This window comes from Plectropomus leopardus, chromosome 1 (assembly GCF_026936395.1).
Source record: "Plectropomus leopardus strain MGB_pleo_1.0 chromosome 1, ASM2693639v1, whole genome shotgun sequence".
Lineage (NCBI taxonomy): Eukaryota > Metazoa > Chordata > Actinopteri > Perciformes > Serranidae > Plectropomus > Plectropomus leopardus.
In genome coordinates this window covers 40,699,124-40,763,859 of record NC_142176.1, presented here as the reverse complement: position 1 = coordinate 40,763,859, position 64,736 = coordinate 40,699,124, and the positions used below count along the sequence as shown (strand labels likewise).

The following is a 64,736-nucleotide window of genomic DNA, read 5'->3' as shown; positions in this document are numbered from 1 at the left end:
TGAACTCTTGTAAAATAACTGCCATAACTGCACAGTGACAGTCAGTGTGGAGTGTGTACCATTGGGAAGTAAGCAATTCCATCTGAATATTTGAATACCGCACATAAGCATTTAATAAAACTTATACTACATCTCATATTTCATATTACAAAAACACATGTCTGGCTCAGGTGTGTTGTTGATTAGAAGTTCATGAACAAGCCATCACATTCAGTTAAATAAAGTATATGAGGCAATAATATAACCGCATGCATAGCAAAAAAATTAGTAACCCCCCCCCTCTCTTTTACCTATGTTTAAAACCACAGTGTATCTGTCAGAGAGGGATTTCTTTGTTAAAGTTGTTCAAGAGGCAACAACACAAGCTTCTGCCATGTGCTGTGCACTGCTGTAGAAAAACCATTTGTTTTTCTTTACTTGTAAACTTTATTTGGAAAAAATAAGTTTATAAAACTAGTTATACAAAAAAGTAAAAGGCTTTAAGTCCAATAATTGAATCAAGTTTAAAATAATAATGATAATAATAACACATTGTATTTATAGAGTGCTTTTCACAATGCTCAACAATGCTCAAAATCAAAAAAAAGTCAGGAAACATAGAGAATAAATAAAAATTAAATGAATAAAAGCAAGACAAACAAGCATTAAATGTGCATAAATCAAACACTAGAAGCAGATTAATAATTATAATATGAATTATTATTATTATTATTATTATTATTATTATTATTATTATTATTATTATTATTATTATTATTATCATTATTATTATTATTATTGTTATTGTTATTATTTAAAATAGTTTGTTTTTGATGACGAAACACCAAAAGTAGGTTAAGATTTATGGACATGAATAATTAGAAGCTGAATATTGCAGGAAATATTAATGTCCACTCCACTGACAAGACATCACATTTAATTCATCATTATGAAAATGAGTATCCTTGTTCCTATTGATAAATCAGAAAGAGTCTCCATATGGACAAACAGCAGTTAATCATGTCACGGCTGCTCAGTGTGCAGATTCACACTCAGCTTCGTTATTCACTAATCAGGATTAAACAACAGCATCAGCTGGATGATTAACTGCAGCAGCAACTTAGTACACCGACAACAACTCTGTGTGTGTGAGAACCTGTCCTCAAAAAATATGCTCACACATTTCGCATCATAACTCCAAATCTATTGATCACAAATCTTCAATCTCTTCTAATGGGAAATTTAAAAAGTGATTTTTCTCATTAGAAAATATTTCCTGATATAGAGTAACTAAACTCAATTCAATCAGTTTAGCTCGTCTTATTTTTATAACCAGACATATTTTTAATCAGCACTTTGACCAGGATCTATTTTAAAATACAAACAGTTACAATCATACTTGTGACCACACTGAGTTAAGACTTCTTAAAATATGTCTACCCAATAGCATAATTGCCCAAGTCATATTTGAACGGTTTCAGAAAACAAGAAAAAACACAATTTTTAGTAAACACATTGGTATTTTTTATTGATATTGTAACAGTAAGTTCAACCATATATGTGAACAAGTTTGCCAAAAAAAAAAACAACACAACATCAATTGCATAACAAATAAAAGTTATTTAGGCAGAATATGCCATGACTTAGGCAATTTTCCTCTTACATATAAATACAAAGATAACATAACCAAAGTTGTTTTACTTTCCTAAACATAACCAAGTTGTGTTACTTGTCTATCCTTAACCAGGTTGTTTTAAATGTCTAACATTAACCAAGTTGTTTTACTTGTCTAACCTTAACCAAAGTCCCACTCAGGTGCTGTGTGAACTCATTTTCACACAGTCTATTGATGAGGGAGGTTGTCATAGAACTGGTGGGCCACTCTTGGTAGCACTGGTTTCATTGCCTGCAAGTCATTGAATTTCCTGAGAGTAATTGGCAATTGGACAGGAAATAGTGGGACCCAGTGGAATGGTTCTTCGGGGATGCTGAGTCGATGAGGCAGGTCCTCCCAGTCAGACTCAAAGTCCAACTTGTACCGCATTTGACCATCTGCCAAGTACTGAAGAGCCCGAAGGTCATGGACTGTGGGGTCGCCAACTTTTCTGCCTGGTCGAATGTTGGTGACATAGGCCCCAGATAACTTCATGAAGTCATTGTGGTATAGCTGGGTGACCTTGTATGGGGATGGATGCAAACGTGCAGTCTCAAATCACGTAATCATGTGGAGTGTGAATATCTTTGATGGTTCGCCGTTCAATGAGGCTATGCACGGAGTCACACTCCATTTTTGTGTGCCCTGCAACCAGAAACTTTTGTTCTATGGTGACACCATGCTTCATGGCCAGATCTAGGTACACGTTTGTGATGGTACAACACCGATTTTTATAGCCGCAGCCATCACTCCAGACTATGACTTTTTCAATGTTTTGGTTGGCCCCTAGGACTGACTGCTAAGGGAGCCCTCATGCTCCTCCCAGGCGCAACAATATCCATCTTTGTTACCTAGGTTGAAGCAAGTAAAGTTGTGCATCTGTAATTTAGTTTTATAATACATCGTGCTTGCTTTTGTCTTGGGGCACAGAAGAACGCACTGAAGATCCATTGTCCACACTGAGAGTTTGTCACTGGATTCCTGTTTATCCTTAGCTTTTTCAGCTTGAGCTTGAGCCTTTAATTTCATGTGAGTAGTAAGGGTATCCTGATCTATATTTCCTACCTTGGCACCGATACATACATCACACTGGTCTTCTTTTGGTATGAACACAGAGTATTTCTGCTCACTGAACGCTCTTCGGAAATATGCCTCACTCACAACACGTGCTCCACTTTTACCAGCAGCTTTCTGGTATTCCTTGTGAAGGTCACTTAGAAATGTTCCTGGCTCTAGAAACTTCTTATCATGATAGGAGGGAACCTGACGGCAGTAATGGGAAGGAACGGTAGGCAGCCCAGAGAGCCATTCTTTCAGGAAGGTCTGGTCAGCATCTGATATGGGCTTATGTGGACCAGTCTTATTGATCTTGGGTTTGGGCGGATCAGTTTTGGTTTTCACGTCCACAGCTAACCATGAGCCGATGGTTCTTGGGGCGATGCCAAGGGTTGAACAGAAAAGAATCTTACACACAGGTAGTTTTTTCTATCTGCCAGTTGCAGGTGGTATGATAGAGATGTTTTTCTTCTTGATGCAACACCTCCTTTCTTCTGCTTTATCGGCACATTTTCCACTAAAGTCTGGATATACCGCTTGTGTGTCACCCAGGAGGGCATGGACCAGAAATTGTTGAAGATATCCGTTCTCTCTTCTTCACTCAGCAGTTCACAACTTCGTTTCTTCGACCTTAAGCAGTGCTGTGATGTGCAGGGTGGGCCCATGGTCTTTGGCTGTCTCTCCTGTCCCATTGCGTTCTTGTAACTCTCCCCCTTAAGGCGTTTCTCTTTAATCACCTGTCGCTTCCACATATGTGACCTTGGACGCTTATGATGTTTAACAGCGGAAGCTTCAAGTGCAGCTCCTGTTTCTTCTTCCCTCTCACCTTCTCCCTCCTCTCCTGTTTCTTCCTCACTATGTTGAGCCGTGTCGGCATCACTATCATTATCTGGGCAGTCATCTTTCTCAGGTCTATAGTCCTCATCCAAGACAGAGTCATCGTGTTCACTTTCTGACCATGAATCAGGATCAGAATCAGCTCTGGAGGTTTTACCGGCCATTTCTTCTTCAATCTGTTGCCCGGTGTCTATGTCATTTTCTTCTTCCTCAGGTCTACTGTCATCTAAGTCCTTCTCTAAATTGGTATCAAGTTCATTCCCTGAACCTTAAGCAGAAGAAAATAAAGTTCTGCTGAGTGTTTTAACTCAGTAAACCATGTTAAATGAACAGGTTCACTGCAAAAACTCAAAATCTTACCAAGAATACTTCTTTTATTTCTAGTCAAAATGTCTTGTTTCTGGTCAAAACAAATCTCTTTACACTTCAAAAAAAAAGAGCATATTCACTTGAAAATTTGCTTGAAACTGGTGAAAACTGTCTAAAAACAAGTTACTTTTTTAGGTGATGTGTCTTATTTTAAGTGTAAAGAGATTTTTTTTTTTGACTAGAAATGAGACAAATATTCTTGGTAAGATTCTGCAAGCGTTATCTAGCTCTTACACTTCTTCATCATACCTTGTCACAGAAATATGATTAAAAGTTTAAACACACAGTTCCTAATCCCTTTTAATGACTGAAAGTACATTTAATGTCTGGAAAGTTGGGAAAATATGACCTGAGCTTACCAGATGAATCAAAGACAAGAGCTAATGCTTCACTTGTGGTCAGCAGAGCCCTCTTTCTCATGCGGTCCGCCATCTTTGTATGTAGCGTCAAAAATGCTTTAGTCAAAAAGATGACTAAGGCAGATAGTGATTTTGGACTCTAACAAGCGGGCTGAGGCTGAAGACATAGGCAATAAGGCAGGTTGATGCAGCAGTGGTAGGAGAGTAAAGTTAGGCAGACATCCCAATTTGGCCAAAAAATGACTTAGGCAATTATGCTATGAGGCTAACGAGATGCAATACCACCACAGTTTTTCTCAAAGCTGACATAATATTTATGCATACTGTTTACATTTTGTTGCAAATACATAATGTAAGTTCTGACAAACAGAACATAGACATTTGTCAAAAAAAGCTGTAAAATAACACCATTACTGGGCTCCATTAATATATATGTAGGCTAAATTTGTTGAACCTTTTGGGGGAAATTGTGAGGAAAAAATGCAAAAATTCCCTGTTCACCACTTAGATCTGCTGAACGTGCCGCTGATTAAGTTTGGTTCATTCTCTATCAATAATAGTAGTAGGACTAGTAGTCCAGTGAGTGGTGGGCAGACGCAGTGCTATTTCATCATTGAATAAAAACACAACACAAGAAAATAGTGTTACTGGTCTTCAGTTAATCAAGGGGGAAATGGTTGTTCCCAGTTTTGAGATGGTGTTTGTTCCCTGATTCCTCTTTTTAAAAAGATATATATATATATTGATTTATTTGGTTGTTTAATTTTCCTTTATTTCTTCAGTAAAAGATCTTTAAAAATCATTATTATTATTATTACTATTGTTATTATTGTTGTTGTTGTTGTTGTTGTTCTTGTTCTTGTTGTTCTTGTATTAACAGTACTAGCAGTACAGTAGGTGGTGGGCAGACAGTGATGGAATGGTTGTTCTCAGTTTCACTTGTATGTGTTTTCCCCTAGTTCCTTTCTAGTTGTTGTTGTTGTTGTTGTTGTTGTTGTTTTGTTTGTTGTAATTATGGGTTTATTTGGTTGTTTGATTTTCTTTGTATGCTCCAGTTAAAGATTTTAAAAATTCTGATGAAAATAATAATAATAATAATAATAATAATAATAATTATTATTATTATTAGTAGTAGTAGTAGTAGTAGTAGTAGTTGTTGTTGTAGTAGTATCAGTACAGTGAGTGGTGGGCAGACACACTGCTATTAGATTATTGTGTTAAAACAACAAAAAAGTCTCATTGGTCTTCAATTAATCAAGGGAAGAGTTTTCCAGTTTTCAATTATGTGTTTGTATGTGTTGTTTCAATAGTTGTTTTTTTGGTTAATTTTCTTTTATTGCTGCAGTCAAAGATTTTAAGAGATTTTAAAATATTATAATTGTGATTATTATTATCATTATTATTATTATTATTATTATTAGTAGTAGTAGTAGTAGTAGTAGTAGTAGTAGAAGTAGTAGTAGTAGTAGTAGTAGTAGTAGTAGTGGTCGTAGTAGTAGTAGTATAGTATATACTATATATAGTAGTATATATATAGTAGTACTATATATAGTATTTATAGTATCATCAGAACAGAAGAGGGTCAAACTTACACAGCAACATGAAATTGAAAACAAGGTGTTATGTTCCTTTAAAATCAGCAGGCTCATCAGGATCAGCACGTAGCTCACGAGCGTGAGGCGCTAGTGTGTTTCTATTACGTGCAGATCCGCACACACACGTACGCACGCACGCACACGCTCACACAGACTGGGTTATGTAATCAGCGAGGGACTGATCTCCGCCCACAAGCTGCTCTTTGTCACTATCACACACTCTTACTACACACAGCACAACAACACACAATACTGCAGTACACACACCAGCACTACATGCAGTAGTACTGTGAAAGATCACACTAACGGAAACTGCAGAAACGTGAATGTTGCATGAAAAAAACTGTGTGAAAAATACTACAGTACCTTAATTTTCCAACATGCACTATATGTCTTCTCTGCACTTCTTGTTTCTGCATTTCTGTGAAATTAAGAAATATGGATTAATGTTGCATCTGCAGAGTTTTAGAGGTCACTGCCATGTTTTACAAAACAATATTGTGGAAGTATTACAGTAATCTGTTTTTATTGCAGTGTTATGCAGTAACCAGTCACTATAGAGCTCAGAGACACTTTGAGAAGATATGAATGTTATAGAAGTACTACAGTAGTACCATGGGAGCAATTGATAAGCTACTGGGATGTGAGTGGATCCACTACATTGTATGTTACATTGTGTGTACATAGTGTGAATCTGCTGCAGCTGAGTGTTTTTCACTATAGAAACCAAATTTGTGGAAGACACATGCAGTTTCCATAAAAGGACTCTGGTTTATTACAGGAGCATTCTGAGAGGATTGCAGTGTTGTTGTAAGAATGTGGCGTAGAGTATTCACTGACTGTGTGTCAGTTCTGTTCACTGTGTTTGAGTGCAGAAAGTCGGTAAACAACGGTCCTCAGTGGGGTGTGTTCCTGCACGGCTGAATTCCACCAATCAGCTCCCAGCAGCTCCCCACGTGGTTCTCTTGTTTACTACGAGGCTGGAGAGCCACCGCAAGGGCTGCTGGGAAAACCTGGAGCAGAGCAGCTGCTCAGACCTCTTTCTGCAGAGAGGACAATCAACACCAAAAGCTTGATAGTGATTTACAGTTTGTTTACACATATATTATTTATTTTGCATTGCAAACCTGGTACACAGAGTTTTAAACATGTGGCTGTTTATCAGCCAGGGAGGCTCTTTTAGACCTTAACCAGGTGCATCTTGGTAAATGTAGCATCCAGTGTTTCTAGACTACAAATATAGAAATCACTGTATATATATATATATCTTTTTTTTTTCAAGTGCACTATCAAACAACTGGAGTACTTATTAACAACCAGTGAGTAACAGTGCATGTTGTAATTTTGGGTTTTATTAAGTTGAAATTTTAGGATATTTTAGCATTTTCAGTATTTTTATGACTGTGGCAATTTAATACTGCCTTACATTAGTGAAACATAGATATACCTCTCAATAAACAGTAAAATGTATGTTTCATTAATCACTTTATTAATCAAGCCTATATAATTTATTAATCTTTACACTTTTTTTTAAGCTATACACCAGTACACCAGTATACGCCAATATTTTTTTCTACTGTATGATCCCAAGGGGAGTAAAACTGTTACATAGTGCTACAATTGGCTGCATATTATTTATTATAATTTTAAGATTATTTTTTCAGTGTATTGGAGGAAAATTGAAAAAAGTTCATATTAAATAATGGACGCACCTATCATGATGTCATTCAGTGGTTGATGGACTGCTGTTTTGAAGCTTTGAGCCTGGTGTTTTGGCTGTCTCCATCTTGGTTTTGTTGAGCTTAAACTCACCATAATTAGATTTTAATTAGATTTAGATTTAGAGCTGTGGTGACACCTTCGCAAGTGTTCACTCAAGTCAGTGTTTTACTCAAGTCAGCGTTTCACTCAAGCCTTTAAAAATGTGCAACTATAAACTTTCTTAAACATGTCAACGTGTGAGTTATATAAAAATTTAGTTATCATACAGTTGTCATGAATGTTGAAATGAGCTATCGGGACCAAGATTGTCAGAGGCTAGTATATTCTGTGGTCATAGTATCAGATAAATCCTGCAGAGTCATCATGTCTTCGATATGCCTTTTTATATTCTGTGTATACCTTGTTGGACATCACTTTTCTTGTGCAGCCTTCAGATGCCTGTCAACAAGCATTTTAACCCAAATTGGTTTGATTTCTTTCAAAAACATGGGCAAACATGCAATGCCTAACTTGGCAATAAATGTTACTAAAATTAAAACAAATATATCTAAAGTGTTGAAGAAAATTAACCTGAAAATGGTTTGTGATAATTATTCCAAAGTAACAAAAAAAAACTAAAAAATGTCCAGAAAACTTATAAAAGGAAACCTATTTATAGTCATTCTAATTATATTAGTAAATTGTGTTACATAAAAAGTATATATATATAATATATATATATATATATATATACACACACACACACACACACACACATATATATATATATATATATATATATATATACACACACACACATGTTTTTGCACTTTGGATCATTTTCTTGTTGTTTGTCTGTTTTTCTTCATTTTCCCCCCTCTCTTGTGTGCTTTTTTGGGGGGGGGAGGGTTCTTGCAAGTTTTTAATGTTTTCCTGCTATTTTTCATGTTTTGTTAAGTTGTTGTCCCATGTTTTGCTGAGAAATCAATTTGCTCAGGTTTCAAAGGGTTAAGCAAATTAATGTAACAAACTGCACATAAGAAAAACATTCAAATTTCAGAAAAAATAAAAGTTGTTCATCACGTTGTTGTTCATGAGACATAAAACTTCCCTCCAGTCAGCGCCAGGGTGATCCGGTCCATGTTTTGTGAAAACCTCCTCCCTCCCTGAAGGTGTTGAGACTGGCTGCAGCCTGCAGCAGCACACACACACACAAACACAAACACACACACTCAGCTCCGATTGAACAGCAGTGGACACAGTCAGACTGGAAGTGTTGTTGTTTTCGTGTCGCAGCTTTTGACTCTGCAGGTACGTGACAACAGATGCATGCTTTCACTCACACTTTTACTGTCTCTTAGCGAGAACTCTTTACCTGTCATCTGACTTTCCTGGTTTGAACAGTGTGGAGCTGCTGAAGTTCACAAAGAAAACTGCTGCCTTCACTTCACCTACTGTCTCCCTTTCATCTCTGTGTTACTTCAGTTTGTCTTTTAGTCCAGTAGTCACATAATTCATGGTGGATGGATTACTTTGAGTCATTTCTGCGGGGAAAACTTAAGATTTGCTGCTTTTCTCCCTCTGTAACCTGAGTGTTGTTTTGTTGTTCAGACTGGATTATTAGTGTGAAGAGTTTAGGAGCTTCAGATCGAGACACGGGTTAGTTTTGGAAATTTTAGAGCTGAAACTAAATGACTAAGAGATGCATTGATAATGGCATTAATGGGAGGCTGTTTTTGTGTTCATTGAGGGCTCTTTACTGTGAAGGGTGTGAACTTGGCAGTGAAGGAATCCGATTGGTTCAAAGCTGCAAACAGACCGGGGGTGTGTTTTTGTACAGTATATGTGCATACATGCGGATGTGTGTTTTTATTATTTTACTTGTGTTTATAATATATCTATAAAGTCTTAAAATATCAAAAATTAAAATGACCCAAACAATAACAATAACAAACACATACAAAGAACAGAAAGTACAACAAATATTAACAGCAACAAACTAGACAACAAAAAATTTTGCGCAATAATAACAACAATAACAATTACAATAAACAAAAACAACAATTTTGACCTGACAAGTTAATTTTTACGCTGTAAAATGTCCCGCTCATATCTCAGTCACTTATTCTTATTCTTCAATAAGGAATTGTTGAAAAAGAATTTAAATAGATTATTATCAAAAATGTTTGTTTCTGTTATGTAAAAGAATTATTGCTTGAATATAATGCTGTAAAAAATATTGAGATCAGTATTGGCCTCAGAATCCAGCATCAGTCGGAATCAGCTCATGTGACATTTTGCATGCATGTTAATTTACTGACATGTTTGAAATATATTTTTTTAAGTAAAATCAAATGTAAAAAGGTGAAAAACTTTGTATGTAGGAATAAAATACAAAGATAAAGAAAAATAAAATCCTGGTAAAGATCAACACTAACAGGTAAGGCTGGTGACTTTATATTTACAGCTCACACAGAGTAGTAAAAGGGTAGTGGCCATTTTTTTAAAATTATGATGTATTTATATACATATTTATTTGTTAAGAATAATGTATGATGTGTAATGTAAATTGAATTAATCACCACCATTAACAATTGACCTCATCTAGGTCAATTTAACACTGATGCAATCCTGGGTTAACTTTACACAGCAGTCATGGGTAGAAAACCATTAGATCATCAGTGGAACCCAGGAGTGTGTATGTGTTGTTTGACCCATTTGTTGGTGTTTTTATTTATATTTAGCCAAACTAAAATATGCTTATTTTGGCTCAGATTTAGACACAACAAGCTCAAGTTTCCTCTTCAAATTGAGACAAATGTAACATAATCACACAATCACACAATCACACAATAATCAACAAATAGTGACATATATATTGAACAACACAAGACAATCTGTTATGGTGGTAAGTATTCAGATATCTTATTTAGGTGAAAGCACAATCACATAATGTAAAAATACTCCATCATCAGCTAAAGTCCGGAATGCAGAAGTACATGTGCTCAAGTACTGTTAGCTTCACTTGAAGTCTTAAAAGTAAAAGTACTTGTTTAGCAAAAAAAATCTGTCCCTCTCACAGATAGCCTAAATTATTTTGTACTGTAAGTGACATTATGTGATTGTCATGCATCAGTGAATAATTGTTCAGTTGTAAAATCTGAGGAGTGATGAGAGGATTAATGAGAGAGAGAAGAAGAAGAAACTAAGTTGTGGTGCACAATTTTGTTTTCAGATTTGGGAATTTTATGCCATCTTTAATTTTTTAATATATACAACAGATCATTTGACCTCTTGGTGCCTCAGTTATTTAAATGAAAGAGCAGAGGAGAGTAGAGCAGAAATGTCCCCCTCTGTGGAAATGCTAACAGTTCATAAACATCTAATGTAATAAGGAGACACCAAACTGATTTCTCTTGAAGAAGTCAGAGGACAAGATGCTTGTGGTTTAATCTTTTACAATGTGTAACAGTATTTTATGGTACGTGTTTTCACTGTTAAAGGTCTGGTTACTGTGAGTCACTCATTAACAGGAAACCCTGAGTTGGGGGGGGTCATCATGTTGCCACGGTGACACAGTTTAGTAATGAAGGTGTTGTAATAACCATCGTTGTTGGCAGATGCATCGTGATAAAGAGACATTGATTAACAGTTCAGCCCATCTGTTCAAGTCATTTTAATCCTCTGCTTAGTCAGTGACTGTTTTCCTGCACACACACACACACACACACACACACACGCACGCACGCACGCACGCACACACAGAGCGGCCTGACTGTAAATGACACTGCTGCTGCAGCCTGTGACTCACTGTGATTTTACTCAGATCTGTGAAACCAGGAGCAGATCAGTTAATCCAGAGCTGAACTTTTCCCAGCAGCCTCCGTCTGGGCCGTGTTTTATCTGAAGGGGTGGTTAAGTATTTAAAATTATTTTGGCAAAGTGTAGAAAAACAAGTATCATGCTGTCATCAGGACTGAAATTCAGGGAAATTATAGCACTGGAATCCTAAAATCTCCACTGATAAAGGCAGTTTTCCATTGTGCAAAAACATGACACGCACTTTTCATGGATCATCACACTGTGAAAGAATACAAAATCAGTTATTGGTAATATGCAATTTAAATAATGCAATATAGCTTTTGTTTATACTGAAATAGTTTGACAATAAGACCCTTTTGCCTTTTTACATATCATTTTATTTTAAAAAAATCAAGTTGCATTAGAAGATATCACCTCACCCCAATATGTCATGGATTTTGGACGTTAAAAGGAACATTCAAAATGCATTGGTGTCGAAAAATTAGAAGTGAGTCACAGAGGTTGTGACGTTGAGCATCTCCAGAGAGAGCTGTATGAAAATGTCTTCAGGGGATGTCTCTTGAGTCAGCATTGGTTTGGTCTGAGAAGTTTTGAAAAATGAAAAAAAAAAAATGGAGATAGAAGGCAGTGAGCTTTGGGAGCTGCTGTCCCAGAGGCTACAATGATAACTTTACCTTGTCAGATTTTTAGATCTGTTGTCTTTGGCAGCCTCATGGTCAGAAAAACAACACTCCTCTGTTTCTGTGTTTTAGACTCAGACAGACAGACATGCTACCAAAGACACGTCTGGGGAAGCGTTCCCCTCTTGGGGCGTTGGTGAGCTCCACCTGCTCGCCAGCAGGAACTCAAACAGGCCAGGAGACGGGTGAGACCAGCGTCATTGTGTCAACAGCAGCAGCACAACAGGCCATCAGCAGGGTCAAAGGTCATCCTGGGCTTAAGGTGAGAGATGGAACATTATGTATGTTGTAATGCAGTGCCTTGCATGTTCAATAGGGTCTTGAAGTTTATTCAGAATTTTACAGGAAGCCAGTGGGTGGATGGAAGTCTAAAATAGCCAGGTGTTCACATTTTCTGCACAGTCCAGCACTAAATGGTATAGTATGTCGAAAAAGGTCAAAATGTTATAGTATGTCAAAAAGAATATCATTGTGTATATTGAGAAAAGTGAAAAGTGAAAGAAGTCATAGTATAGTATGTCAAAAATTGTGCGAAAGAAGTCAAAGTATAGTATGTTAAAAACATCATAGTCTAGCATGTCAAAAGTCATACAATAGTATGATGAGAAGGTTATAGTGCAGTATATCTAAAAAAATCATAGTGTCGTATGTTTAAAAGTACAAAAAAAGTCATAGTAGAGTATTTAGAAAAAAAATCATAGCATAGTATGTTGAAGAGGAATATATATTTTGTCCAAAAAAAGAGCGTAAAAGTCACAGTATAGTATTTCGAAGAACGTAGAAAATAAAGTCATAGTATAGTATGTCAAATAGAAGTCATAGTATGGTGTGTCAAAAAAAAGTGCAAAAAAGTCATGGTATAGTGTGTTGAGAAAGGCATTATGTAGTATGTATAAAAAACTGCAAAAAAAATAGTAGTAGTCCAAAAAAAAAATTATTTTTGAATAAAGACAGATAATTCCATCATCGTGTTTCAGTTCTTCCAAGAGGGCGATGAAAGAAACATATTGTCAGAGATGGAGACGTGTTCACAGAGAGTTTTCCTTGATTGACAGCTGTCACTGAGCCGCGGGTGTTTTCTCCCTCAGGTGTATTTTCAGTGTGGAGGAGGAGGTGAAGCTCCAGGTGTTGGGGATCAGCTTGATCTCATGCACAGTGATGTCTCTGTCTGGTCTTCATCTCGTCCCTCCTCCTCCTCAGTGCCTCCGTCCTGCAGCAGATCTGTGTCCTCCTGCATCGACGTCCCCAGAAGGTCAGATATTTCCTTGGTCTTTTTGTTTTCAGGTTTTCTGTCATATTTTCCAATAAATAAATTGTAACTGGTGTGGTCCTGCAGTCAGAGGAGTCCAGAGGAGGTGGACATGGACGAGCTGATGGCAGCGATGGTTCTCAGCAGTTTGTCCTGCAGCCCTCTGCTGCACAGCCCCGCCCACCCAGAGCCGACAGGTACAGTAAAAAACAACAACAACAACAAAAAACTACAAACAAACTGCATTAAAATTCACAAATAACATCAACAACAAACAAATACAATCAGTAACAAAAACAACAAACAATTAAAACAAACAAAAATGACAACAAAAAATACATTAACACAAACAAACAGCAACAAACTTTGACAGCAGTAATAACAGTAATAACAATAATAACAATTACAACACAAACAACAACTTTGTCCTTTAATTGATTGAAATAGAAAAAAGTTGGTTTCTGTCGTATAAAGGTAATATCACTTGCATATAATACTCTAATACATTGAAATATTAACATCAGTATTGGCCTCAGAATCCAGTATCAGTTCGGATCAGCTCATGTGCATTTTGCATGCATGTTCATTAACTGACATGTTTGAAATATATTTTTTTAAATAAATTTAAATGTAAAAAGGATCAAAAAAAAAAAAACTGTGTAGGAATAGAAAGATAGGTTAAGATCAGCAGTAGCAGGTAAAAAGCGGAGTCTGATGACTGTGTTTTTACAGCTCATTAAGAGTACTAGTAATGGGGTAGTGGTATTTATTTATTTTTTAGCACCAGCACTAGATCAAATTCTGTGTAAAAGGGACAGCTAGCAGAATGGGATCATGGCGTGTTGTGCGTGCAGCTCAAAAAATGAAATTTGGGAGCTCTTTATCAGAGGACGAGAGTAGCCCCCATTTAACACAGTAAATGATTGTGCTGCCAAAATGTGTTTTACATGACACACTCATGGCAGATATTGTTGTGGTACATGCCACACCTCTTTTGGTTTCGCGTTGCTGGCATGCTGTCTAAAAGATGGGACTTTGTAGTGGTTCTATAGTGTGATCTGTGTGTAAAAAAGGGTTATAATGTGTGTTTCAGCTCCTCCGATGGAATGTGGAGGTGGCGAGCTCTCTGATAGTGGCAGCAGCGGCTACTGGAGTGTTGGCCATGGCAACAGAAGCCCAGCCCCCTCCCCACCAATGGCAGAGCCTGACATCAGCCCGGCCACGCCCCCTGATGAAGGACTGGACATGGAGATGGAGCAGGTGCTGTTCGACGAGCCGGCACCACGGAAACGCAGGGTGAGCAGGTTTTGCAGTTTTATAGTCAGAGAGTAAGTAAAGCGCTGACACAGCAGGCAGTAAGAGTTGATGGTTTGTTTCCTCCTGCAGAACTCAGGGAAGGCGTCCTACAGGTGTCTGTGGCCGAGCTGTGACAAGGTGCTGACATCAGTGGTTGGAATAAAACGTCACATCCGGACAACTCACCTGTGGTAAGAGTCACCTCTCTCTTCTGCTTCTGTCCTCCAGGAATTATGTTGTGTTTTATATGTAAGCTTTATGATAACAGGAACATGTATAAACACTGAAGGAATAATTCATAATGAGAAACAAAATTGTCATAAAATCTGAAATATTAACTTTTAGTATACTTGTTTGTATTCTCTGGCATAAGTGAAAAATCCATACCTCATATATTGATTGATAAAGTGGTATAAAAATCATCTGCTGTGGAGGCTCATTTCTGCTACAGATACAAGAAACAATAACAAAAAAAAAAGGTAAAAGTAAGAAATTATAGAAAAACCCTTAATTATGAGATACTAAGTCAATTCATGTGCTTACTTTGCCAAAGTTAGAATATGGTAATGTTATAATTTTGACAGATTTTGACTTATTTATCTGCTTAAAAAAACTTCATTTTACTTTATAATTTTGGTTCACTATCCAGCTTCTGTAATGTGGGTATTTTCAACTTTTCTCTGTTTTTATGTAGCAGTTAACTAAATATTTTTGTACTTTTGGCTGGACAAAACAAAACAATTTAACACTTTTCTGATATTTTTTGTTTTTTACGGAGAAAATTATTGATTTACTGACATTTGTTGGAAAATTCAGTAATGCAAATAACTGTTTGTTTTGGCTGCAAGTGTGGCTCTGTTTTTAAGCATTTTTAATGCTGTCCTTACTTATGTTTCATCAAATTTTCGATTTTTTTGGTAGAAATTGACTTTCATATCACTAATCATAAAGTTGAAAGAACTTTTAATAGTTGAGATGATGTGACTAAACCGCTTCCAAAATTGGCAGCATGATAAAACCGATTTTTTTATTTCTTTGTCAAGTTTTGACCTGACTGAACACCTTTGACCTCTGACCTCTCACAGCCGCGGCAGTGAACACGAGCGCTGTTCTCGCAGCGAGGAAGATTTTTACTACACCGAGGTCACCCAGTGGGACCAGCAGCAGCAGCAGCAGTCTGCGCCTCATCCTATCCTCTGCAGGCCCGCCCCCGCCTCACCCACCTCCTCCTCCTCCCCCTCCTCACCTCCCAGTCCTCCCCCTCCCTCTCCTCCGTCTCCTCCTACTCCAGACTGCAGCGCCCTGAGTCGCTCGGCCCCCTCCTCCTCCGGCAGCTTCATGCAGGTCCAATCAGAACACTCCTACCAGGTAGGGCGGGGCTTGTCAAGAGTGATTGACAGTGATTGTTCATGATCGCTCGACACATAATCATTTTACTTAAAAAAACACAAACTAGATACCATTATAGTATTTCCTTGATTCTTTTAAAAAATTCACAATTTAACCAAATAAAGGGTTTTTTGCTCCAACAGGGTAAGTGCTGTAAAATGTCAGGCTTTAAATACTTTTTTTTTCAGGGCATTCATGTGTTGTTTTGTTGTTTAATTAAGTTCAATAAATTTAAATATTATTTAATGCATTTACTGAGATGGACCGAAGTAATTAATGTTTGTAATATCACAGCAGTATTGCCTGACAAAAATGTTACTGTTCTCTTAATAGAATTGAATAGAATACCTTTATTGTCAATGAACATAATTGTACAGCAAAATCTGCTGTGCAGTACCTTAAACGATACACACACTCACACATGTGTTCACGTAGATACTAGATAATAAAAAAACACAGCATAAAAAGCAGCAGGTGGCACCTAATAAATATTGCACATCTCAAGTTATTGCACTTGTGGAAATGTGAATATAGTGCACATTTTCAACAATGCATAATTATTACTTTTGGTATCATTGACATATAAAATGACAGTTAATTATAAAAATGTGCTTTTAATATTTTGCATTGTTTTTTTAGGCTCCCCCTCCCAGTCATGTGACAACAGCAGCAGCTTTGAACACAGCCATCTGTCGTTGGACGGCCACGCCCACCAGCTGCGTCAGACAGGTAAGAGGCGAAAATCAACAATGGATCACATGACTACATGTATGTGAAAGGTTTCATGCGTACAAAAAAAGGGGGAATTTTCACTATTTACTGCAGCTCTACAGAGCTGCTCAGCCTCTTCTAGCTCCTTATTTTGGCTTCACATGGCATTTCCTGTCTGGTTCAGTCTCAGTGTTTCCAGGCGCAGCAGACAGCTGCTGTCTGATAAAAACACTTTTTACCAAAGCGCACTCAAGCTCATCAGCCAGCAGCTATTTTTTTTGTCTTGTTTTGTTTTTATCAAATTTTTTTTTAAAAATGTACTTCTGCTTTAGCCCTTAGGGACGGCTTTAATATTACACACACTCATATCGCTGTGTGCACAGTTACAGTTAATTTTTAACCAACATGAGTCCTAATCACAAATATCAAATATTCATCAATTTTTCAGAATTTAGCCCCTTCAAATGCTAGGTTTTGTCATGATGCCACTATTTTTTTGGTTGAACAGAAAACTGAATTATTTTCAGTGTACTACATGCTCATTTTTTTATTTTATTTTTAAAAATTTTCTTTATTATCACAGCCTAGGATATGTCAATGATTGTCAGAAACACTGATTTCTATACTTTTTTTTGTGCAGTGTCAGGTAATCACACTCATATTGCTCTACACACAAAAGCACTTTCAAAATCAGGTTTAATTCAGTCCCTAAGGGTTAAGAAGTAGGCAGTACTGCAGCTTTCTGTTGTAAAATACTAACATAATATCTGCTAAATAATGTACAGGGGCACATTCACTCTCAAAAGGTTGTGCACTGTTTGGCTACATTTTCCAGACTGAACAACTTGTTTCTTTGAAAAGTTGTCAAACGACTTTCAGCCACATTTTTATCGTTCACTGGGTGTGTCAGAGGTGTTACCCAATCAGCAGCAACTTGTATGTAAATAAATGTTGTGTAGATCTGTACTTACATTTTTTGTTAATATTTCACACTTGCTTTGGTATATATTTTACATACCAAGAAATGAACTAAAACTGTGGCAGTTACACCTGCATAACTCAACAGGGTGTTCAACACACCGCCGTTTTTGTTTTTGTTTTGCTACGTTTAGTCGGGGCTGAACACAGCCATGCTCAAAACTCTGCCACTAGCTCAGTGTGACTCGCTGCACCAGAACAAAAGAACAAGTGTGCAGAAAACACTGCAGACTGATGCAAAAATGCTGCAAAACCCTGCCTAATATTTCCACATGTAATCTGTGGATTGAACTCTTTAGATTCTCAGCAACTTGTTGCCGCTTTATTGTTTTACCTCTATGGAGAACAGACAGTTTTGGATTTCCCCTGAGAATATTAGGTTAGATTTTAGGTGTTTTACACACTACTGTGCATCCCCTTGTAGCCATCTTCACCCCCTGTGCATGAACACACTTCTCTAATTCAGTTCTGTTTTCTCTCAGTCTGAAACGTGTACAGCAGTCTATTGTTTATTTCCTCCAGCAGCCCAAAGAAGCCTGTTAAAACTGGTTCTATACAGGAGGGGGGAGGAGAGAGAGAGAATGTGTGTATACTCCTCCCTGGTGGTTTTCAATGAGCAGGAAAATCCCCTCTTGGATGGTTTGTGGTCACATTTTCCACTTTCCACATTCTGCCACAGGGCAGTGCTGCCACCCGCAGGCTGATAGAGGCTACTGCAAAATGTTTTTACACCGGAGAGGACAAACACAAAGGACATTAACAGCGGCAGCAGCAGCAGGGTCAGGACAGAAAGCACAATCTGATGGAGATGGAAAAGAGAGGAGGGGCTGTTTGTCTCTGCTCCAAAAATAAAATATCAGAAATTAGCAAATACAGAACAGAGAGGCGACATTGACAACAAACGCCACACAGATCTCTACTTTTCATCACTTTGACCCTTTGCACACTGACTCCTTACATGTCTCCTCCTCAGGGTTTGGCTTTCCGGGTGCGTTCAGTCAGTGTTGGAGAGCAGTGGCTGCAGCATCAGAGTGCCCCCTGCAGGTCAGTATTTACATAACCACACACTCCTTGTGTTGTTCTAGAGTTGAAGCAGTTTAATTCAGTTTAGTGGAAGATACCGTCTGATCCCTGCGATTTGAACAAACAACTCAGAAATTCAAATTTGACATTTATGATACCTACATGTTTTGTTCAGCAAGGAATTCTTCACAACTGAACACCACTTTTGGGATTTTTGAAGCCTAAATGCAATTGCCAGAAGTAAAAAACTTTTTTAGGCTATTAATGCATAACACTACGGTCACAAGACTTAACAATGCCACCAAGACTGTAAAACCGTGTGTGTGGCGTGATGACGTTCTGTTGTCTCCTTTAGTAACTTGTTAGAAATCGCTTTTCAAGACACATAAAAGCTTCCAATTTCACAGTAAGGTATTTTCTGATGTTCTTTATGTCGTAGAAAAAAACTTGTAAGTATTTGAAGCCTGTGTAACCACAGACCTTCAGGCATCAACCAAAAACACATTAACTTTAAGACGAGGGAACTGGAGGAGCTAAAATCCTAACTAATTTCCAGGTTTTAGGACTCAGTACTGGGGTACTTCAAAGGGCACTATCTTGGAATAATGCATACTAACATCCATGCATTGTTGGGACAGTAATTGCATACAAAAATAATTTGCATGTATTAGTAAGGCTGTCTGCATGCACAAAGGTAGCATTCCAGTATGCTAACATGCTTATATTTGATATTTTCATCGAGCCAGTTTAGGCTTACAGGAGATTTTATAAGGACAAGATAAATATAAATAAAGCATAAATAAAGCAAAGACCTCCATGTTTAGGTGAACATGAACAATTAAAGGTGGAAGAAACTTAAGACTGCCCTTTTGTCTGTCACTGATGGTGAGATGTGAAAGCTAAATGTCGTGCCAGGTGGTTCTTTACTTCAGACATCATCCCTGTGAATCTTTACATACAACATGTCAGATATTACAGATTGCAGTTTGCATAAGACTCAAAACCTTGAAGACACACCAGATGATACTAACAGCAGTTATTTATGTGTCTCTGTGTGTCTGTCAGGAGGATTCGTGGTGAGGCCAAAAAGTGTCGTAAAGTGTACGGCATCGAACACAGGGACCAGTGGTGTACGGCCTGCCGCTGGAAGAAAGCCTGCCAACGCTTCCTCGACTGAACGGAGGGAGAGCGAGGAGAGAAAGTGGTGGAGAAAAAGAAGGACTGAAGCAGGCTGTAAAGTTCAGCCTCTCTCGGTGGATGTTTTATACATTCTTGTATCTGAAACCAGAAATATTTTTTTGTTTTCATTTTTATACTCTTTATACATTTGCTAGAAGTGTCTATTTTTTGTTTATTTTGAATGTGTTTTTTGAATGTACATTTCGTAAATGTTTTGTCCTGTCGGTGCTTTTTCATGAACACAATGGGGCAGCTATTATGTGACCTTTGACCTTGAAGCACCCGCGATTGAGTATTTGCGTCCGGCCAATTCTCTTCAGGTGTTCTTAACAAAACCACCGTCTGCTTCAGGTTTGATATGCACTCCAATTTATTTTGTAAAAATATTCAGTCACCATGGAAATGCTTGACTCGGGCTGGAATTTCTTGTCTGAAACCTGAGTTTGAGTTTTCACAAAAGGCTGTCTAACACTAGCTTTTATTGCGATTTATGGATCTATGGATCAGAGTATATGAGTAACCATTTCTACAGGATCCAAACAAAGACAAAAATGTACATTTATTAACTTTTAAGACTCAAATTAAAAGAGCACAGAGACATAACCCTTTGAAACCTGAGCACATTAGATTAATTTCCATCAAAAACATGGGGAAAAAAACTAAGAAAAAATCACAAGAAATTAGGGAGAGAAAAAAGAAAGTACAAGAAATTTCCCTGATAATTTGCCAAAAAAGAGAGAAAAAAAAGAATAAAAGAAAAACAAAGAAAGAACAAAAAATCAAGGAAATTACTGAAAAAAGTGCTTAAAAATTAGAACAATATCAGTAAAATTATTTCAAAAGTGATTATGATCATTAAAATGATATTGTAATTATAATCATTTTCCCTAGCTTTTTATTTTCTTATTGGGATTTTTTTCCCCCACTTTTTTATTTTTTAAAATATATTTTTTTCAAACCTACTTATATTTTGCATTTAATGAAACGTTTCTTACCAAGTTTCCTTTTTGTCCATGTTTTTTTAAGAAATCAAATCAATTTGCTAGGGGTTCAAAGGTTTAACTTTCCATCATTTTGTATTAATTCGTCTCTTTCAGTATTCCTGACGGAATTCAGTGCAGCCCTGGATCATTGAATACTGTACATCAATTAACACTTCAAAGATCCTCACTACATTATACTGTCCATTTATCAAATGTCTATATGCTGTTTTAAGGCACTAAAGAAGTTGGGAATCACTGCTGTAGGCCGTTTGTGGTGCTTTCAAGTGCAACATTAAGACATGCAGTTTAACCAGAGTAGGTGTAACTGCAGCTGAGTTATGTGATCTGCCCTCTTGCCACGTGATTTGCCCGCCATACCTACATGTCAGTCCGCAATCCGCTCCATACAGCGCGGAAGTCCTGAAAAGTCAGAGATTAGCTTGATTAATAAACTATGAGGTATTATGTTAAAAGAGAGGTGGTTAGGCTAAGGGAAATGGTAAGGCTACATCTTGTTACATATGCTAATGCTAAGTTAGCAATTAGCTAGATTTGCAGTATTACATAAAAAAAGCGAGACAGTTAAGGTTAGGGTAAGGGTAATAGTAAGGCTACAGCTCATTACTCATGCCAGTCCTAAGTTAGCATGAGCTAGTTTTAAAGTTTAACGTTAAAAAAGAGACAGTTAAGGTTAGGGTAAGGGTAATAGTAAGGCTATTGTTACTTATGCTAATCCTAAGTTAGCAATGAGCTAGCTTTAAAGTGTAGCGTTAAAAGAGAGAGATGGTTATGGTTATGGTAAGGGTAGTAGAGTGCCACAGGGATGACATTTTTCTGTAGGCCAACCCGGAAGCTGATTCCCTCGTCAAAAAGCCTATGGGATTTTTCCATTGGATTTTAGATCATTGCTGAAAATAAGCTCTGTGGTAAACAAATACTTAAACGTTTTGTTCAGCAAGATAATCTTCACACAAACACCACTTTAAGGATTTTTTGAAGCCTTAATGTAATCGCCAGAAGTAAAAAGCTAATGTGAGGCTATAAACAAGCTGCCCTACAGTCGTGTCGCCACCGCTATAGGCTATAAAGTCTTGTTTGTTAATGTGATGAAGGTTCACAGTGGGGTATTCACTAACAATATTTTATGTCGAAGAACAAAACGTGAAACAGTCTTAAGCTTGTGTTAACCACAGACCTTATTTCAGGCATCAAACCAAAAACCCATTCAAAAATTCCATTGACTTTGAGAAAAGGGAAGCGGAGGTGCTGTAATGCTAACTGATTTCTTGGTTTTAGAACTCAATTCTTCAGTACTCTATGTTTCTGCAGTTATACATGTCTCATGTGGCCGGTCAGCTATTGTCAACAGTCAGGTTTTTAAGGTGGTCTTGGTGTGTCAGGGCTCTTTCACACTGAACTCTGCAGTGATTCATACCAAGTTTTATTTTAAAGCCAGACATTATATCACCACATCAGGTGTCAAATTTTTCAGCATATCTACTAAATAACAGATATCTATCAGACACTGTAAATATCATTGTCACTCTGTTACTCCACTTCCCATCAGCACTTTCTTCATTTGATCCTCAGAAATTTTATGTTTGGAAACAGAAGCCATTTCCATTTGTCTCTGTGGAAACCACATGCAGTATTGATCAAGAGGTCTGTTTAATCACAAATAAAAATACACAATATTTACATATATTTTATAATGTCTACCTGGTGTGTAAACACAGATATATACCAGGACCATATATCCAATAACAACTCTTCCTGAAGCCTTTTAAATGTTCAGATTACAGATGTTATATGTCTCTTGGCAGTTAACTAGACAAAGATTCTTCTCTATTTATATTCTCTATATGTCGTGTTAGTTTATGAACAAGAACAGTAAATGCTAATCACTGTAATTATATCATTTTTAAGATGCACTCTTTTATACATGATGTGAACTCCTGATGTTGTTATAATAAATTGGAAAAAAAAAATGTCTGGTTTGTCTTTATTACAATAAAAGCAGACCTCTGTACATAGTATTGACATTAGGAAGCAGATATATTGCAGTGACATTTATCAAAGTCTTGGTTTGAAGGGAAATTTCAGATTTTCTGAACTGGGGTTGTTTAGGGTACTTATCCATCTTCACCATGGACCATTTTGAGGGACAAGGCAGGTCCCCCAGTTGGTCCTCTAGGAGGATGTGTTGACGCTGTCAGAAACAGCCTATGTTAGCTTTAATGCTGTGGTTCTGGGCTTTGGGATGCAGTCTGGGGGGTTGCCTTTACATGCCATTTACCTTGACTTGGAGTTGGTAAGAAGTCGTGTGGTGTTAGGGGTCAGCCCACAGTTCCCCATTGAAGGTGTTGAATTGGAAAATTGAAAAATGCCTGGAGGTACCTATTTTCAGTTCATGCAGTTTCTCGAGCGATGTTGAAGACACTTAGACAGAGTGCACCTGATGAACAGGATGTGGATATTGAACTCGCCGACAGCTTAATGGCTGTCTCTGATTGTTTGTTTGAGGGAGCGAGTGAACATCAAAGGTCACTTCAGAGGTCTATATCACCCATAATGTATTGCAGAGACGTCATAGAATAGTAGATTGCTCAAAAATCATCAAAAGCATAATAGTATAGTATGTCGCTCAAAAATCATCAAAAACATCAAGTATAGTATGTCGCAAAACAATGATTAACAATGTCATAGTATAGTGTGTCTCTCAAAAATCATCAGAAATGTCATAGTATAGTATGTCACTCATAAAATTATCAAAAACCTCACAGTATAGTATATCGCTCAAAAATGTCATAGTATAGAATGTTGCTAAAAAATATTCAAAACTTATCAAAGACTTCATAGTATAGTATGTTGCTCAAAAATAGTTTAAAACGTCATGGTTATAGTATGTCGCTCAAAATCATTAAAAACATCATCATGTTATAAGTATAGTTTTTTAAAATCATAAATAGTTATAGCATGGTCTGTCAGTTCAAAACAATCAAGACATTTCTGTACAGTATGTCACTTTAAAATATCAGAAAAATATCATGATATAGCATGAAAAAAACATGAAAAAACATTAAAATAAAGTATGTCATTACATTTTTTAAAAACATCTTGGTATAATATGTTGATTTTAAAAGTTAAAGAAATGTTATAGTATATTTTGTCATAAAAAAAGTTAAAAGAATAATAGTATAGTATGTCGATAAAAAACATAAAAATGTCATAGTGTTTATGTCATTTAAAAAAAACATTAAAAAATGTCATTAAATAAAATCCCATTTAAACGTCATAGTAGTATATTTAAAAAATATTGTTAAAATGGTATAGTATAGTATGTCATTTAAAAAGTCATCAAAATGTTATAGTGTAGTATGTTTTCTGAAAAATCATAAAAATGTCAGAGTATAGTATCTTGGTTAAAACATTATTTACATGTAATCGTATAGCATGTTGTTAAAAAAAGTGTCATTAAAGAATCATTTCAAAATTCATAAAAACAACATTGTATAGTATGTTGCTTAGACAAAAATCATAAAAATGTCATTGTATAGTATGTCAGTATAAAAAACAAAAAAAAAGTTATGGCCTGTACATAATTTCATTAAATCATGTAAATATCATAATAAAATGTCATAAAAAAAAACAAAAAAAAAAAACAACCATCACCATAGCATAGTATGTCGTTTAAACAATCACAAAAAGCCCTCCTATAATATATTGATTAAAAAAATCACAAAAAGTCACAGCATGTTGTGTCCATTAAAAACCAATAAAAATGTCATAGTATGGTATGTCATTAAAAATATCATAAAAATGTCACAGTATAGTATGTTTAAAAAAATCATCAAGACGTAAAGGTATAGTATCGTTCAAAAAATCATCAAGATGTAAAGGTATAGTACGTCGTTAAAAAAATTATCAAAACATAGCAGAGTTGCTGCAACCTTATGTGGAAAGGTCCCTGTTGAGGAGATTGAACATCTGATCAGGATGCCTCCCTGGCGCCTCCTGTTACAGGTGTTCATTTTTTTAATTTAGTCTATAACATCAATTTTCTTGCGCTGCTTTCAGATGCCTCTCGCAAGCATTTAAACCTTTGAACCAACCACAAGCTGGTGCCATTTCTTCAACCAAAAACATGGAACTTGATATGTGGAACTTGAAGAAATGTTCCACAAATTGAAAAATATCAAAGGAAAAAAGAAAAAAGCTAGGGAAATGCCGTATTTATAATAATAATAATTACATAGAAAACACACAAATAAAATTCTAGTATTTTTTAAGCACTTTTCCCAGGTTATTTCCTTGACTTTATCTTGTTTTTTCATTTTTATTAGTATTTTAATACATTTTTTAATGTAATTCCACTATGTAGTTTTTACTAATTCCTTGATACTTTTGGCCAGTTCTTTTACTGCTCAGTGCCTTCTTTCTATGATTTTGGAGGAAATTAAGCAAATTTGCTCATGTTTCAAAGGATGAAACACCCCCAAAAAGCCCACAGTGATTCAGGTTAAATTGATGTGAAACATCACTTTGGAGTAGACGGAACATGAATTTTGCTTAGATATTTTTATTTTTTTTAGTAACTGTAGTAAAATCTTTATCATCAATACCCTCATCTATTTTCAGTCCACCAGTTCATGAATGAATCCCCTCAATGTTTCATGACACAGGAAAGCACAGAAACTTTGTGTTTTAAATAAAGTTTTTATTAATGACCATCCAGCTCAATAATTACAGCAAACTCAACAAAAACCTTCTGTAAACTGCTAATAATAAAAAAAAATGCTGCAGGTACAGTGACTGGTCCACTCTGACACACACACACACACACACACACACACACACACACACACACACGCACATATACACACACAGACACACACACACTTCTCAGCTGTGACTCTGCTGTAATAAATTATATGTACAGTCCAGGTCCATCTGTGACTCCATCGGACAGCAACACACACAAAGGAAGAGTCGTCGCTGCAGTGTTGGAGTCTGCAGACAGAAAAAAAACAAAAAAACATCAACTACAGAGAAAACAGACATGAGCACACTAGCCAAAAATACTATATCTATTTTATATTATGACAGCAATATATCATGATATACAAAAACTATTTGTAAATAGAATTAAAATTGGTCTTGACATCACTGTTTTTCTTTCCCTGTGTACATTATGTATTTTCTAAATTTCTAAATTGTTGACTGTCAGCTGTTTTCCTAGCCTGAGTGGTTAAGATGGTTAACCACACCTGCAGTCATTATAGAAAAATAAATTCAGCTACAGAGAAAACAGACAGAGACTGACACACCAGCCAAAATCTGTACATGTAATTTTATATTATGATGGCAATATATCATGATATAGAAAAACTATTTGTGGATAAAATTACCAGAAGGGAATATATGATAAAACTGGGAGCATCATCATAATAAATAATCCTGTGAATCAATCTGTCCTGATTAATGATCTGTAACATTTCCAAAAACAACCACTGACCCCAGATATCCACTTCCAGCAGGTATAGTTACAAGAATGAATGTAATAATTTTATACTTATCATTTATCACTCTTGTTCTGGGTTGACTCGCTCTTTCCGTCACAGGCAACAATTTTGACTTTGTCGACCTTCACGAGGTCCGTCACTTCCCTGAACTCCACGTCGTTTAGGACAAACGTCCACACGTTGTCACAGAACCTGTAGGTGTTCAGAGAGCCCTGGTGGACACAGAGAGAGAAACACCTGAGTGACGGCCAACGGTCAAAACTCAATTCAGCAGAATGAAGCTCCCGTCATCACGGTGGAGGGTACAACTACAGCAGCAAGCTTTGGGCCAAACTGCGATCATCTGCAGCTGGCTTATTGGAGGTTCCCAAAAACAGCCAAAAGAAAATTGGGGCTGCAGCTTTTGTGAGTTATGCTCAACGCTGTGGAACACACTGCCTATAGATATCAGAGAAGCTGCCTCGCTAAATATTTTTTAAAGAAAACTAAAAATCTTTTCACTTTAGACTTTAACAAGCTCTATCTTAGCTGCTTTACACTTTCTTTGCACTTAAGCACTGTGGCACATCTTTAAGATGTCTAATTTTTTGCAACAGTTTCTGTAACTTTTAAAAATAAAATGAACGCCACTACCATTTTCTAGAGACTGGAGAAGTGTATATTTGATCATAAATACAATGTAGCATTTTAAGATGTTAACCACTGTTTGATAACATTACATATACAACAATTAGTTCTATCCAACCAATCTGATTGGTCCACCAGACATTTAGAATGTGCCCAAATATGCATGACTGCACACCTTCCCCATCACTCACAGAATTACTTTGCCATTTCTTAATCATTGCTCTTGAAGAAATCATACAATTATTGTACCATTTCAGGGACAAGGGACATTTTCAAAACAGTATCAATGAACAGATATCTCAGTCATAACAAGACTGAGCAAGCTGAACATTTTTGTGTTTATATCTGGCGTATTTATTTAATTTGGTAAACCTCATGATCTCTAAAAAGCATAAGCACAAGCTGGTCAGCGTACTCTACAGGAACTAGAAAACGTGTGCAGGTTATTACTAAGGTTCAACCTACTTCCTGCAGTGGTAAAATAGCTTTCATCACATATAGGATTCTACTGATGCGACTGATTGTTTTCCAGGTATTAGTCGGACTCCTTGTACACGCATGGAAAAATCTGAGCACTTCAGTTGATGCTCGCAGACCTCAGCAAAAGCGCCTCGGTCCTAACACTGTTGTGTAGGGTTGGGTATCGTCTGAATTTTCTCAATTCTGATTCCGGTTCTGAATCTGCTTATCGATTCCGGTTCTTATCGATTTCAATACTGGGGGGAAAAAATGTTTTGATTACAAAAATATCTTGATTCTTTAAATTGTGAACTGAACATTTGCACAACAAAGTCTTATCCATACACAGATGTGCATTAAAAACCATTAGAGTGAATGTCAGACTGCACTAATTGAACCAAAATTGAATTGAGTCTTGACCAAAGCACAATAACTGGGGCAGCCAGGTATGCTGTCATGCACTGGGTGCCTATATATATATATGTATAGCTTTTCCTTGCACTAATTAATTATGTCACGTTCAGGGACCAATAAGACCGGTTCTAATTTGGAACCCTACTATCATGCTCACATGACGTTAAATCACACCCTCTCATGCAATACTGCTAAAATGTCTTTTTCAGTTTGAGCAGTTTTACATGTGGTCAATAAGTTAGTATTGTTGCAGGCTCGCTGTTGGACGATTTCATGAGCCACTTCAAAAATTCTCCTCTTTCTTAAGCTAAATGAATTCTTCGAAACTCTTGGATCAGCTAGAAGTACATAGTGACAAAACAGGGCTGTTTTTCTAACACAGTGGAAAGTTGTCTTTGATCTATTCCCTTTATATAACTGAAGAAAACGCCTATCTCAAAGTCATTTTATGGCTTCATGCTCTTGTAAAGGGTTAGGGCTGAGGACCAGGGGTCAGATGAGGTGGATCTGGACTTACCCTAAAGTTGACTCTGTTGCGGACTCGGTTGGCGAGCGCTGTGTTGATTGCTTTATCAAACTGAAGGAGGACCTGAAGAGCCAGCTGAGGAGTGATCTGCTGAGTCTGAACACACAAACAAGATTTACCTTAATGTCTGAACCTCACACTCACTGACACATAATGTTGTACAGTTTACAGGTAGCATCTCCAATCTGTAACATATCCCCAAATCCACTGAATCTAAGTAATTAACACATTATATGTGCTTTATTTAATATGTGCACAAACAGAAATGTAAAAAACCACACAGTTTTAGAGGGACTTCAATGCTGGAACTACATTCAGTACAGTGACTGGGTGCAGCTTCTTCCACAGTGAGGTAGGTTGCCAGATTTGGTACCACTTGTGTCTTAACAGAGACCAAAATGCCTCCCAGTTACTTGAGATGCTGCACTCAGCTAATGGATACTAGGCTTCGGAGGTATCATGGTATACCAGGATATTTAGAAATCCCCAAGGTAAGGTAACTGATTTGTCATAAAGGCAGAAATCAGCATCTTGGCCATATGCGATATTTCATTTAAGAGTCAATATCTGCTAATATCGATGACATGCTGATATCATGCATTCCTACGCACTACCAGAGCTCAGCCTGCGGTCTCTACTGATGGAACTGGCAGTTGACCTGAAGGACACCGCGACACCTTGTGTGGTGAAGGAGTATATCACAAGGCTGTAAAAAGTCACCAGCCAGCAGAGACCGTGGAAAATAATGTTTTGTAACATCTTACTTGATGAATTAGGGATTTATTTAAACAACACTTGAGCTGGTGATTGTTGGAATAGGGGACTTGCACGCTTCTACCATCATATACAGCAAACCCAGTGAAATTTAAGGATAGTATGAAGCTATACAATATTGCATACTGCTCATGTCTATAAGGCAAAGTGGTTCATCAAGACTAAGTTCCAGCACATAATTTCTCCTAACACCACAAGCTGCTATATTCCCATCTCTGCTTAAGTACACAATAAACAAAAGAGACTCCTGTCTTTGTGCTACGCTTGGCTAACCCTGCCCTGACTCCAGACATGAGACTCATAATCCAACTGAATACGTCAGAAAGAAAAGTGCATTTCCCAAAATACTGAACAGTTAACATTAGTTTAGACAGTTCAGATTATGTAAAAAATACTTTGGTTCTATTCTGATGCAAATTTACTTCCGTGTACAATTATGGAATATACCTGAAGATAATTATTTATGTAGATACCATCAGAAAATTATCGATTAGACCTTTGATTTTTCACTTGCTATTTTTTTCTTATTTTGGCTGTTAATGCGTGTGTCATTCCCCCTGAATGACTGTTATTATTCCGTTTTAATCATTGAACTGAACTACACTACTTAATCGAAATGAAAGAAGTACAACATGAAGCCCAAAAGTTAACCTGGATCTTCTCAGATCCTAAGCCACACAAGGTCTTGTTTGTGTTTCAAGAACCAGATGCATCATATCAGAACCAGGAGGAGGATGCACAAGTAAAGCTAAGGACTGATGCAGCCGTTAGACTTAACGGTACTGATTAGCGTTAACAAACATTTGTTTAGGCTAACTTAACGTTACTAACAAACGAAGAACTTTTTATGTCCGTTTGTCTCCGTCATGTTATTTTCAAGACAGTGCTAATTAGCACCAGTAACTAAAAACTGCAATATGTTAACAGTACAGACTAAAATACATAATATTTACTTCTATCTGACACAAATCAGTGCTGAAGCAAACCGAAGCTAACAGGCTAGTTAGCTCGCTTCGAGCCCACTAGCATTTAGGACCGCCGCCGTTGCAGTTAGCGGCATGCTAATCTAGGCTAGCTGTGAGCTAACAGCCGTCATCTGTGAAGTGAGTGTCACCTGTATGAGCTCATCCAGACTCTCCTGCAGGCTGTTTCCCAGAGTTGTGTTTCTGTACAGCTGGTACGCCATGTTAGGGACAGCTAGAAGAACAAATAACTACAATAAACTATCTTTCAAGCACACACAGAGGTAGACGGAGCTAACTGGGCTAGCCGCTTCCCCTCACAACAAGAGAGCGGTGTACCGACAAGCTAACAACAGAGACAGACTTCCGGTTTACCATTTCAAAATAAAAACATATTAATTACTCAGATTTTATTGTTAATATAATAATACTACTAGGCAACGTATACTATGCTTCTAAGCTGCCACTAGTACTACTAATACTATTGCTTATTCTACGACTACTACTTCCTCTACTGTTACTACTGCTGCTACCAATAATAAAACTTGAAAATCCTCATTATCATAAACATAGCCTAATCACAAAACCACACAGCCAACATATAATATACATCACTAAAAATAGTAGGCTTGCATAATGAAACAATAAATAAGAAAAAAATAAGAAAAATAATGACAAAGAATTTACATTTGTAATTTAAATTTGTATAAACTTTTTTTTTAATGTAAATCTGTTTTCTTTTATTGTATACGATTCAAATATGAACCTGTAAGGCATATTTTTAATAATCAATAACTTAAAGGTGTTGATGCAGTTGTTTATGAAACACAAAGCACCAAACAAAGCATAACCTTCGAAAAAAAAGAAAGTTTGTCAATTAACAAAGAGTGAGTGTCTTAGTCCAATAGCAAAAATAGGTCCAATACGGAAAGAGTCTCAGGCTGTCTCTGTCCATCATGCACTTGAGGGATTTTGCACATGGGTTGTGTTCACTCGTCCACCCAGGATGTGGGGCTTAACCTACAAAATCAGCTTGATCATCAGGAACTCCAAGTTTTTCTCCTATATAGCTTTAATCTACATTACAATCAGAGGGTGTATCAATAGCCTATATCTTTGGACTAAAGCCAGCCTTCCTATCACAGGAAGAAAATGTTTTCAACGGTTTCAATATCCTTCTCACAGCATCCAGTTGTTATCATGAATAAACCTTTCATAAAAGAAGTGATTGAATGGATGTCATTCAAAACTTAAAAGTCACTTGTTTGGTATTTTGTTTAGTTTAGGAACAGAGGGATGATGTAGCTTTCTTGTGAAATGTCTAGGATTGTCTATGATTGGCTAATCATAAAATGATTTTAGTTTCACTTTTTTTTCTTATTGCCAAATGGAAATTCAGGAAGATTCTTGTTGTTGGATATAATTTCTACCTTTATTTTGAAGGGAAAAAATCATTTTCCTGTTTTGATTCTCTTTAGCTTGATTGAGGCTGCCGAAGGTGGGAACTACCAAATGTTATCAATCTTACTAGGGTTTCTTTCACTGTTATTTATATATTACTCATGTATCACAGACTTTTGTTTTCATTATTTTTTTTAAACGAATCCACTGTAATCACGTCCTTTATTATTGGAATTACTGAACTTTAATTTTAATGTCAGTTAACTTCAAGTATTATGGATTTCAAATATATAAACAAAAACAACAGTTAAGTGTTTCTTTGCTTAGTGACATTCTGATTTTGAGCATTATCGTATCTTACGAATTTTAGGCCTATTAATCTGCAGTTTATGAATCAGACAATGAATAAACTAAACTTTGAAGTCCAGCAGATGGCAGCAAAACATCAAACAGTAAAACCATCAAAACTCTGAATCCTCCTCATTTCTTGAAGTTCACCCTGGCTTCTTCATCACTGGTGTTACTGGTAGAAGAAGCAGCCATGTTTCTTCTCTCTGTGGGGAATGTTATAGGCTGCATGTAACATGCAAATGCTGTTCCATTCATTTAAATACACTTGCATAAATTTAGCAAATGAAGAACTTATTATGATGAAATTATGAATAATGACATTCTAAGAAAATAACTCAATAGTGTACTAATTACAGAGTCATTCATGCAATAACTAATAATATGTAATTTCATTGATGGATAATTTTGTACTTGCATCATTTTTCATTAAACATCAAAATATAGATGACACTTGAGGTCAAAAGTGAAGATCTGAACATCTAAATGAATGTTAACTGAGCAATTTATCATGGTGATTACACGAACAGGTGACACAGTCAAAGGCTCCAGAGCAAACAAGTTAAATGACTTTGAGCTCACACTGCTTTGTCAAATGTATTTAAAGTGGAAACAGACAACTTAACAACTTTCCCTTCCCCAGTGTTTCCAGTTGGTAGCCTATTATTGTTGGTACCATGATTTCAAATACAACGGCAATGTTCTTTATGGTCCTCAGAGCCTGACAACCAATAACAACACAAGGGACATTGCATTTTGCTGTTGCACTCTCCACTACTTCTGCTACTGGGGATAGTAACTGCATAGAACTTCAAAGGATATTTTGCCAGTTTTCAGCCAGATTTGTATTTGAACAATTAGGGTAGTATGTGTAAATGAACTGTAGTAAACTTCTCCCATCTAGCCAGTGCCTAGATATTTCTCTTCCTCATAAGTGAAGTTCCACTGAATTTACTGTACACCATTTGGCGGAGTATCGCTAGCTCTCAATTTAATTTAATTCAATTCACTTTTATTTATAAAGTCCATTATCACAAAATACAGACCCTCACATCGCCTAAGGAAAAACTCTACCCAAAAAACCTGTAACAGGGGGAAAAAAATTGGAAGAAACCTCAGGAAGAGCGGCTGAGGAGGGATCCCTCTTCCAGGATGGACAGATGTACAATAGATGTTGTAAATAAAAATTAAATCACCATAATGACAAAAAAGAAAGAGAGAGAAAGAGGGAGAGAGGGGGAGAGATGCATAGCAGGGTTGGTGCTTGAACTACAGGCTCTACTTTGGCATTATTGTATTGCCTGCTAGTCCTGCCGTACACAATACACATACACAAAAAATATAGTGCTGAATCAAGAGAGGGACTCGCCTCTCTCTCTCTCTCTCGCTCTCTCTCAAACTTGGACTAAAATCCCACCGAATGATAAAACTAGACAGTGCTGATAGAATATAAATCAAGATAATGTTACTGCACTGTGTATTTTTATCCTTAAATGTTTTCACAAACATATTTTAATGCCCTGTTTAGCTGTTAAAGCAAAAGTTTGTGAAGAGGAAGTGGGAGCCATACTGCTTCCTGCACAGTGAAAATGGAGATCAAATGATAAAACCAAGCAGTGATGATCAAATATAAAGCAATATTCTATTACTGAGTTGCCTATTTCCCCCCTTCAAATGTTTTCAGAAACATATATTAGCTTACAGTTTAATTGTAACACGAGATCCACCTGGCCACCATTGTTTCACACGGACCATTCCTTATTATGTGGCCCTGCAGCAGGGACATTTAGTGGTCTGATTGGGTATGCTGCATTGTGGTAGTCGTAGGTAATCTATCTTTTGAGCAAAGGCGTCCTTTTTCTCTGCTCATGTAGCACCAGTTTCAAATTTATGTCTCTGCAGTAGAAAGATATGTCTTTCTACTGCAGAGACATCCTAGTTGTATGTGAGGGCCTTCTTTTTATCTGTGAAATAGGCTACTTCTTTAATTGTTAGGCTACTCTTAACTGACGGGGAACAGGAACAGATTGCTAATGCAGAAAACAGTGAGAAAGTGCCATCCTCGTCCTGTTTCGGTTATGTAATGGATGATGCTTCTTTCACGTTCCATAAATAGAGACTTTTTTTCCCTTGGAAATGGCACCTTACCCAGAGGCAGACAGAATCGTATCATGAAAGTAAGGCTTATGTGGAACCACTCTGTACACAGATGTTGTCATTATTCTACAGCCATGACAGTGACTTCATAACAAAGCAAAAAACTCACCTTTCTCACTAAGTACACAGAATCAAGTGTACTTTCAGAGAAAAACTATTGCCTTTTTATTTGACTACATTTGTTTGATAAATTTGGTTAACAGTTACTCTACAAATTCAGATGAATAATTAAAAATAAAAACATCAAATACATGTATTTTGATAGATTAACCCTTTGAAACCTCAGTATTCTTGTGCCGCATTCAGACGCCTTTTACATGTTATTTTATCCTTTGAAACTTGAGAAAAATTGGTTTGATTTTTTGGGGACAAAAGGCAATGACCAAATGTCCCACAAATAGTGAGAAATCGGTTAAAGGTGACAAAACCAAAACTGTCTTTAAAAATAATTTTTAAAAAACTATCTAGAAAACTATATTTATAATTACCATAATGAAGTGTTTAATTGTCAGCCAGTTTGGCTTTGGCAGAGATGATTTGGCAAATGTTTCATGGGTGCAACCAACATACTCAGCTCTGCTGCTCATCCCACAAATGCATGTTTCTTACAAATGTGGCACCATTTAAATAGGGAAATAAACAGGCTTTCTAACGGTATAAGATTTATTGCCAAGAAGCATTGTTACAACAAAGAAATAATCTACCAAAGACAAATTTCCTTACTTATTGTGCTAAGCTATTTGAATAATGAGTACTTCTACTTCTGATACTTTAAGTTTGGTGCTCATACTTTTGTACTTTTACTATTTTAAAAACAGGACTTTTTCTTGTAGTGGAGTATTTCTACTCTGCGGGTATTGCTACTTGTACTTATATATCGTCCAAACTGGGCCGCAGGTCAGTATGCGTGTGTGAAGTCGAAAAACAGCCTCAGATTGCTGCTGCTGCTGCTGCTGCTGCTGTAAGCGTTTCTGTGTGATGGATGTTATCACTGAACGTTGTGAACGGCTGTTTGCTAATGAACAGATCTGTTTAGCCAGCCGCTCCTCTGACCTCTGACCCCACTCAGTCTCCACGCTGAGGGAAAATAACACACAGCAGCACTCGGTAAATATGGACTAGGGAGGAAAATGCATTTATTGTGAGGGAGTGTCGGCTAAACATAAAGTGAAATGATTAAAAATGATGCATGAATTTGTAAAGAAAATAAACGGGTGGTGTCGTGTTTGAGTGTTTCCGATCTTCAGTCTGTGTTAGTGCAGGACGGACTGATGATGAGTCACCAAACAGGAAGTACTTTCTTCACTAAATGCGAGCGTCAGGCTGAATTACAGCAGCAAGAGAGAAAAAAAGGCAGCCAATCAGCTTCCTCCTCTTATTCTTGCTTTTTTTCTTTTTTTTTCATCAAAACTGTGAGTGTTTCAATTTGCTAATATAGCAAATAAAGGGGAGAGTTTTATTTATTTGTTTTTTGGCTGGAGAAAGCGTTATCTAACCTTTTAGGTGAAACCAGAAGAAAGACTGATTTCTATTCAATAATTTCATGGCTACAAGTCAAAATTATTCTTCAATTAACTTATTGATGGGGCAGCAAAATAGATTATTATATTACTTAGAGGGATGACTTTGGGGGATGTCCTTAAAGGGATAGTTCACCCAAAAATGAAAATTCAGTCACCCTCGTGCAGCTGGAAAGTTGGGTGAAGTTTTATAGTTCACAAAACACTGCTAGAGTTTAATGGAGAAAACAGGAAACAGGAAAACAGGAATGCTTAAAAACATACAAAATTAAAAAAAAAAAAAAGGAAATGACCAGAAAAAAAAAATGCTTAAAAATTATAGTTCTGTAAAATAATTTTAAATGTATAATTATATATAGTTCTCTGGACATTAATCCCTAACTTTTGAAAAAGTAATTTTCTAAATCAACTAATTTCTTGAAATTAGCAGGACATTTCCTACAAAATTGCTCATTTTCTTTTTCTTTAAAGGCGTGTGAATGCAGCACAAGAAAGTGATGTTGATCCAGGTTTCAAAAGGTTAAGCCAAAATGAAATGTTTTCCTTACCCCAGACAAGGGTTTTTTTTTTGTGACAAAACATAACCACACAACAACTACAGAACTGTTACAACATGAAATTGAAATCTGAAATGTAAAGACACATAAAATACAAATGTAAAGCACAAACTTAATGTGTCAGTGATTTAACCTTATCGTGACTAAAATGAATTTAAAACAATGTAAGAAAGAATCAAAGCTCTACAGCAACACCATCAAACAATCAAAGGCACAGATCTGTTTCACCTTCATCACGAGTTCAACCATATGCGGATTACCAGGATGGAGGAGAGGTTCAGCAACAGAGACACTATTTAACATGACGTGAACATGACATGTTCACATGATTTAACATAACCGTAAAGGTTTTTGTCCACCTGCACTATGAGCTGCTGCAGGACATGTTTCCCATCAGTCAGCATGGTAATGACCTCTGATACATCAGCAAATATCTCTCTGTCAAAACACAGCTTCATTGTCTCCACCTGCTGAAGAGTGTGAGCGATGAAGCTCACAGTGCCACTTCATACATTTATTTCATTGTCTCAGTTTTTTAGTTTTGGATGAAAGTCTCACGGGAGGTGAAGTGTTGTTTTAAAGCAGAGTGACTGTCTTTGTGGTGTGACGAGGTTTAGAAGGTAGAAATATCAACAGCAGGACACACATGAATGAATGAATAAATGAATGAATGAGTGGATAAATGAATGAGTGAATGAATGACTTTATTTTGAACCAAAAATGAAAACATATTATAAAAAACAAATATGTGTTAACTGGGAGTAAATAATGCAAATGCTGTATGGTAGCATACAACAGGGACTTTATTTTTACTGCCAACTCAGAGTGTTTTGTGTGGACAAGGGGATTAAGTTTTTATTTTATCAGGTTGTACTTAGAGAGCTTTTGTCAGATAGGGGATGCCAGCATTGCAGCAACCTCACTGTACATCTAAAAACTAAGCTTGCTTGTCTGGTGCGCACCGCCATGGAGGTGATGTGATGGAACCCCTTCAGCCCATGTATGAGCAGTCTGTTCATAGGCAAGCTCAGAGGATAATGACTAACTCATCACATATATCCTCCATACAGAATATGAGCTCCTGCCTTCTTGCGGACGATACAGAATTCCCTGTTGCAAACTCAACCGTTTTAAAAACTAATTTGTTCCTACCTCCATCAAACATTTATACAATGCTGCGTAAGGCTGCAGGGATTGTGCAATGGTTCTATGATGTTTTACCAGCCGGGTGTGTGCAATACATGTTATGTGTAATGTATGTGCAATATTTTGTGTGTGCAATTTTGATCTGCAATTTATTGGTGTGATTTGCTACAGCTGATGCTTTTTTTTCATAAGTGGTTTGTTTTATTGTGACTATGAAGGCATTTACGGGTGCAACATCTGAGTCCAAGCCAAATTTCCCTATGGGAACATTGAAGTATATCGTGTTGTATCATATTGTATCATATCATATCATATTACATGGTATGGTATGGTATACAAGTTAAAAGTTAAAAGTTAGATTTATTGTAATTTTTCTTAAACATGGAAATTGAAATTTATCCTAACTTTATCTACACCAACTTTTACATGGCAGGCAAGATAAAATTGTTTGATGTTTTGAGGATTTTTTTTTCTTTTTTTTCTTTTTACAAAAATGTGAAATGCTTGTAATGATGATGGACTTCTGAGAAATATTCAAAGTTTACAGGTGGGATGGATGCTTTGAGTTACTATATAAAAAAAGGTTGATAGTTAAGTGTTTAATTGTTCTGTGTGTCAGTGTGAGGAGGTTAACCAGCTGATTAATAAGAGGCTGAACGCGTGCAGCTCTGGCAGCTCCACTCCATCTCTCACTGTTATGATAATGAGCTCATTCAATATGCAGATTCAGTCCTCAGAGGCCTCACGCTATTAATTGTTCTCGTTGACTCGAGTAATTATTTGTTTGCAGATTTAATTTAGAGATTTAGAAATTGTCGATGCCCCATGATTTGTGTGTGTGTGGTTGTGTGTGTGTGTGTGCGTGTGTGTGTGTGTGTGTGTGTGTGTGTGTGTGTGTGTGTGTGTGTGTTAATGACATTATGTAATCCAGACCTGCTGCAGAATAATGCAACATGTGTAACAAGCATGTGGTGGCAAAAAAAAGAATTAAAAAATATTTGTAATGTTTTTTTTGACCGTTAGCACAACGTAAAGTGAATCTATGTAGTGAGGGGCACGCCCACTGTGTAATCCTTTGAAATCTAAGCAAATTGGTTTGATTTCTTTCAAAACACAGGGAGAAAGCATTGAGCAACTTAACAAGACATGGCTCGAAAAATAACAACAAATTAGTAAAAAGTTACAAGGAATTACACGAATATCAGCAAAAAGAAAAGTAAAAAACCAAGACAAACAGAAAAGAAAAGAACAGAATATATACATATATATATATATATATATATATATATATATATATATATATATATATATAAAGTTTCTGTAACATAATTTTAAATATATAACAATAGTGATTATATATTTTTTTCTGATCATTTTTCCGATATTTGATCATTTTCTAACAATTGTCAGTCCTTTTTTAAAACTAATTTTCAGGTTATTTTGTTTCACTAATTTCTTTCAATTTGTGGGACATTTCTTGCCAAGTTGAAATTTGCCTAATTTGCCGTTTGTTCAGGTTTTCAGGGTTAAACAGCTTTCGAAAGTCAATGCAGCACAAGAAAACTGATGTCGAACCAGAATTTAAAGGGTTAAAGGAGCAGTCTGGCGTTGTGGGTTTCCTCTGTGTCCAGTATAAATATAGATCCAGGCTTTGTTTTTAACCTATCTTAGCACAAACACTGAAAACAGGGGACAGGCCGATAAGATGACTCTTTAATTATGTTTTATGTGTTTTAACTTTTTTGTCTGAAAATGTGACATTAATATAAATATGGCATGTTTTACATGTTACCTAAGATGTTGTTTTCTCATTTTGCCAAGTCAATGTGTACATTTCTGAAAGCACTGAAACAGAGTAGGCATAATAATTCCACTTCAGGAGAGACTTCATGTTTTCTGCAGTTAGGTGGAAAAAATAGATGCATATATTGGCACTAGCATCAGCAGTCAGCCAAAATGAGCTGGAAAATATTGGCATATGAATATTGACAAAAATCCAGTATCTCTTATTCCTAATTATTGGCAAAATGTACTTAAAACTGTGAAAAATAAAGTAGTCTTTTTGCAGGAAAATGTTCCCTGTCAGTATTTTACTATACATATGATGTTTTTAAATAATTCAATATTTAGGAGAAAATAAAAAAAAAAATCCCAAATGTGGATAAAACAGAATTGCAAGATGACTATGTTTCCAGTGAGTGATGTTATGAAACTTCTTTTGTGATGTTATGCAATAGGAACTGGCTCCCTCATGATGCAGCAGGCGACAAGAGGTGTTACTGCATCGCATAACGCTGCAAAAGTTTAGCTGATCATCCGGAAGTTATGAATCCACAATTCCTCTGTGAAATCGTGGACTATCACCTACCAGAAATGGCCACTTGCACATGTAAAGGGCTTGTGTTTCAATTGTCACACGCCTAAGACGCTCCCCTAACACGCACACCTAGCATGACTATGTGGCATTGGATTGGAAATGCAGTCATCTCGCAAATATGTTTTATTGACATTTACAAAATATCGCTTAAGTTTTGCACAAATCTGCAATGGAAACCTGCCTAGTGACAGAACAAACATCCTAATGATTTAGATATTCTTTCTTGTCACTAGCTAAGCTAAAAACATGAAGCACACTTTCTTCTTTGGTCTGACTGTGACAGTCACTGTAGCCAAACCCGTTTCACAAGTAAAAATCTCAAATACACTGCTGAATATTCTAGAGTGTGTGCCGCTGATTTTCGCTGTCTTTTTGTGATCGTCGGACGCATGTTTAACCATAAACCCCTTGAATATTTCCTCAGAAGAAGACAAACAGACAGTAGTCTGTGTAATTTGGGTGGATTACTCATTTAATCACACCGCTCTCTGATCTCCCAGAGCAAACACTGGCGCTCTAATTAGTGGCATTAGTGTTAATTAGCTTGCAGTAATCTGAAGTTAAACACACTGAACTGTTCATGAGATTCATCCAGCAGCTGAAGAACGTGAAGACGCTTCAACACGAGAACAACATAATGTGTTTCACAAGTCACCTCAAAGAAAAACTGTTTTCTTCTTATTGTCACTGAGGAAATAAATAACTGACAAACAAGGAGGGATTGAAAACTAGCCATCATGACAACATGATGAGTCAATATTGACATTTACTGTACGGGAGTGTTGTTTAAATTTCAAATGACACATCATATATTTTTGACAGACAAACCTATGACTGTCTGCATTAAGTTGAGTTTTTGTGTTTAAAAAAGATTTACACATTATACCTTTTTGGAAATGCTTCATCTGGGGGGGGGGGGCTAAGGTAAATAATGTGGACTGGCCTCCTGATAAATGAGGAGGGATAATGTAAACCTCCTGTCTGACCTCAGCAGCTCTCTGGTAATTTGCTATTGTCTCTGATGTCTCTGTTAGCATTTTAACCATAACATATTGTTGGTATGTACTTTTATGATTATGCATCTTCCATAATTACTTCAAGACTCTATGTCTACCTCAAGTGAAGACCTACCTATATATGGTGATAGCTTAGCTGGACCAGTGCCAGTAAATTTAGCAACACAAATACACGCCTCATTCCTCAAAAGAAGTTAAGTACCTGACATGTTAGTAATTGATACCTACCATCTATATCACAGCATTGTATAAATACTTCTGCCTTTCCATGTGATCAGTGTCAGCCAGTTTTCTATGTTCTGTGTTAGTTAGTCTGCGTTTAGTCTTGTCTCTGTCTGGGCTGACCCGAGCGCTCGTCTTTGTTGTACTTGTCCTCATTTGGAGTCTTCGTTTTAGTTCATCTTTTTACTCATCTTCATTTATGTTGTACTTGTTTATTGTACTCATGTTCGTTGAATTTGTAATTTTAATTGTATACTCATACTTTTACTTATATTATATGTGTACTGATTGAAGCGTCAACAAGTGTCTCCATCCTTCAGAAGTCATGATAGAAAACTCATACTATCAGATATAAATTGTGAATTCAAACTTGCAGTACTTAGGTGGTGTCTAACCCAACAGGAGAAGCCATATTAACATATTAGCCCCTCAGAAATCACAATAAAAATGAAAAAAAAAAAAACCCCAAAAAAACCAGATCTGCCAGCCAGTTTATTTGACAAAACCATATTAAACTGTATTTATGTGACTGGTGGAGCTGATGCATCACATATTATTTCATAAAGGATACTGTGAGCCAGTACACACCAGTACCACACCATCTCCAAACTCACACCAAAGTAGTTATGCATACATATATTTTTTAAAAAAAGTTAAAAGCTCTAAACCCTTGAGTTAGAACATATGGTATGATATTACTTTAAACAGTTCATTTCTGAACTGGCAGTTAAGTAATATCCATGCAGTTGCAGTCTTGAAATATAATCTTGAGTCCTTTTTGCCTGAGGCCAAGACAAGACCAAGAAAAGTCTGAGATGAGACCAAGACTTTATAAAGTGGTCTTGAGATCAGTCTCAAGTTCTACAACACTAATGGAAATTCACTTCTTCAACTTCTTAAGTAAAGTACTTGAGTAACTTTGTTATGCCCCACCACTGTAAAACACAAAACAAAACAAAACAAAAAAAAACTAGAGAATGAACTGTCTGGCTTGAATTAATCGAGTGCCTTTTGTACCTCAATTTATCCAAAGATTAACCATTGAAAAATCATATGAATCACATTTATGTATTTTTAAAGGCACTAATAATAATGCAAGAGGCCTGTACTCATTTTGATACAGCTCCCTTATTATGATATAAGAAAAAAAGGGAAATGTTACTTTGGAAAAACACAAAATAAACATTTAGATAGATTTTAAAGAAACAGGAAGTGAGTTAGCGAGCAGTAAATCCAGCTCTGTCTCTGTCTACTTGTATACTTTCTGTTAACACTTATTAGTTAATTTTCTTTTCATAGTCAAAGAACACAAGGTTTTATTTTGTCTTTGTCTGTGCATATATTTGCAGCAGAACTTCATTTCCCTCGCCAGTGATTAAACAAATAAAAGCTGGCTAATAAATAAGGATTCAATTACCAAAAGATTAGCGTGTGATTTTGTTTTGATATTAACTTTGATTTAAAAGCAGCACTGCTCCGTCCCGTTCATGTATGTATGCACGTGGTAATTAAATCAAAATCCTCTTCAAACACATCACAAACCACAGGCTCCCATTTGGGAACCGTCCGGAGAAAACTACGACACTTCGTGTTTGAAAGTGTTTTTCCAGGGCTTAACCAGAACACACTTTCAATTAATTCAGAGGAAACTTCAATGAAAGTGCTGCAGGAAAACAATCTGAGCCTCTAATCCGTCCATCACAGAAGAGAATCCTGACACCCTGGTTTCTTTTACAGACCCTGAATGCAGCACGGCTCCCTGGACTAACAGCTTATCATCGTCTGCTTCACTCTGATTAAAAGTTTCCCAAATTTCTCATCAGCTTTCGCTCTTCAGTCTCTGAGCCGAGCTCCATATGTCTGATCGCTCTGCTTTGTTCTGCACATGAAGGTGGAGGTGGCCAGGCGGACGATGGGTGTACAAAATGAAACAAAGCAGAGACCAAGGTTCCTAAATCCTGTCTTTGAGGTAAGGTTTTGGTATCAAAAGCACTGAAGGTAAGGTTATAGAAAGATTTTGGCTTCCAGTCATTAGGCGGGTTTCCATTAACCCTCAAACTGCGAAAAAACTGAAATACTGACTATAAAATACGACTAATGGAAACACGTCGATTTCGAAAAAACTTTTTTGCCAAAAAAAGTTTTTACACTTGCATGAGGTGGTATTTCAAGCAATTCTAAGAAGCCATATTTTGCAAAACTGCAATGGAAACACTTTTTGTACATTTATAGGTCTGGTATGATGCTATGGCTATGTGCTTGTCAGTAGCTTGTGGTGAAATCTGCTGCAGTTTGTTTCTGATTCATCGTGTTTGTTTTGAAGTGTTTGATTTGACTTTATGTTTCTGCTGTATGTAGCTGCAGTGTTGGGACGCTGCTTGTCAATCTGTCACAGTTTGATGTGCAAACACACAGCAGCGTCTCCATTTGCTGTACAGTGAAGTTGTGCAGAAATAAGGAGTGAAAATGACACTTTTATCATCATTATTCATTTGAATTGTGCGAGCAGATTCTTCCACTTATAAATCTACACAAGCTGCGAGTGTTTGATGTATTTTTGCAGGTGTAAAGCAAAATAAGTGCGAGTGGATGCAGAATCAAGATGAATGCTGAGCGCGGACAGACGGCGGCTGATGGAAACTCGGCGGGAGGCCACTCCATCTTAACATGGCCGTCCTGTGTCTTATGATATCTTATCATTAGTTTCCCTGACAGTGATGGAGCAGCCGCCGGCGCCCCCCCTCAGCGCCGCGAGCCGTGTATAAAAGTAACCTTCTTTCCATAATAATGGCCATTCGTCACTTCTTTAACTGTCAGACGACGAGGGCTGCAAACAAAGTGGGATTTAACAAGGTGTGTGCAGTGCTGGGAGAGATGGGGCGGTGGATAGGACCATTCAAATGGGGCTGAACTGTTAGTGAGACAATCTGCCAACATTACTGCTCTGATGTGTTCAGGGAACATGGGACCAAAGTGCAGCGATGGAACCAAATGGGCCCTGTGGTTGTTAAATAAGATGGGGAGGAAGTTCTCCATTATTCTGCTGCGACAGATCCCTGAAGACAACAGGCTTCTGTCAATGCGATAGAGGGGCCCAAACTTGTTTTAAACCATAGAAGGAACCTCTGCAGCTGTGAGACAAGTGATATTTACTGAATAGCTGACTCAGGTTCACCTAGGACGAGTGAAAAAAAAGTAACGATGGATTTATTACAACAGGGTTTTATGGCCACGTTGAAGAAAAACAAATCTTTGAGACTTCAAGAAGTCAATATTAGGGAAAAGAAGTCGTAATACTCCGAGAAAATAAAGTCCTAATTTTAAGAGAAAAAAATGTAGCAATTTTACAGGAAAGGGGATATTATATTATGGAAATAAACATATTGCCAGCAATCTATGAAACAGGCAGGGTACAGGCAGCCTCCTTGGCAGCCACTGTTCCCGGTGTCATGCTGTGCTACACACAGTCAACCAGCCAATGGACTTTCATTTTGAAAAGAGAAAACCAAATTTGGGAAATTAGCTGTTTCCCTATTACCATTTAGAAATAGGAAGACAAAAAAACGGAAAACAATCCATTTTTTGTTTTGATAATAAATATCAGAAAATGAAAAAAACCCCAAAACAAAACAGACCTGTCATCTGATTTTCTGTAATGTGCTTATAAATAGATATTGGGGAATTCAAATATTTTTAAAAACTTTGACCCAGAATTTGCTAATATGAGCTGGCTTCTACCCCGCAGTTCCTCTCTGCCTCACTCCTGGCTAATTATTTTTATTCTTATTATTTTTATGATTATTTTTATTATTAATAATAATAACTGATCATTTGTAATTTTTTTATTAGGATACTTTAAACTTTTTTTGTTTTTTTAAAAACTGTTTTTATTTCTGTTGACACGACACTATGCCTGCAAACAACATCTTAGTTAACTGAAACCTGAGCTGATGTGAGCTCAGGAATAGCTTGTCATCTGTATGAAATATTTACATACACGACACTGTCTGAAGGAATGAGACAGTGATTGGAAACAACTAAGCTTCATGATCACTGGCCTCAGTCATGGTCACATGTTTGACATGTCACACACACGCTGCCTGAGGGGTGTGTGTGTGTGTGTGTGTGTGTGTGTGTGTGCACTCGCGCATATATATAACAGGGAACATACTCGTCGTTACACAGTCACCAACAGGGAACGGCAAAACTAACAGGGGACATTTTTTAAGTCCCCACTTGGACATGCTCTAAATCATCATAAAATCATGTGTTATGGCCTCTGGTGAAATTTTTCAGATTTTGCCAAGAGGGGACCAAAGTGTGTGTGAGTGTTTATATCCATATTCAGAGCTCTCCCTCCTGGTTGGAGCTGGTATTTGAACGACCCATTCACACACGTCGCTTTTAACACTTCTCCAGCAGCCTTTCAGACTGCAGATGGGCCGTTAAACAGGCTTTAGTAATGTTAATGTGGGTGACATGAAGGCCACAGAATGTAATGTATCAAATATGATACAAATAGCATGATAGGGTTAATAAAGACACCAGTCTCCTGAAACGTGATTTGTTATTAGTCTTTGCATTAAAATTCAAGGCTTGGCTTTAGGTGATTTCATAAGTTTTAAGCTCTATACTGTAATAAAATAAAGGGCTACCCAGAAGGCCGGAGAGAAATCAGTATTTTAGAGCCTTAAAAAAAGCAAGAAAACTATAATCCAAGCAGAATAAACCTTTACATAAAATGATCAGCAGTAAGATTTTTTCTTTTTAGGTTTAATTATGTAAAATGATGTAACATCAGACCTTGACTAGACCTTTAAAGTTGTTCAGTCCCTGAGCGATACTGACCTGACCAGTTTTCACGTGCACTGAATGTCAATCAGTTTTCAATATACTTCAATATACACTCTCAGTCTGTACTCATAGAAATGTAATTTGTTTGTGGGTGCACATTATAGAAAACATGTCCAAACATAGGATAATGCAACATGAGTCCACTGTTGGCTGGTACATAATGACAATTAGTTCCCTCTTGGATAGCATGGAGTGACGCTTCACACTCCACCATGTAAAAGAATAAATAAAATGAGATAGATAAGACTTAAACAAAAAGAATCTCACCTAAATAATTCAAAAATTATTCCTCAACTATGATTACAATGACTGTGATTGTTATAATTATAACTAATATTTTATAACAAACTATAAAGGCTCAGTTTTAGTGGATGGCTTAACCATCTAGCTTGACACTGTTTTATAACAATGGCTTCCCCAGAGGGCAAGGAAATATTCTAAAAACTAAAAAAAGGAGAAATAACAATAACAATAACAAAAATAATAATAATAATAATAATAATAATAATAATAATAATGGTAGGAAGAAAATGTGGAGAGAAAATACCAGCAAGATCTTTACTAATTTTAATGAATTGCTTAAATTAGTTTATTATCAGAATTTAACTTAACCTTGAGATTAGCTCAATCCTCCAAAACTCCCTTTGAGTTTTTAGATGCACTAGAAGCACTAGATTTCTGTCAATCTTACAATGTACATATGTTTTGTTTCTCTATAATCACAGGAATGCATTTTATTTGCTGATCTACTCTACAGGCAAAAGAGGTCCACACTTGTGTAGTATAAAGCAACAGGGGTCCACAGTTGGCTGGTACATAATGACACAAGTTACTTGTAAATATATCTAAACTAAATCATGTCATTTTTTTTTTGCTTCTAAAAGGATTCAATAGTATGTATTTTTGTAACTGAATATAAAGGCTCAGCTGTTGTGGATGTCTTTACCATTTTATAGCTTGACACTGTGTTTAAAAAGGGGCTACCCCAGTCCATTCTCATTGTTAACTTTTTCAAATACATTCCCTCTGTCAGTGCTTTTTGGCATACCTGCATCAATCTGGATCATGGCAGGATGATGTGAGATGAGAACATAGCCGGACAGAGCCAAGCGGAATTGTTATTATATGCTCGTCAGACAGCCAGACAGCACGAGGCACATCTGCATACATCTTGCGTGGCTAGCATCACTTGAGAATATGGATGGACGTGCTCAAAACTTCCATTTAACAGTTTTTACAAGCAAAAAAATGCCATGCAAGTTTTAGGTTTTATTTTTGAGGATTTAAAGTTTTTTTTTCTATTGGGAAAAGAATATTAAAACAAAAATGTTATTATTTTTTTTAAAAAAAGGAATAAAGTTTCATCATCATTGAATGATGCCTTTTCAGAGCCAATATTTGCATAAAATGAAGCAAATAATTTAAAAATAGCTTTGCTGGTACAAAAGTCTTCTTTGTAAAAACATCAGAGCCACTCAGAAATACTTAGAGGGCAACTGAGGAACTGAGTGGATTAGTTGTGGGCAGACATACAGTGAAAATCAGATTTTAACGGTTTAAATAGTTAAGAATTCTGTATAGTTGCAGTGATTTGACAAAATTGCAGGGTCTCCAGAATTCACAGGAATCAGCTGAATTTGGCATTTATTGTTATGGTTGAAATCCAATGTATGTGTGCCCATCTATAGGAATCCATTTTATGTTGTCGCTCCACATTACAGAAAAGAGGTCCACACTTGAGTTGTATAAAGTGACATGAGTCCACTGTTGGCTGGTATATAATGACACAGTTCCATCTTAGATATATAGTATAGAGTGACATTCCCATTTCAACATGGATAAATGACAAGAATAGGAAAAAAGAAGTTAGATGCATTATTGTTCAAAGAAAATAATCTTACAAAATGTAATAATAAAATTATTTATTTTTTTAGGAAATTGGAGATAGAAATATCATTTTAGTTTTTTCAGTACATTGCTTTTGAATCGTGCACCTGAATAAGTTTTTTGAGTTGCTGTTTAAGGTGTGCTCCTTTACCTTGTGTTGAAAACACATTGACAACCCATCATGATATAAATGACTAGAGCAATCTTTAATGGTATTTATAATATGGGAGGTTTTGTGAGCAATCAGTTTGTCTCAGTTACAGGGATAAGTCAGTTAGAGGAATGATTAACCTCTGAAACCCTCTGTTCAACTGCTGAGATGAACTATTTCAAATTCTATAGGTTTTGGCTGTACTTTTGGCTGTACTTTTAACTTTAAATTCTAAAAAGGAAAGTCAGTCCACACTTTGTCCCCTCTTGGCCTGTACAAAATGACACTTCTTGTTTTGTTTTGTTTTGTTTTGTTTTATATTTTCTCCAATGTTTTAAATTAATCTTAAATCTGCATTAGACAGATAAAATTGTATATACACATTACTAGATCTCAAGAAAACCAAAACAACTACAACTACTAAAACAACTAAAGAAATATAAAACAGCCAACAATACAAAAACTGCAGAACTAGGATCAAAATAGGATTCACTTTCAAGTAAAATAAAAAAATAACGCTGAGAGATTTGGATTGGATTGTCTGCTGTGTACGACCTTTGAAGTCTTCTGTTGTAGGAGAGGGAACTGAGAGTTTTAAATGGGTGTACTGGCATGCAAAATTACCAGCACATTTATGGATTGTGTCTTTAACCGAGGCTGACTACTCATTTTGTATTGGATTAAATGATTTGCCATCTCTCTGTGTGCATGCTGCAGTGACCAGAGGACTTATTATTATTCAACACAGTTTTGGTTTATATGAAGAATTTCAAATTCCTTAAAGGGCTTTTAGTTTATGATGTAAGTATTCAACAATCCTCCACATTGACTGAGTGGAGTGTCCAGCACCCATGTGCCTTTATGGTTGCCTCTGAGAAATGAGTGACATGGAGAGGTGAGGGGTCAGCGATGTGCAGCTCTGTGCCAGGCCTTGATTCTCTGCAGTGTGGGGTTGGTTTCTTTGTTGTTGACGATGGTCAATAGGCCATTCCACATTAGCTTCAGAGATGCTAATTTATATTAGCTAGAATGTTACATCCAACTCTGACTGCCTGGAGACATGGGTCTGTCCCTGTCCTAGGTTAAGCAAGTGGCACACAGTGCTTATTTTAGCTGGTACAACATCTCTGGATTATTGGGAAGAACATCCTAAAAGTTTACAGATTGGGCATATAATTCTCCACTCAAATTCCCACTAGCTTGAATACTGATACAAAAGTAGTACTTTTTTTACTGGATAGTTAAATATTTGAACATATTTAATCACCTAATAATTACATGAATTTCATGGCAAACCATTGTGATGTTACATAGTTTATTGTGCCAAGTTAACATTTAATTGTTCTAATCATAATAAAAGGTTTGGTTTCAACTATAGGAGTAAAACAAAACTAAAGAGTAAGAGTGATCGTCTGATCATCATGTTAAACATATTCAGGAAACAGAAATAAAATGTCAGAATGCAACATTGAGCCAAAGAAAAAACATGGTGGATTATTGTAGTTTTGTAACATAGGTTTTGTTATTGATCTGTAATGTTGAATTTATGTAGTCCATTTTTCACCTCCTGAACCCTTTTCATTTGAGCTGCAGTGATATAAATTTAAAAGGTTTGGTCATAAATCAGTTTGAACTTATATATGAAAATAAATAGTTTTCTAACCTATAAAACATTTAATGGGGCAAACGTGTATGCATGCTTAACACAGCGCTGAGAAACAAAGCATTTTTTAAGTGACTGTAAGATTTAAAACAGCAAATGCAACTTTAAAATGGCCTCCCAAATAATATGTCAAGATCCACTACATGGTATTTTTTAACAAAAGTGAGATTAACAGTCTGTTAACAGCCAGCTTAGGAAAGATGACACTGACATGTAAAATTACCAGCACATTTATGGAGCGAAATGCATCCTAAAGGAGGTTAAATATTCATTTGTTTGTGAAAAATTGTTGTTCATCTCTCTAAGATGTTAAACATTTGATTCAGTGGTGCTCTGCATTATTAAGTAAGCAATCACATGGTGTTATAGATATATTGTTAGATTTATGAGCCTTCAGTTGATGAAGCTGACAAAAATATGTAATTTCCTCTACACTGAAGAGGTGGAGTGACCAGCACCCATATGATTCTCAGATCCTAACTTTGAATGTTGAACAGTGGAGACTGCTGCCACTGAGAAGTGAGTGACCTGCAGTGAGTGAGGGGTTTGACTCTGTGCAAGTCAGTCTGTGAAAATCTGTCAGGCCTTGATTCCCTGCAGTGCGGGGGATGGTTTCTTCTAGCTGACGATGGTCGTTAGCACATGACACATTGAGCTAAGGGGTTGCTAACTTCTCATATCCAAGATGCTGTATCTGATTTAGACTGACTGAAACGTGGCTTATTCCCCCATCCTGGGTTTAACAAGTAGCACACACTGCTTATCTTGGTTAGTACAACATCCCTGGATTATTGGGAAGAACACCCTGAAATTGTACGGAGTAGGCATACAATTCTCCACTTTAATTCCCAATTTTAAATACTGTTTTTTTTTTTTTCAAAACTTGTACTATTATGGATATTTAAGTAGTTGAACATATTCAGTTACCTAATGATTACATCTGTTATTTCATGACATACCATTTTGATGTTGCACAGGTTATTGCCTCAAGTTTACATTTCATTATTCTAATTATAATAAAAGGTTCTGTTTTAACTAAAGAGGTAAAACAATACTACAGAATTAGATACTCTGTAAAGCATCTACAAACATTATTTAGATAGTTAAAATGTTGTCAATGGTTATTGATTGTATGGAGTAAAACTAATTTGGCCCTTTTAAATGTTTTATAGGTGAGCTACATAAAGAGTACATGTTTGTGTCCTGATTGTGTGATTATCATTTTAAACACATATATGAACAGAAAGTCAATGTTGACATGCAACTTTGAGCCAAAGATAAATGTAGTGGGTTATTGTTGTTTTGCAACTTTTGTAACCTATTAACAATTTAATGAAGAGGCAAAATATGTATGTATACCTTACAAAGAGCTTAGAAAGACATTATTTATTAAGTGACTCAAAAGATTTAAATAGCAACTGCAACTTTATAATGGTCTTCCAAATAGTATTTCAAGATCTGCTACATGGTATTTGTTAACAGTTTAACAGTTTATTACCATTAGCAGTTGCAACTTTATAGAAACCATCCAAACAATGTTTATAAACAGTTTTCAAACCAACTATTAATAGTTAACAAAGTGTTATAAATATTTGGTCTATCTATCCAAGAGATATTTATATTGTATAATTTACTTTTTTTGTTTTTACAAAGGTTTACAAATTAGTTGGAAACCATTAATACTTAGTTTATGTATTTATACAAGACTGTATAAGTCTTGGTATTTGACTAATAAAATAACAATCTATAACATTACTTATAATGGGTAAAAGTTAATTAGTTATCATTTCTTCATTGGTTATCAAGGAGTATTGACAAAAGTATAATTAACAGTCAGTTAACAAATTATTAATGATGCCTATAATACAGTAATGCCAGCTTCAGAAAGATGATACCGACACGTAAAATTACCACATTTATGGAGTAAGATGCATCCCTAAAAGAGGCTGAGTATTCATATGTGTGAAAAAAATGTTATTCATCTCTGTATGATCTATGTACATTTGATTCAATGGCTTTGTGCATTCTTTAGAAAGCAATCTGTCTTTATTACATTCACACACAGTTTTATAGATATATTTTTATATTTACTTGGCCTTCAGTTGATGAAGTGGACAAAAATATGTAATTTCTTCTACACTGAAGAGGTGGAGTGACCAGCACCCATATGATTCTCAGATCCTAACTTTGAGTGTTGAACAGTGGAGACTTGCTGCCACTAAGAAGTGAGTGACCTGCAGTGGGTGAGGGGGTTTGATTCTCTGCAAGTCAGCCTGTGAAAATCTGTCAGGCCTTGATTCCCTGCAGTGCGGGATGGTTTCTTCTAGCTGACGATGGTCGTTATGGTCGTGAGGACATTACACATTGGGCTTCAGGGTTGCTTACTTCTCATATCCTAGATGTTGTATCTGACTGAAACATGGCTTTTCCTCTTTCCTGTGTTAAACAAGTGGATGTTGGGTAAGATAATGTTAAACTGTAAAGAGTAGAAATACAAGCAGAATTCCCACATTTGTCGCCAATTGCACAATTGACTACAAGCTATTCAAAAAGAGGAGTTAAACATGTTTTTCACATGAAGAAACATCTGCTGGGGAAGTGACATAATAACCACATGTATGTAATATCACTGAAATAATTGAAAGGTAATTATTTATTAAGTGGCCCTCTAAAGCAGTAGGGCATCTTGGCTCTCAGTGGCTCTGTTTGTCTGAATTTTTAACGCAATGGCCATCAGAAACACATTAACATTAGTTAAACTTTAAGTGCTAAAGAGTTGTTTCAGTTGACAACACTGGAATGTAAAGACCTGTAAAGCTGAGTGTCAATGTAAACTTATTTTTTAGCAATCTCACATGCCTTCATGCACACACTCTCTGTGCCGAGTGACAATGCTGTATACCAGCCCTGTATTTGCCAACTAATTTACAACTCTATGTGTTACCAACTATAGTTATCAAAAACAACCAAAAATAGATATAACAATAATAAAAACTTAGTTCTGGGTTGCACAAACCTCTTTGAATGGGGTCAACAGAAGATAACTAGTGAAGGCCCATTCATAGATGTGTATCCTGCTGTGATGGTTTTGAGATGAGGTGTTGGTGGCTCATCACCATTTCAATGCCCATGAAAAACACTAACATACCAGTTAAACTTTAAGTGCTAAAGAAAGGTTTTAGTTATACTGGAATTTAAAGTCCTGTAAAGTTGAGTGTCATTGTGAACTTATCGTATATTATTATATTATTTATTATGTGCCTTTCACTTCATGCACACTCTTTGTGCACTGTGACAATGCTGCATGCCAGTGTGTGTAGTATATGTTATAGACTGTAGTCTGGGTTGACTTTGAATGGGGTCTAGATTAGATAATGCTAAAATACACTTACAAACACAGGTGTTTCATCCATCACTAAAAAACTATTCATTTTGAACACAATGGAACACATTACAAAACAAGATATTTGGTGTTCAAATCCATTACCTATCATAATAGCATGAAAAGGAGCCTTGAGTAATACATAAAAGAGACAAGGCTAAAACCAAAAATGAATGGCCATGACCTTTGACCCATAAAGCTGCACTGCATTAAATACCAACATGACTGAAGGATATCACAAATGAGCTCGGGGACACTAAAAACCACTGACAGTGGACACAGTTTATCACTGTATCTATAAATGCAAATTAAGACTTAACTATGCAAAGTGAAAGCCAGATATCAGCAAAATCCAGAAACACTGCCAACTTCCACGGACCTGAGCTCATCTGTCACGTGACAGTGAATATTACCACAAGTTATAATTGTGTTCACATTATAGCCTTTATTTTAAAAGCTACAATGGCAACATTTCTGGTGCCAATTTACTAAACAATGAGAAGCTTTACTGAATAGATACATTTTTGTATTAGATATTTTTCTCTTTACAAAATGCACCTTTCTATTTCTTTTTCATTAATCTATGGTGGAGTGTGAATATCACTATCCTATCCTATCCAAAAGGGAACTTGTGTCATTATGTACCAGCCAACTTGGGACCACCGTCGCTTTATTCTATATGTGTGGCCCTTTTTTCTGTAATGTTGATCAACAAGAAATGCATTCTTATGCATATAAATTGAAAGCACGAACATACATTGTAAAAGAGATCCTGTGCTTGTAATAACTCTTAATGGGAATTTCCAGTAAAAGTCTGATAATAAATCTATTTTATGATTAATCAGCAAATACTGTTGCTGACCTTTATATCGTTTTTGGTCCTTTCTGGGAAAACCCTTCATTGTAAAAGGTGAACATCTAAAAGTAGGAATTCCAGTATGTTTTTCCATGGCCAAGGGATCAGCCAGTATGTGATATCTCTGATCTAGACACTAGAGAAAGAAGTCTCAGACTTGTAATGTCATGAAGTATAAAGTCTGGAGCTGCTCCTTCTGCTCATCGAGAGCCTAATTTTGGGGACCAACAGAATGTTTGTTATCCCTTAAACCCAAATGAACTTTATTATATTGGTGTTGTCAGTTCTGTAACAGAAAATGTTCCCATATACTTATAACATTGTTCTGGCTGTTCTCAGTGTCATCTAGAAAATCTTTCACAATTTCATATCAATGGAGCAACTCTACACTTTATATCACATGACATCACAAGCACTCCAGTTTTTGGATATGGGAGCGAGTTGCCCATGTTTACTAATGTTTTTAGACTGCCTTAGATCATAGAAATAATATGTATGTATTTTAGAAATGGGCATAATTTCCCATTAATACAATATCAAGCCATAAAAGGTTAAGCCAGCCACTAAAGTTGAGCCTTTATATTCTGTTACACAAACATACTAACAAATCATATTTGAAGAAGAAATGTAACATTATTCAGATGAGATTTTTTTCACAAGTATTATTAAATATGTTTATGTGCTTTACATGGTTGAGTGTGAATGTCAATCTCGTGCTATCTAAGAAGGAACTTGTGACATTATGTACCAGCCAACAGTGGACTCATGTCATTATATCCTACTCAAGGTGGACCTTCTTCTGTAATGTGCACCAACAAACAAGTTGCATTTCTTTAAGTACAGACTGAGAACACAAGTATATTGAAAACTTGATTGACATTCACTACTTGCAGAAACTGGTCAGGTAAGTATTTTGGAAATTGAACAATTTTAAAGGTCAAGTCAAAGTTTGATGTTACATAATTTTAATTTAAAACTCCTTTTTAGTTTTCTTACAAAAGGAAATGGAGTGTGGACATTTTTTCTTTTTAGAGTGCAAAGTTCAAGAGTACAAACAGAAGTCGACTTATGAAGGCCCATTCATAGATGTGTATCCTGTTGTGATGGTTTTTGAGATGAGTTGTTGGTGGCTCTTCACCATTTCAATGCCCATCAAAAACACTAACATACCAGTTAAACTTTAAGTGCTAAAAGAAAAGTTTCAGTTTACAATACTGGAATGTAAAGTCCTGTAAAGCTGAGTGTCATTGTGAACTTATCGTAACATTTATTATGTGCCTTTCACTTCACGCACACTCTCTGTGCACTGTGACAATGCTGCATGCCAGTGTGTAGTATGTGTTACAGACTGTAGTCATTAAAAACAAACATCTTTGAATGGGTCTAGATTAGATAATGCTAAAATACACTAACAAACACAGGTGTTTCATCCATCACTGAAAAACTATTGTGAACACAAAGGAATACATTACAAAACAAGATATTTGCTGTTCAAATCCATTAACTATCTGCCATAATAGCATGAAAAGATTTAGAGAACCTTGAGAATCTCTGCATAAAAGGGACAAGGCTAAAAACCAAAAATGAATGGCCATGACCTTTTGACCCATAAAGCTGCACTGCATTAAATACCAACATGATATCACAAAATGAGCTTGGGGACACTGAAAACCACTGACAGTGAACACAGTTCATCACTGCATCTATAAATGCAATTTAAGACTCTACTATGCTAAGTGAAAGCCAGATTCAACAAAATCCAGAAACGCCACTGACTTCTCTGGACCTGAGCTCATCTGTCATGTCAGTTTGATTTCTTTCTTTTGGAAGCAAACAGCTTTTAAGAGATTAGTCACAGACTTGTGTTAAATCATTTTATAGTGATTAACTAATTAAAATAAATATATTATTTATTAAAATAAGTAATTATATTTACTGATCATTTTATGCTATAATGTTACTCGCTTTTATAGATTTATTTTCTGAATTTTTGGTGATACATTGGTAGTTACAATTGGTCTGGTCTAAATATACATATATATATATATATATATATATATATATATATATATATATATATATATATACACATATATAAAACAAAGACAACAATAAAGTTATTAACAGTAAATAGTAAGATAAAACTGAATTCACAGGATTATGGGAGCCTTCTTTAAAAGATATACTTTGCTTTGGCAAGTATTATTTCTGTAATATTTATTATCACAAAAATGTTGATATACAAGCAATAAAGTTTATATACCCATTTTTAAAGATACAAATGAAGTTTTAGTGAAAAAGAAGCACTCTATAGGTGAGAGAACCAGGATAAACCAGTTTGACTGCAGTATATGGATGTCCCCCCTTTGATAGGCAGACATCGCTCAAGGCTTCAGGTCCCCTCTTGGCAATTTCTTTAAAAAATTGTAAAAATCACATTTGCAGTAATATTGTGAAAGAAGACCTCAAAAGTAAATTTTCAATTCTAGTTTTGTATTTTTAAAACTGACTGCTAATAAAGGTTCCCTCTTGGATAGTACACTTAGATAGTCCCCTATTATTCATGTTCGCATGTATGTGTGTGTGTGTTTGTGTGTGTGTGTGTGACAGATGGCAGGTTAATGAAGGCCTCGGTGTGGCTGACATTTCAGTCGATACAATATTGGCGTTCCAGTTAGGCCGACAAATGAGCAGATTATTGTGTCGTCTCTTGTTAGAGAACACATCGTTTAGAGCCGTCCATCCATCACGCGCGCGCACACACACACACACACACACACACACACACACACAGGACTCCCACTATGTTGATGATGTTAGTCTCCTCTTTATTTTCATTGCTTTAAAATGTCTGTAATGAATTAAGATGTTTAATTGTGACAGAGCCTAAACTGTTTCACAGTCAGGTTAACCAAGTGGCCGTTTGTGTTACTGTAACTAATCCACTGCAGCCCAGAACTCCTTGCCATCACGAGGTTCCATCTCAATTCCCATGCCTAATTTTGAAGCATTCAACCCAAGGGAAAAAAAAAAGGTTTTGTACCCGAAAAGGTTGAGTCCAAGTTGTAAGTGCGAACTGTGACAACATCAGTGGGCATGTCATGTTCTACAGTTTGTACAGACAGGTTGGAGAAGGCAAAAATAGAGATGTAAAGTAAGAAGAGCATGCAGTGGTCTCATTGATATCTAGTCCGTGCTTGTTTTTGGACACATCCTAAATTTCAGTGGATCTGATTGAAACTGGTGGAAACGCAGGCTGGTCCGCTAGGTAGCAACAAGGTTCGAAGACTCCTGAATCGAAACAGTTAAAGAACCAGAGGTAGAACAGTGGTGACAGTGTTTTCGGCGCAAGTGTGCAGTGCCAACAGGCCCCTTTCATGTGTACAGGAGGTGCCGCTGGACGGCATCAGGTGAAAACGCAGCTGGAATGGAACAGTTGGGGTGTTATCATACGCCAGTGGACGGCTGACCAGCACCTGCCATGGTCACATGCTACATATATGGGCGCCGTCTCTTGAGAACACGGCAGCAAGGAACCTGTCGCATCCAGATAAAACATGGCAGGATGGCGTCAGGTTGAATCACTGCCAGTAGCAATGTATAATAAGGAGGGTGGACGGTAGATGGGTCCCACAAACAACAGACTTCCATGCAGGAGTCTGGTGTTTGCTTCCTGTCTGAATGTGATGTTTTTTTTATACACTTTGCCATGTGCTTCCTTCCCCAGCAGATACAGAAGGATACCTAATAAGTAACATGTAGACGCAGAAGTCTACCGAACAAGAGGCAACATGATGAGTTGGATGAGAATGTGTTTAAACAACAGTTTTGGTCTCTATAGCTAATTTCGGCATTCATAAGAATTGTATGGGGCTGATTTTTGTCTGCAGTTTATCCATTTGAATGTCATTAAGGCTTATGCATAATTGAGGCATGGCTGCTTTGAGTTGGGTAGTGTTAACTGACAAGTCGACCATGGTAATAACATTGGTTTGATAAGGTAACCACTGAGTGACCCCATATTCAATGAGTGTAGGCGAAGCCATAGCTGTCACTATTATCAGAGTGATTTCAGTTTATGAAACATTTTGGTTGTCAAAAACAAAATCTTGTTTAGTGTTTGATTCTACAAAAAGACCCTCAAAGGGATCAGGAGTTCCGTTTTCATGATGTTATTATTATTATTATTATTATTATTATTATTATTATTATTATTATTATCATTATTATTATTTTATGTTTCAAACCTGTTTTTGGCTAGTGAAAATAAACATTAGCTTTATCACTGTAAATGGACGGTGCTAATTAAGCTAGCAGCTGATCAGAATCAGAAAAACTTTGTGGTTCATTACAGTTGCTATGATGCCAGCATAGAGAATTATCACAAGTAGAAATAAGTACAAATATATAAAAATAGAAAGTTAAAAATAGAAATACAGTAGAGTAAACAATTAGCACAGTATGTAAATGTTTAAATATTAAAAATAAAGTATGTATAGAATGCTGAATATGTAAGTGTGTAAACATATAAATGTAAGAAATACAATAAAAGGCAATTAACACTAATATGTGAATATCTAAATTATAATTTGGATAATGTGCTGAGTATGTACATTGTGTAAAGTATAAAACTGTGCCTTATGCTACACATCAAAGTAGCCTATAAAGCTAGGATGTAAGTTAAAAATATAAAGATATAAATATGTGTGCGAAGCTACAACAATGAACAACAAGATAAACATAAGCAAGAATAACAATAATAATAATATATACAATATATACAATGTTTAACATGTTGATGTTAGGGTCAATGTCTCATCCAAACATGGACATTTCTCATCAATTCTAGCCCCAAAACTCCAAGATGGTGACAGTCAAAATGATAAACTCAAAGCTTCAAGAAGTCCATAAAGCAATGGTTAAAGCCACAGTGTATACGTCTGTTACTTTATAGGCTACAGTCTATAGTTCTGTGGTGTGAGTCCAAAGTTGCGTGTGTTTAGTTATAACAATGGGACAGACAGGACTGAAAACTTTAGAAGCTGAGATAACAGCAACAAAAAAGTGGAATTGATCTCCAAACTGTTTAACTCAGAAAACCTAAAGAACCCCAACCTGCTGTGCTATTTCAGACCATCAGTTTGTCTGCAGGTAGTGTTGCTGTCTCCGCTGACTGTTTGTCCAATCAGAAGTTTCCTGTCTCTCATGTGTCATAGTCTCAGCGGGTGTTGTTCTGCCTCTCTCCGGAGTGCCGCTTCAGATAAAGACAGATAGTGTGAGTCTGATGACATGCCTGCTGCAGCCCACAGTTCAATGAAAGCACTCGCTCAACACGACAGGCGTGACTGAGGCCGCCACCATCATCACACCTGACTGTTCGCCATATTTACCTGACAGCCATTTACATAAAGAGCTGCTTTGCATTCACACTGTCAGAGGAGCGTTTAACTTACATCAACTGCTCTGACTGACTCTGTCTCTCAGGTGTCAGAGATGAGGACATAATTACATGACAGAATTTATTTAAAAAAATAGTTGAGTGTGAAATTAACTCTAAATGGTGATCACAGCTTTATCACCAAGAAGTCTGATGGGTCAGAAACACAAGAGGTTGGACGATCAGACAGTTTGGAAACAAACCAACAGGTGTGGTATTTTTTGACATATTTGGAAGTCACCATCATGCCAAGACAAAACAGCAGCTGGTTGATGCGTTTTTAACATGCTCAATTTGCCCTATATATAAGAATGAAACAATAGTCTTAAATTAAAGGGAAATTACACTGTTTTCAATCATTTTACATTTTGTTAATTTTTCTTTTTTATGATGCACATTTAAAATGTCGTTGTCATCACCACAGTACGGTAGGTTATGTGTTTTCCCTTTAGGATCATTCCATGCCACCTTTCATAGGACATCCCAGTTCATGTCATGAATTTTCTTGAAAACATTTATATAAAAATTCCTAAAAAATTCATGGAATCTTGCAAAATCATATGGCTCTATTCCACATTAGTTTTTGGTTATGAACTTCTGGCCCTGTGAGCTAAATTGAAATTACGTATATAAAATTTGTCTAATGGAAACATTTAAATTTCATAAGAAAAACGTCCATATGTTCAAAAAAGTTTTCGGTGATTTAAAGAAGCCATATTTTGCAAAACTGCAATGGAAACACCTTTGTTTTGCTTTTCTAGGTCACATGATGCTATGTGCTTGTCAGTAGGAACTGGCTCCATCATGATGCAGCAGAAGCTACATGAGGTGTTATTGCATCACATACTGTAACTCTTCAAATGCTGAGCGAACCATCTGGAAGTTTTGAATCCACAATGCCTCTGTGAAATTGTGGAACATTACCTCCCAGAAATCCCTCATACGTGGCCGCTCCCACATATAAGGGCTTTTTTTTATTACTGCTTGCATAACACACCTACGTTTGTCGCCTTGGATTGGAAATAATGTCGGCTAATGTGTTGGCTACAATAAAAATAAAGCTGCTAATGTTTTGAACATCCATCACCATGCTTCTTGGGATGTTATCATCAGAGGAGAAGTCATATAACATCACTCAGTGTGTTGGCTGGGCTGGGTTTTTACATGACAATAAAACTAATTTCAACGTCTTTGTTTGATGGCTACATGAGTTCTTTTATTACTAATTCTTGTTTACTTCTACTTGAGTAACCATTTTGAATGTACCACTGGATGTAGCAGTGACATTTTCACTAAAATGAAAGGTTAAAGGCGTCCTCCGCCACTGATTAAAGGGTTATTACGACATTTTTCCTTGTTTAAATTGGCAGAACTTATTTCTTTCAGCCTGCTAACTTTTCATGAAAAAAATGTCTTCTAAGTTAAAACAGCAATTTAATTTTGAGCTGAATAATGGCTCTCACAGCTCAACACTGACTGAGCAGTGACAGAGGAGATTAATTTGTCAGACTGCGGGAGTAAAGCTCAGTGTGCTCTTTCATTAGTCTTTAGGGCCATTTAACTCCAAACTCGGAGTGAACAGAGAGGATTAACACAGGCCTCGCTGCCTCTCCATGATTGATGCGTCTGATTACATTCATAAAATACTTTGAGAGGAGGTCGGTCGTGTCATGTATGAAGAAATGACTTACAACACTGGTTATCTGAGACAGGAGATGGGGCTGTGCGCCGGAGTATATTATAGAGACAAAAGCCCAGCGTACACAGCGTAAAAGAAAGTTAATATGTAATTTGCTGCGGTTTGTTAGGCGACCACAACTTGGACGAGAAAGAAATACACTTACTGTGTCCTTAAAGCTGAGAGAATATTTACAGATCCATCATGTCAGACTGATGACACAAGCTTTAAAGAAAAACGCGTTATAAGTTTCATAATTGACAGGGAAGTGATCCAGGACTGTATTTCAACTTCAGCAGCTTTGCACTTTCAGACTGTTTGATTTTGCTGCTTCAGACATCAAATTCTGAAAACATAACAGGAGATGAAGTTACATAAGTGTGGAATTTTGGCACAACTGACTGTGGTCTGACACCTGAGGACCACATGTAAGCCTGCTCTGGTCCGTGTCTGACTATGTTTTGGATGGATATATTTGTTTTATCGCTTATCTAGTCTCAATCTACAGTCTTTTCCTCAAAAACAAGCTGTATAACCTTTTAGACTTCTATCAGACAGATTCATTACTGCAATGACTTTTAACAAATTGGCCAGCAATTATGCAGCATGTGTGTCAATGCAGTAACTGTACTTTTCTGTACTGTACTTTACTGAAAAAAATAATAGGAATCCAGAATCAGGTTTATTTGTCACTTCCACAATACACACTGAGCCTACAATAGGAGTTCTCCGCCAATCAGGGTGAGATTTAAAATATAAAAGAAACATTAAAAAAAACATTTAAGAAAAGACACATTTAACATACAAAACACAAAATAAAATGTGACAAAGTGCTGATGTGTATAAATGTGCAAAATGGTGTAAAATAGTTGCTGTACAATAGACCAAACTTTTGAGTTCTTTCTTTTTTTACTGGATAATCTTCCCTCTATTTAAAAGAACACAAACAGAGGATGATCTGTAACTGCAAAACAAAACTGAAGACATTTACATTTTTTTTAATTCTCAGTTTCTCTGCTGACCCATTTCACTCTCTATTCTTCAACCTCATTATCTCCTCTCTGACTTTGTTGTTCGTGACCGGCTCCTGACCTCTGCAGTTAAAATGTAAATATGAAAAACACAAATGTTTGAGTTGTTCCATTACAAATATTCAGTGCAATATCTTTCAGTCAGCTGACCAGCAGTGACCCTGTGTGTGTGTGTGTGTGTGTGTGTGTGTGTGTGTGTTATATCCATCATACTTTTTTATGTTTTAACTCTCCCAAGGTCGCTCAGCCGCAAATTTAATTATATCTCAGCTCTTATTAAGTGGCACATTTTAAAGAGCTGGATTGCAGTAATAAATTTTTTTGGACAGTTCTCACAGGGACACGAAAACGCCCATGTTAACACTGGCCACACCCCTCTTGTCTATACCTTGTGTAAAAAACCAAAAATAAAACAAAACAAAAAAGTCTGCTCAATAATGTCTTTTATTTAGCTTAAAATCTTCATTGTTATGCCATAATAAGTCCTAAATGTGTGCCTGTATTTTATTACTTTACTTTATTTTTTTTGTGTTGTATGTAAATGTATGTTTTATAATAATTATAATTATAATTATTATTATTATTATTAAAAAAGGTATAAGTTGAATTAAACTCCTTACTGTTTGTATTTGTTTGCTCATTGAAAGCTCACATATAAAATTGACCTCTGCAGTGTGGTTTGGTTATTTTATTGATACATTTCTGATGGTGCACTTCATCAGGAGGTGAATAAGGAGGAATCTTCATTTATTTTCAGTGGGTGTTTTTATTGGAATGTGGATCTTTCAGATCAGTTGGAGGAGTTCCTATGGTTAGCATATTCCTCATTTTAACATAAGTTTGTTCTGGACTGTGGGATTCACACTGGCCTGGTCTAGTTCTTCACTTGCTCTAGACCCTAAATCCTGGTTTCAGTCTTGTCATGGTCTCCATACAGAAATCTATAAAAAGTGGCAAGAAAATGATCTGAAATTAGCAAAATAAAATAAAAAAACAAAACAAAAAAAAAAAAAACAGGAATGAAAAGTGTCTGAGCAAAAACAAAAAAATGACCTGTAGAAAGTGCTAAAATAAAAAAGTTTTTTTTCCTGTAATCTATTTATAAATACATGATTATAATATTTATACATTTATTTTTCTTTATATTTGTCCCTAATCATTTGACAGTTTTCTATTTTTGTGTTTTATTGTTATTTTTTAGCTGAATTTTTGGTCATTTTGTTGTCATCTTCTAATTTATTTTTTCTGCTTTTATTATTATGATTTTTAAATTATGATTATTTTTATTTTATTTTAATGTTTTGCTTTGTTTTTTTTTCAATTGTGGGACGTTGGATACCAAGTTGCTCATTGCCTTTTTTTGTTTGTTTTTGAAAGAAATCATATTTTAAAGGTTCAATACACTTGTGAAAGCATCTGAATGCGGTTCAAGAAAATGGATGTCTATCCGGGTTTTAGAGGGTTAAATAAAGTTCTCTGAGTTTGAACATTGTTTTGTGTTCATACAGTCAGAGACACCTGGAGGTCCAGCAGAGTTTAGCAAACACTGGAATATATTTAAAACAGATGAATATTTGTATGATGTCATCTTTGAACCTCTGGTGCTGTTTTGTTTCCTCGTCTCACAGACAGATCGGACTCCCCTCACAGCGTCTGTTGGCCCTAGCCAACAGCGTCTCTTTATAAGCTGCTCTGACGACTGTGCTGTGTAAAGACCATTATTTCCTTTTGTCTCGCACCGTCTTCTGTCTTTATTATTGCATAACAGAGGAGTAAATACAACAGATTCATCCTCTCTAATGACTTCCATGTCTGCCGCCCCTCCCTCGACGCTGCAGTTCGGTTTGATTAATGTGGCGTGGTGAGTCCAAGCTGAAACACCTAGGGAGGACGGAGCAATATGACAAAACAACAACAGGCAGAAAACAAAAAAAGGTTGCGGAGAGATCAAGGGAGAATTGCACAAGGAGCGCCTTGTGTATCGGAAACATTAAGAATGTAATGTCCTATTACTCTGTGAGCTGCCAGCCTTCTTCCTCCAGGCTCGGCTGATAATAGAGCCGGGCTTTAGGACTTGTGTGCAAGCGAACACACGGCAGCCAACGAGGGCCCTCGACACACCACTGCCTTAATACCAACCGCGCCTGCTGCTCCTTGGACAAAAATTGACATCGTCTGGAGAGCAAAGCAATCAGCCGACCCGGTATTACTGAGCATTTATGTCTGAGCCAAGCCCTGGCACAGCAAATCTTGACCTTAAAGAAGCCTGTTATTCCATTTTTCTTTCAGACAACTCAGTAACTCCCTGTAAGAGCGGCGGCCGGCTGGGATTTCCTGCAGGTTATCTGTGGGTTTAATTCCCTGATTCACCAATCTGTTTCCTCCTAATGCCACCAAGGACGAGCAGCAGGAACACAGAGAGAGAAATCTGAGCAAAGACTGTGACGTGTGTTGATATACGACCCGACACAAACACAAAGCTTCTGTTTTTCAGAGTAAATACTCCTGAGATGAGCTGCAGAGCTGCACAGGTCAATGGAACAGAGAGCAAACTGTGACCTAAGGATCAGAAAGCAGAAACATTTATTAACTTACCAGCTTCAGTAGCTGCGGAGTCCATCTCCATAATGTGGCATAAAAAGCTTTCTGAACGTTTTTAAACCTGCAGACAGATTTTACTCTAAGGGAGTCCAAAACCAAGAATAGACAGTAACACAGGAACCTCAGTGTGCTTCTTTTGTTCTTTCTAAGTTCAGCTGAGGTTCAGAAAATGAAATAAAGTTTATTTTAAAAGTGATGGGTATGAAGACAGTAAATATCTGGCTGTTGGTTATATTTTACAGAAGCCATATGCAGCTAGCAGGGAACGTTCCCACAACATTGGCTAATGTTACCTACAAGTTGCAATA

At 36.5% G+C, this 64,736-nt stretch overlaps 2 protein-coding genes across 3 annotated transcripts; one reads left to right on the top strand and one right to left on the bottom strand.

Annotated features, from left to right (window-relative positions):
• Positions 1–8,741: 8,741 nt before the first annotated feature.
• Positions 8,742–20,613, top strand: LOC121944263 (zinc finger protein 395). The gene is made up of 10 exons (XM_042488007.2): positions 8,742–8,861; positions 12,125–12,314; positions 13,141–13,304; positions 13,389–13,498; positions 14,395–14,597; positions 14,688–14,788; positions 15,683–15,965; positions 16,626–16,715; positions 18,649–18,719; positions 19,764–20,613. The coding sequence occupies exons 2-10, from the start codon at positions 12,141–12,143 to the stop codon at positions 19,873–19,875; spliced, it is 1,308 nt and encodes a 435-aa protein (XP_042343941.1). The 5' UTR covers positions 8,742–8,861; positions 12,125–12,140; the 3' UTR covers positions 19,876–20,613.
• Positions 20,614–25,556: 4,943 nt separating this feature from the next.
• Positions 25,557–30,502, bottom strand: gtf2a2 (general transcription factor IIA, 2). 2 transcript variants are annotated; one of them, XM_088081142.1, is made up of 4 exons: positions 30,297–30,502; positions 28,400–28,504; positions 26,438–26,594; positions 25,557–25,871 (listed from the first exon to the last, which is right to left on the bottom strand). In XM_088081142.1, coding segments are annotated over exons 1-4 (336 nt in total). In that variant the 5' UTR covers positions 30,369–30,502; the 3' UTR covers positions 25,557–25,869. The 2 variants fall into 2 exon arrangements, with proteins under 2 accessions (XP_087937268.1, XP_042345078.1); XM_042489144.2 differs by lacking the exon at positions 25,557–25,871 and having other exon boundaries at positions 26,436–26,594.
• Between the last annotated feature and the right edge of the window lie 34,234 nt (positions 30,503–64,736).

Bases quoted from the DNA above. Each gene is read 5' to 3' on its own strand.
- gtf2a2 (XM_088081142.1), bottom strand. From the start codon at position 30,368: ATGGCGTACCAGCTGTACAGAAACACAACTCTGGGAAACAGCCTGCAG. The intron at 28,505-30,296 runs GTGACACTCACT...TTGTGTGTTCAG, and splicing joins GTCTGGATGAGCTCATACAG to ACTCAGCAGATCACTCCTCA. The intron at 26,595-28,399 runs GTAAGTCCAGAT...TGTGTCCACCAG, and splicing joins GCAACAGAGTCAACTTTAGG to GGCTCTCTGAACACCTACAG.
- LOC121944263 (XM_042488007.2), top strand. From the start codon at position 12,141: ATGCTACCAAAGACACGTCTGGGGAAGCGTTCCCCTCTTGGGGCGTTG. The intron at 12,315-13,140 runs GTGAGAGATGGA...TTTCTCCCTCAG, and splicing joins AAGGTCATCCTGGGCTTAAG to GTGTATTTTCAGTGTGGAGG. The intron at 14,789-15,682 runs GTAAGAGTCACC...GACCTCTCACAG, and splicing joins ATCCGGACAACTCACCTGTG to CCGCGGCAGTGAACACGAGC.